Source organism: Mesoplodon bidens, assembly GCF_964165515.1.
Source record: "Mesoplodon bidens genome assembly, chromosome: 3".
NCBI classification, from domain to species: domain Eukaryota; kingdom Metazoa; phylum Chordata; class Mammalia; order Artiodactyla; family Ziphiidae; genus Mesoplodon; species Mesoplodon bidens.
In genome coordinates, this window is record NC_138178.1 from 102,424,689 (window position 1) to 102,496,777 (window position 72,089).

General features: G+C 39.5%; 3 protein-coding genes across 13 annotated transcripts; 1 reads left to right on the forward strand and 2 right to left on the reverse strand.

The window, feature by feature from the left end:
- Positions 1-2,161: 2,161 nt before the first annotated feature.
- TTC5 (tetratricopeptide repeat domain 5) lies at positions 2,162-20,927 on the reverse strand. Of its 4 annotated transcripts, XM_081227524.1 has the most exons (10): positions 20,848-20,927; positions 17,492-17,624; positions 16,351-16,562; positions 15,840-15,990; positions 14,344-14,435; positions 10,724-10,780; positions 10,000-10,146; positions 9,449-9,663; positions 6,216-6,360; positions 2,168-3,342 (listed from the first exon to the last, which is right to left on the reverse strand). In XM_081227524.1, the coding sequence occupies exons 1-10, from the start codon at positions 20,896-20,898 to the stop codon at positions 3,223-3,225; spliced, it is 1,323 nt and encodes a 440-aa protein (XP_081083650.1). In that variant the 5' UTR covers positions 20,899-20,927; the 3' UTR covers positions 2,168-3,222. The 4 variants fall into 4 exon arrangements, with proteins under 4 accessions (XP_081083651.1, XP_081083649.1, XP_081083650.1 ...); XM_081227523.1 differs by lacking the exon at positions 6,216-6,360 and having other exon boundaries at positions 2,166-3,342; positions 20,848-20,916; XM_081227522.1 differs by lacking the exon at positions 10,000-10,146 and having other exon boundaries at positions 2,172-3,342; positions 20,848-20,916.
- A 1,633-nt stretch (positions 20,928-22,560) lies between these two features.
- Positions 22,561-49,576, reverse strand: CCNB1IP1 (cyclin B1 interacting protein 1). Of its 8 annotated transcripts, XM_081229922.1 has the most exons (9): positions 49,518-49,576; positions 45,994-46,169; positions 42,618-42,695; positions 41,224-41,288; positions 40,196-40,263; positions 39,826-39,909; positions 31,981-32,301; positions 26,425-26,758; positions 22,561-24,181 (listed from the first exon to the last, which is right to left on the reverse strand). In XM_081229922.1, exons 6-9 carry the CDS (start codon positions 39,877-39,879, stop codon positions 23,979-23,981), a joined length of 912 nt encoding a protein of 303 aa, XP_081086048.1. In that variant the 5' UTR covers positions 39,880-39,909; positions 40,196-40,263; positions 41,224-41,288; positions 42,618-42,695; positions 45,994-46,169; positions 49,518-49,576; the 3' UTR covers positions 22,561-23,978. The 8 variants fall into 8 exon arrangements, with proteins under 8 accessions (XP_081086048.1, XP_081086045.1, XP_081086047.1 ...); XM_081229919.1 differs by lacking the exon at positions 40,196-40,263; XM_081229921.1 differs by lacking the exon at positions 40,196-40,263 and having other exon boundaries at positions 41,177-41,288.
- Positions 49,577-53,002: 3,426 nt separating this feature from the next.
- PARP2 (poly(ADP-ribose) polymerase 2) lies at positions 53,003-66,454 on the forward strand. Its single transcript, XM_081229047.1, has 16 exons — positions 53,003-53,099; positions 54,063-54,197; positions 54,532-54,602; positions 55,201-55,251; positions 61,033-61,129; positions 61,541-61,616; positions 62,234-62,336; positions 62,961-63,123; positions 63,380-63,518; positions 64,327-64,390; positions 64,472-64,606; positions 64,866-64,993; positions 65,159-65,258; positions 65,599-65,697; positions 65,940-66,064; positions 66,185-66,454. The coding sequence occupies exons 1-16, from the start codon at positions 53,054-53,056 to the stop codon at positions 66,342-66,344; spliced, it is 1,692 nt and encodes a 563-aa protein (XP_081085173.1). The 5' UTR covers positions 53,003-53,053; the 3' UTR covers positions 66,345-66,454.
- Positions 66,455-72,089: the final 5,635 nt, after the last annotated feature.

The following is a 72,089-nucleotide window of genomic DNA, read 5'->3' on the forward strand; positions in this document are numbered from 1 at the left end:
ACAATTATATTGAAATACATTGAAGAAGACTTAAATGAAGAAAATCATGAATAAGAAGATTCAATGTTATAAACATGTCTGTTCTTCCTAAATTGATCTATAAATTCAATGCAATCCCAAGCAAAACCCAGAGAAGTTTTTCACGAAAATTTACGGATTCTAAAATGTAAATGGGCCACTGGTTAAGAACAACATGGCCCATTGTTATTCTGATTGGATACTGACTTTTTATAAAATGAAAAGACAATATGGTATTGGAATAGAAATAGACAAATAGATCAGAATAGATCAGAAGAGAAAGCTCAGAAACAGACCTATATACTATATATAAAAAGTTGGTTTAAGACAGATTGGGCTTTAAAGATCAGTGGGCAAAAGATGGATCTTTAATAAAAGGTGCTGGGGCAATTAATTATTCATTAAGAAAAAAATTATATACCTACATCATAACACAAGGAAAGGTCATAATGAAAGAAAAGGACAAAATTATAAAAATTCATAAATCAATAGAGGGGATATGTCTTGATGACTTCAGGATAGGGAAGGACTTCTTAAAACACAAATAGCACTAACCATAAAAGAAAATATTGATAAATTCAATAATGCTGAAATTAATAACTCTGTTCAACAAAGGATCTAATACAGAGAGTTAAAAAAAAAAGACAAGCTAAAAACTCTTAGATGTTTGCAGCATATAAAATGGCAAAAGATTAACAGAGGAGATAAATAAGTCCTAGAAATCAATTTGAAATTCAATAGAGGTGGGCAAAGACACAAATAGGCATTTTAACCATGAGAAAATATTAGTGGCTCGTAAATATATGAAGAGATATATATTGGCTCAAACCCATTAACAGTGAGGGAAATGCACATTAAGACCACCAGGAAATATCATTCAAACTTCCTATATTTGTGAACCCTAAAACATAAGATGACACCAAACATAAATGAGGATGCTGAAGACTCATTAGTAGGAAGACTCATCCACTGATAGCAGAGACAAATTGGTACAACCACTTTGAAACTGTTTGATATTTCTCAAAAAAAAGTTGAGCATATGTAACTCCATGACCCAGCAATTCTATCCTGGCACCAATATTCTGAAACAGTGGTTCTCACACATGCATCAGAATCACCTGTAGGATTTGTTAAATACAGATTGCTGACTCTTCCCCAAAATTTCTAATTTGAGGACTGAGACCTGAGAATTTGTATTTCTAAGAAGTTCCAGGTAATGCTGATGCTCTTGGTCTAGGAAGACTCTTTGAGAACCACTGCTATAAAAGAAACTCTTGCACTTAAACATCAGGACATGTACAGAACACTAATAATGTATTGCCTTAATAACAAAAAAAAAAAGAAACCCAATATCGTTTAACAGTAGGATGAATAAATTGTGGCATAATCATACAATGAGATATTATATATCTGTAAAAACAAATGAAATAAGAACAACGGAGAGGCACACAAGAGCTTCTAAGATACTAGCGATTGATATTTCTAGTTTTCAAGCCAGGTGGACATTTTCACAAGTATTCTAACTACTCTTTAAACGGTACACATATATTTTGCATCCTCATTTGTACATGTATTTTATCAAGAAATCTTTTGAGTTCTGCTTCTATCACCTACTGGCCATCTTTCTATTGTCTGACCCAACACAAATATGTCAACTTGTCTCAGGACTTGAGTAAAAGGGGTACAGTTATTGGATCTCCTCTCTACTGACTTTAATGTATACACCTCACCACCCTCCTCCTTCCCAATTGCTTTCAAACATTTCTCACGATATTTTACACCCCCTCAAGTTCCTGATCACTCTTCCATGACTATAGGCCTCAAAATCAACAACCAGAATGGAATACAAGGCTCTACATATGGTCTGACACTGTATTTAAAACACTCTCTGGCTAGCAGATTCGTTGGTATAATCTAAAAACAGTGTTTGCAATTATATCATACTGGTTACTCATATTGACTTTATCTTACCTACTAAAATTCCAAGTAATTTTTCATACATTATGTAGAAGATACACCTCAGAAAATTGTCCTTTTTGGACCAAAAGAGTGGACTTTAAAATTTTATTTTACATTCAGCCCTTAAAACTTCTTTAGATAGACTGATGTTTATCCTACCATCCATTCTCTGAGGACTTCTCCATGTTTTACATTCTTCATAAATTGAATGAGTCATCAGTGATATTCAAGTCTCTGATCAAGAGTTGAACAGGACTAAGGAAAAAGACCTGAGCCACATCACTAGAAGTCTTCCAAATTAATCTGTATCCATTAATGCACTCTCTGGTTATAACCATTCAGTTGGTTAATAATCCTCCCTCACATTTCCCTATTTTTCCACGAGGATATTAAAAGTAACTGTTATAAAATGTATCACTAGAACCTAAAGGAATTGAATATCTAGCTCTCTCTGGTCTTTCACCCTAGTAACACTATTAGAATAGTACTGCTGTTATGTTGGACTATGATAAGGGCCACTCCTAAGGATCAAAGAATGGGGAAGTGGAAGGAAGCTGGTTCCCAACAACTTTGTGGAACTGCCATTCCTGCCCTGGGCTGCCTATTGCCAGATTTCTTTTAACTGACAGAGAAATAAACTATTTTGTTTAAAGAAAAAAGTGGGGAAGGGGGTATTACTCTAATGGATTGAAGTGATCCTAAAGCCAAGAATTCAAGCCTGGAGAGAATGAAGCAGGCCAAACTACACAGTAGTTTTTTTCCAAACAAATTTAATTCTGTTCCAGCCCCAAAGAAGGGGAAGCACCTAAACTTTAAAAATAAAATAAAAATTGCTCAAAAACGAAGTCATTAAAAAAATTAAACCCCCTCCCTTAGCAATAAATACTGAAATGATATATACACATGAAGCTCAGGAAGGAGGCAAGAACAGGAACCCTGGGGACTCTGTCCCATGACAAGGTCCCAACACTTCTACCAACTCCATGCTCTTTGCCTAAAACATAGAAGAGCAATGGAAGAGACAGGAGATATACCAGGAACATGTGTGGCCCCAGAGAGAGCTGGAACATAACAGGAGAGAAAGAAGACACAAAGTGTCTTACAGGGCAGAGGAGAGGAAAGTTGTCATCTAAAACGTCCCCCCAATTCCAGTTGCGTCACTGGATCTGGCTGGTGCAGTGGCCGAGTGCCCTTGAGCTTTTCTCCTCGCCTCCACTTCCTCTTTAGCATGCCATCCAAGGAAGGTCATTCACACTGTGGCCTCGATGCCACTGTGGCAGCGGCCTGGCTGCTGGAGCCCTGAGGCTTCCCATTCACCACCAGCAGGAGGGGCGTCTCCACACGAACACTGGAAAAGGAATAGTCCTGGAAAAGACAAATATACAGAGGCTCATTACAGATCCTAAGATGGAAGAAACTCCAGCACAGGGATACACCACCTGTGGCTTTCTCACCCCCTCCTTTCCACCTCCCACAGTAGATATACCCCTTACCTCCATCTCACATTAAACAAAGCTGAACTAACATAGGGGATGTAACTTTCCCAAAGTTTTCAATCTTCAGAAGGAAAATCTGGGACAGGTAGAGTGCCAGTAACTGTCATTACAAGAATGGGACAATTCTGATTCAAAAAGAACAGGATCCTGGCACTGCCCAACAAAAGGGTCCCACCAGCTCTACAGAATCTTCCCTTCCCACAGTGTTTATCAAAAATTATAACTAAATACACACAGCAGCCAAGCCAGAGCCAATGGAAAGTCTGAGAAACTCTTAGATCAAGTGTTCGTAAAGTTATAAATTAATCTGCCTAATATAAATTAGACTTACTTCTCCTTTAATATCAGGAGGAATTAACAAAATGTACGTTTAAACATTCTCCTAATAACAAACATCAGCTCAATTTATCAGTTCAAATGTACTTTAAGTTGCAAAATGTGTTGTTAAAAGATCTTTATCCAAAAAATACTGTTCCACTTGGAGTGTAAAGGAGGTTCTTTTAAGTCAAAGTAAAGAAGTGAATTAAACAGTTTTCATAAATCAATTTTTAAAACATCCTAACAGGAACATGGGCAAGTGACAAAAAAAAGCAATTTATAAAAGAATTATAGTCAATAAACATATGATAAAAACTTCAACCTCACCAATAATCAAGAAGCCAAAGCCAAACAATATTGATGCTATATTTTTCAGATAAAATCAGCAAGTAATTTTTCAAAGGTTTCTACACAGAGTTGCAAAGAAAACCACAGAAAAACAATTACTGACATCCACTGTTGATATTAACTGGTACAACCTTCCAAAAAATAGTTTGGCAATATGTATCAAAAGTCTTAGAGGGACTACCCTGGTGGCGCAGTGGTTAAGAATCCACCTGCCAATGCAGGGGACAAGGGTTCGATCCCTGGTCTGGGAAGATCCCACGTGCCTTGGAGCAACTAAGCCCATGCACCACAACTACTGAAGCCCGTAAGCCCCAGAGCCCACAAACTGCACCTACTGAGCCCACGCACCACAACTACCACTGAAGCCTGCATGCCTAGCCCTGCGCGCTGCAACTACTGAGTCCACACACCACAACTACTGAAGCCTGCGTGCCTAGAGCCAGTGCTCTGCAACGAGAAGCCACAGCAATGAGAAGCCTGCGCACCGCAACGAAGAGCAGCCCCCACTTGCCACAACTAGAGAAAGCCTGCGCGCAGCAACGAAGACCCAACGCAGCCAAAAAAAAAAAAAAAAAGTCTTAGAATTCTGCATACCCTTTGGAGCCAGGATTCTACCTTAGAAATTCACTTAATTTCTTTAAGGAATTAATTAAATTTATTTAATAATCATGGATATGCACAGATATTAAAATATTTACTAAAGTACTTTTATAATAAGGAACAATTATTAATAATCTAGATCTGGGGTCAGCAAATTTTTTCTGTAAAGAGTCAAATAATAAATATTTTAGGCTTTGTGGGTCATATGGTCTCTGTCACAGAACCATTCATCTCTGACACTAGTATAAAAGCAGCCACAGACAACAGTAAACAAATGGGTATACTTTGTTTCAAAAAAATTTAATTACAAACACTGAGATTTTAATTTCCTGTAATCTTCATGTATCACAAATTATTCTTCTTCTTTCAATTGTTTTCATTTAAAAATATAAAAACCATTCTTGGCTCACAAGCCATACAAAAACAGGCAGTGAGCCAGATTTGGTCAACCGGCCAGAGTTTGCTGACCCTTGATCTAAATGGGGAAAAAGCGATTAAATATCTGCTCTTGTAGAGTTTTGTAGGGATTAAATGATCCAATGCAGGCCATAAAACTCTTTGCACAGTGTCTAGCAGTCAGTTAAGTGTTCAGTAAATTTTAACTATCATCATCATCTTCATCACCACCTCTATGTATTAATTCAAAACAATGTTGCAGAATATGGAAAACCACAGGAAATGTTCACAAACATCTGCATATAATATTCCACTCATAATTAAAAATATACATATGAATGTGTACACAAATTTATGAAGACTGTTAACAGTAATAACATCTGACTGACAATATTTCAGTCCATTTTTTAAAATTTATTTTTATTGAAATAATTGGCATATAACATTATGTAAGTTTAAGGTATTAATTAACATGCTAATTTGATATATTTATATACTGCAATATGAGTACCACCATTACATTAGCTAACACCTCTATCACTTCACATAATTATCATTTCATTTTTGTGGTGGGAACAATTAAGATCTAGTCTCTTGGCAACTTTGAAGTTTATAATACTATATTGTTGTCTATAATCACTATGCTGTGCATTAGATCTCCAGGACTTATTTATCTACTGGTTGCAAGTTTATACCTTTAAACAACCTCTCCCCAATTCCACCATCCCAGTATAATCACCATTCTATTCTGTTTTCACAGTTCGGCTTTTTAAGATTTCACACGTAAGTGATATCATATGTATTTGTCTTTCTCTGTTCGGTCCATTTTAAAAATTCTTTTTGTTTACTAGTAGTTTTTTAGTAAAGAAAAACAAAACAAAAAACAAAAAAAATTACTTTTAGTAAAACTATTAGTAAAAAATAAATTACATATATACATATACGTGTGTAAATATAGGATATCATACAACACACACACACACATATATATGCATTACTTTATGTATATTTTTTAAAAGAGATAAACTTGTCCCACTTTGAGAGCCTATGAGGTGAGAAAGAATCCTAGCCATCACTCACCTTTCCCTTGTGCTGAATTCGGTGAAGCCGAAGGTTAGGCTCAGGGATGGCTACAGAGTCCCCAATGAGCACTCCCCAGCTCTGCACCATATTATATACCATCACTGCACAGCAAGGTCCATCTGAATCTACCAGGCCAAATGTACTGCCAGGTTAAGATGGGTTAAGAGAGAGAAGAGAAAAAAAAAAAAAAAGGAAGTGGGCAGGAAAGAAAAGCAAAAATAGGGGTTTTAAAATATCAGCAAAAAAAAAAAAAATGCTTTCTTAGTTACTTATTTAGAACTCCTATGACAGGTACTATCATTCACTATGTACATCTAAGGGCTCATTTGTCTTAGATATGTATCTTTAGAGAACATGCACAAGACTCATCAATCTGTCACTTTTCTAAGAACTTAACAAATATTAATAATGAACTAGTTTGAAATGTTGCAGCGGAACAGTATTCCTGCTCTATCAATTTAACTATCACAACCTTCATCAAACTCTCTAACCATTACTGTCAATTTAATTTAATTCCACAAACTTTCACTGAATACCTAACATGTGTCAGGCACTGTGAGTGAGCTTATTAGTCTAGTGGGTGTCAGACAATTAGACCATCACTAACAGTACAACTGCAATAGGTGCCAGAATAGCTTTTTGCTTGTGATGAATTCAGTGAAGCCAAAGGTTGGGCTGTGGGAGCCCAGAGGAGAAATGTCTAGATCAATGGAAAGCCAGGAAGGTTTCCATGAAGAGGAGACCCTCAAACTGAATCTTAAAGAATGAAAAACTACCTGGGTTAAAACAGGAAAACTACTCTTCAGTGGAAATAAAAAATCTCTAAGGGAAGGGGATATGGCTTGACTGGGAAGGAACATAAGAGAACTTCTGAGGTGGTGGTAATGTTCTCTATAGGTGTTTAGGCTGTAAGGGTGTATGCATTTGTCAAAACTTAGGAAATATGCACTAAGATCTGTACATTTCATTGTATGTAAATTTTAGATAAAAAGAATAAAATTATAAAAAATATTGAACTCTACTTAATGACTGCATGCTGAACTATTTAGAGGAAAGTATACTAATGTCTGCAATTTACTTTGAAATGGACCAAGAATAAGAGAGACCAATAGATGAATATGGGAATAAATAAATCTGTGATAAACTAAGTATAATAAAATATTAATAGTAGACTATAGGTACACAAATGTTCACTGTAAAATTCTTTCAATTTTGCTGTATGTTTGAAAATTTTTATAATAAAATGTTGGGGGAAAAATGTAATCTATATCAAGAAGCAGCAAAAAGATTATCCAGGCATAGTAACTGTGTGTAAAAACACAGAGGCATGAAAATAGCTGTTCTGAAACCTACAAAATAATCCCAAGGTTGGAACAAAAGGTACAAGCGTTAAAGTGATGAAGATAATGGACACGGGGAGGCAGGGAGAAAATCATAAAGGGTTCTGGGTGTTAAGCTAAAGAGTTAAAACTTCATCCTAAAAGCTACACAGTACCAGTAAGAGATTTAAAATAAGAAACAGCAATGGTCAGATCTGCATCTGGGAAATATTTCTCTGTACTGTGGAACACTGGAGGAAAAACAGGGAACAGGGAGACTTGTCTGGAGATGTGTTAAGAGGCTGAATTAAATTAGTAAAGACAGGAAAGTAGGGACTAAAAGGTATATCTATTGGACTTGGTGATTGCCTCAAAGCAAGAGAATGGAGAAGTCTAGAACAACTTCCAGAAGTCTTAATTAAGTGACTGAGTAGAGGTGGTACCATTGATTGAAAAGGAATTCAGGGAGGACAAGCAGGTTGACAGAGAAAGATGAGGTGAGTAATTCTGAACATACTGAGTTAGAGGTTTCTTATTATAGCCCAGAGGCAGCTGGACATAGGAATCCAAAAGTTGGAAATGAGCCTTGGGCTGGAGCTAGACCTGTGAGCATAGAAGAGGCAGCCAAAGCCTTGGGTTTGTATGACGTCACCAAATGAGATGACCTATGAGTGAGATGGTGAAGAATCGATGCTCATGCCATCACTTGGCACACCCAAATTCACAGCAAACACTGCAAATCAAGCACAGCATTCTCCTGGTGAAACCAAAGCCTCAGAATCCTTCTTTACAGTAAATCATGCAGCCACTGCCAAGTGATCAAAGTTGGCATCTATTTGCCATCCTGATATAGAGAGAAAAGAGGAAAGGAACAAAAACAGAGTCCTCCTAGAACTTAACATTTAGAAATTGCGCATAAAAAGAAGAGTAGGAAAATATTTATTCTCAAGGGCCCCTAAAACCCTACCTTTGTCTATATTTCTTTCTCATTCCTCTTAACTCTAGGGTCTGCTCTAGTAACTAAACTTTTCTCAACTATCTTCTTGCTCTTCAATTCTTCAAATTCTTATACCATGAAAATGCCATGGAGGAATATCAGGCATACAATGGGAGTTATATTTTAGTTTGAATGGAGCAGAAGGAATATGAAAGGGAACAGTGAGAGAGAAATCAGAATGCTTCCAGTAGAAGCTACTGGATCAAACACTGGTGATCCCAGAAACAAAAAAAATTCAGTAGAAAACAGAAAAAGGAAACTAGTCAACCAGGGTTTGGGAAGTGAGTGAAGGACCAAGGAATGATGACACTGACCAAACCCTCATTTTTCAAGAGTTAAAAATTTTCTAAATGAATATTTTTAACTCATTTCCTCTACTAGACTATAAGCACCCTTCATTTGGGTGTGTCACATTTATTTTAACTCCCTACAACACATATAGCACATGCTCAATGAATATTTGTTGAATAACATCTGAGAGAATTTCTCCATCAGGCCATAAATTCAAACTCAAAGCTCACCTTCCAGAACTGCTTAGGCATACCTAAGTCCAAACAGGACTTAGAATTCTTCCTCTTTGTGCCTCTATGATCATGAAAACACAAAGAGGTAGGAGAATTTTAAGCTTTCCATCTGTCTCATAAAAAAAAGTAGCTGTCAAACTTCAGCTTCGAATATAGGAGTCCACAGAACACCAAGCTCAGGGAAAAAATGGATGGTGACAGAATCTCTAGAGAGATTGTTAGATATCACCTAAACAATACTTGCTCACAGAAGGGAAGACAGTCACAGAAGGGAAGCAGAACTCACTCATCTCTAACCACTAACAATGTCCTCAACTTTTAGAGAAAGGCCAGGAAATAAGAGCAACTAGTTTAAAAGGATGAAAAAGAGAAAAGGCAAGAGAAACTCACAAGGGGACTTTCTCCTCCGTAGTAAGGCTGAACACCACCTTTCCCAGGACCACAGCTCCACTATTTACACCAGGCTGCAGAGCACTCAGGGGCTTGTGCTCCAGGGTCACCTTCTGCCCAGAGGCTGACTGATAGCGCCCATCACCACAAGGGCCTAGATGGGCTGGGCGCAAGCTTCCCAGCATGCTCTGCAACTTTCTGGTCTTCACCTTTCCCTGCAAAGGAAAAGGAAATAGGTAAGAAGCTGGGAACTGATAGGGAGGGTGGAAGGGAGGGAGACACAAGAGGGAAGAGATATGGGGACATATGTATATGTATAGCTGATTCACTTTGTTATAAAGCAGAAACTAACACACCACTGTAAAGCAACTATACTCCAATAAAGATGTTAAAAAAAGAAGCTAGGAACTAGTCACTCTCCTTGAGAGTCTAGTCCTCCCCTCCCACCTACCCACTTCTATAGGGTCACTACTACCGAGGCCTACTTTATTCTTATTTTATTGGTCTACAGCAGAATAAAAAAGCAGGATTCAGCATATAGACATCTATACCTTGCTCTCAAGGAGGCTGGTTAATCTATTCAGGAAATCCAGGAGTTGCTGCTCTCGCTGCTGGGGCTCTGGCCAGGCAGGGTCCAGTGCTGCAGCCCGAGAAAAGCCTTCCAGGGCCTCCCCATAATTCTCTTCATATTTATGTAACTGCACAAGAAGTAACCAAAAACCTCCCAATTATAAGTGTGTTCAACCCAAACTATCCGTAGGGTAGGGGGAGTGGCTGGGGAGAGATTAGTAATAGCACAGTGGGCTAGGAATCTAGAGAAATAAACTGCTTTCCTTCCCAGCTGTCTTCCTCTTCTACAAATGAACAGCCTGAAGAGCCAGTAACACCTTACATCCTGGCCAAGGTGATCACAACCCCAAAGATGGAATCATTTCAAAGAAGCTAACTTCCAAACTCTACAACAGTTAAGTTGTATATATTGGGTGATTCTATTTTTATGTTTACAATGAACACTTCAGGAAAGTCTTCTGAACTGTGTACCCCATCCTCTATTTACCCTCCCACCAACTCAGCCCCTTTTCCTTTCCCTCCAGATACTTTAGTCAAACTAAGCTAGCTTTTCCCAGAAATAATATGACTTTCCTCTCGCAGTTTGTACCCAACCTTGTCCCTGTGAATACTCAGTCATCCTCACAGGATAAAACCTAGATATCTTATGTATTTGACCTTCAGATGACCACTCCCCCACACAAATGATTTTTTTTTTTTTTTTACCGTTGCCCTGTTCAGATGAAGATCAGGATTGCTGGAAGCTGTCCTGTCAACCTTCTCCTATAGTGGGATAAAAAGATCATCAGTGGCTCTTATCTCAGTCTTAAGGATGGCCATGCACAACATGTCTTAAACCTCCTTACCCTGGAAAAATTTAAGTTTCTTGCGTGTCAAAATGTTTCCCAGGGCTTCCCTGGTGGCGCAGTGGTTAAGAATCCATCTGCCAATGCAAGGAACAAGGGTTCGATCCCTGGTCCGGGAAGATCCCACATGCCACGGAGCAACTAAACCCGTGCACCACAACTACTGAGCCTGCACTCTAGAGCCCGCGAGCCACAACTATTGACCCCACGTGCCACAACTACTGGAGCCCGTGCACAGAGAGCCCGTGCTCCACAACAAGAGAAGCCACCGTAATGAGAAGCCTGCACACCACAACGAAGAGTAGCCCCCGCTTGCCACAACTAGAGAAAAACCCATGCTTGGCAACAAAGACCCAACGCAGCCAAAAATAAAATAAATTTTTAAAAAAAACTTCCTATACCCACACTGTTATACAGTAACTGCTTGTGTGGCACATATTACTCAATCCCTGAAATCTCAAGGATGAAAGGGTTTCGTATTTGCATGAAACTTTAAAATATGATTATAATTTATCCATGCAATAGTATAAAAATAGAAGAAATATGTGATTAACATCTGATAAAGGGACTTCCCCGGTGGCTCAGTGGTTAAGACTCCGCGCTCCCAAGGCAGGGGGCCCAGGTTCAATCCCTGGTCAGAGAACTAAATCCCACATGCATGTTGCAACTAAGGAGCCTGCAAGTTGCAGCTAAGACCTGGCGCAACCAAATAAATAAAGAAGTCTGTCATACAGAGTGAAGTAAGTCAGAAAGAGAAAAAACAAATACCCCACGCTAACGCATATATGTGGAATCTAAAAAAACGGTACGGATGAACCTAGTGGCAGGGCAGGAATAAAGATGGAGACGTAGAGAATGGACTTGAGGACACGGGGCGGGGAAGGGAAGCTGGGATGAAGTCAGAGAGTAGCACTGACATATATACACTACCAAACGTAAAATGGATGGCTAGTGGGAAGCTGCTGCATAGCACAGGGAGATCAGCTCGATGCTTTGTGACGACCTAGAGGGGTGGGATAGGGAGGGTGGGACGGAGGCTCAAGAGGGAGGGGACATGGGGATATACGTATATATATAGCTGATTCATTCTGTTGTATAGGAGAAACTAATACAACATTGTAAAGCAGATATACTCTAATAAAGATGAAAAAAAACCCTTGAACAACACAGGTTTGAACTGCACAGATCCACTTACATGTGAATTTTTTCCAGTAAAAACTATAATACTAAACAAACAAACAAACAAACAAAAAGCTGATAAAAAGTTTATTTTAATCAATGAGATGCTGGTATAAATGAGGAAAGCCTAGGAAAGAAATGATGTCAATTTAATGCATTTCCTCTGCCCATGAGCCTGGCTCCAGATACAAACATCTACATCCAAGCTCCCTTAAAACACACAGTGAACGCCAAATTCTGATTCTCCAATTTAAATACATGGCCAGAAACCACGTGACAGTGCAGACAAATATGTTATGAAGAAACTGCTGGCTATGTTCATGGCTATGATCACTTTATTTTTTTAATTCTATTCGTTGTCTGGCACACTGCGAAAGCACAAACAACATAAATTAAATTGTTTAAATGGTTGGTTCAACTATGTTTAAAAATGCAGGACTGGGCTTCCCTGGTGGCGCAGTGGTTGAGAGTCCGCCTGCCGATGCAGGGGATGCGGGTTCGTGCCCCGGTCCGGGAAGATCCCACATGACACGGAGCAGCTAGGCCCGTGAGCCATGGCCGCTGAGCCTGTGCGTCCGGAGCTTGTGCTCTGCAATGGGAGAGGCCACAACAGTGAGAGGCCCGCATACCGCAAAAAAAAAAAAAAAAAAAAAAAAAAATGCAGGACTGATGAAGAAATTAAGAGTTAAAAGCAACTGTTTAGCAGAAGCCAAACATAAAATTTGAAGGAGTACATCATGCTTTAAAATGTAAACGTTTACCAGATTAAGAAATTAGAGTAAAATGTAGTTCCTCAGCCTGAAAATTTCCCTGATTGAAAAAAAGAATAACCCCACTGGCTATACAGGTTGGGCTGAGTTAAATGCCACCATTAAGACTACAGTGAGAAGCATGGTGTGTGAGAAGTCATATCTGTCATTTCTTAAAAAGCCATTTTAGTACTGCATGCTCCTCTGTCGTGAGTGTGAGTCCCACCAGTTGAGCTGCACTCATCAGCACAGCAGTGAGGGCAAGAGCACAATGCACACATGTGTGCCCACAGCTCCCAATTATGGCAGCACCAGAGTTCAACCAGGGTAATGCCAAACAAATAGTATGAGAAGTGTATTTTTTAAGAAATTAATTTGAGTTGAGATATTTTTGAAATATAAAAATTGGTTGTATTTTTTATTTTTATTTTTATTTATTTATTTTTTTTTTTTTTTTGCAGTATGCGGGCCTCTCACTGTTGTGGCCTCTCCCGTTGCAGAGCACAGGCTCCGGACGCGCAGGCTCAGCGGCCATGGCTCACGGGCCTAGCCGCTCCGCGGCATGTGGGATCTTCCTGGACCGGGGCACGAACCCGTGTCCCCTGCATCGGCAGGCGGACTCTCAACCACTGCGCCACCAGGGAAGCCCCAAAAATTGGTTGTATTTTTTAAAGCTATAATTCTTGTAGACATCTTGTGGTTAAAAATTTGACTGTGCTTATTACAAATGGTTATCTATGTTTTGCACTTCGGCTTTGTGAAAAATAAAGTTTCTGTGGGATGGTGAAAAAAGAACAATTCCTAAACTGCAAACATGAATATAAGGTAGCTATATTCCTTATTCTGCCAGTCAGAGCAAAATAAATAGTGGTAAGTTAAAAAGCAAGTCTCCATGTGAAGAGAAAACAAAAGTGAATATGAAGCCTATATAAAAAGTGCTCAAAAGGTCAATGTAAACCTTGTAACAGTGAGCAGTCAGGCACTCAAGGCCTGAAGGAAATCCCCCTGCAAGTGGCTATCGATATAAACATAGCCTGAAAGCCTAAGGCAAAGCATGAGCTCCAGTGAATTAATCCCTAGGCTATAATGTAGAATGGGCTACATGCTGTTTTCCATTTTAGTCTGTGGGAAATCCAGAGCCATACTATCTAATGGTTAACCTGGGGATACTGCTTAATTTATACTTAAGTATCAGAGTTTTTATTTTTCTTTAAAAATGTACACGAATATTAACAAGCATTATTTTCACACATAACATGTTAAAGAGATGAACATGTTGGCATGGGCTCTGTGGTTTGGTTATGCACGCCTGTACGAAATCCAAATAGCTCAAGGAGCTACCTAGCACTGAGGCACACACTGCAAGTGGTTGCTAATATTCAAGTTATAGGAAGAGATACATCACCTTTGCACACCCAGCTTTGCAAAACCACACACTGGACGCCAGCAAACACTGCCCGTGCGTCTTGCTAAAAAGCCACAAGGAAGACTGAACACTCTTGTTTCTGTTGCTGCCTCTATATATCTTGCCTGGGTGACCATAAATACTTACTGCTTGGGCATAGGCACTGAGGGCTTGCTGGGAGATCTTAGGGTTCTGGCCAGTACTGAAGTAAAGAGAAAGGTACGCATTCCCCAGAATATCTGAAAGAGAAACACAGGGTTCCGCATGTAAGGAGCTTGCAGTCGCCACTCAATCCTAACAAGGAAAAGGCTGAACAGACTAAAAAATCCACAACTCTTCCTGGATGCATAAGGAAGGGGATAACACAGGGCAAACCGCTGCCCCCAAAATTGGAGAGACAGGCGAATACAGGGAGTTATGGCTTAGCAGAGCAGAAACTTATGAGCTACCACAGAACACTGCTGGGGTAGGAAAACCTGAACTGAAATTGACGAATTCTGGAGGCTCAGTGTGGACAAGCCCAGGGGTCCCAGTCACAAGGGAGTCCCCACAATATTGTGAGATTTACCTCCAGGAACTCAACCAGATTCCCACAGCAAATATCGGAGAACACCCTCATACTTCCAGCAGAGGGAGGGGGCAAAGGAACTTTTTTGAAATATGCCAGAGCACTCTCTTCTTCTTGTTGTTGTTTTTGTGGGGGGTTTTGGCCACATCACATGGCTTATGGGATCTCAGTTCCCCGACCAGGGATTGAACCCAGGCCATGGCAATGAAAGCCTATGATCTTAACCAGTAGGCTACCAGGGAACTCCCGAGCACTCCATTCTTAACAAGGCCTGCCCTCAGGAGAAACTAATTAACCAGAGTCTAACCTGCTAGGGTAAGCTATCAGTTATCAGAGGGTAACTGACCTAAGGAAGAGAAATACCCAACTCCAACCCACTCTAGCCATCCTGTCCCACCTAAGGGGGTTGGGGGGGAAGAGAAAAAAACTAAGAAACTCAGTGATGGATCATCTCAGAGCTCAAGTTCAAAGTATAACTATTTTGGTTACCCTCAAAAGTCTATATGAAAGGCCCCACGTCTGAAACAAACCATTGATGACACTAAACTTACAAGTATACCCAAAATTCCACTGGGATAAAGAGGCAAACATGGACACAAAGGAGAAACTACAACAGACTGCACAAAAGCCCTGCCTTGCTTATATGGAAACATAAGCCTCCTCTCTTCGATGAAAAGGTCCAAGAGTTCCTAGAATAGTGGTTCATCAAAATATCTTTTGGGGGCTTCCCTGGTGGTGCAGTGGTTGAGAGTCCGCCTGCCAATGCAGGGGACACGGGTTCGTGCCCCGGTCTGGGAAGATCCCACATGCCGCAGAGTGCTGGGCCTGTGAGCCACAGCCGCGGAGCCTGTGCGTCCGGAGCCTGTGCTCCGCAATGGGAGAGGCCACAACAGTGAGAGGTCCGTGTACCGCAAAAAAAAAAAAAATCTTTTGGGTTTCTTCAAAGCAAAGATGCCCTGGCTTCACACTTATTGGAGTCAGACTCAATAGATGGGCTCCAGATGATTCTGGTGTGCAGCCACGGTTGAGAACCACTGCTCTAGAAACTTGCTGGAGATCTTTTGAGAGCACTCACACCAAGAGCGGCCATCAAGGATGTCCATCTGCACAGCCAACTTAGCCTGTCGGACACTGTCCATGACATGGCGAGAATGTTCATCTCCAGAGTCAGTCCGCAGTTGGCGAAGCACCATTGACAGATTTTGAAGGGAGACTTTGTTCTTGCACTGCAAATGGAGAAGGTGTATATTCAACCTTTGTGATTCTAGTTCCCCTTTCCAGATCCACTCTACCTCAGTCTTATTCTAATTTTTCATCTTAATTCTTACTGCCATCTGTGTCTTAGATCCCCATTTACAGAATCAACTTGGTTGCTAACTTGTCTTCACTTCTCATCTACCCCTGAACCTGATCCCATCATCTTCTTCCTTTCTCAGTCCCCTGTCCCTGTTTCCCCCACTTCTGATTCTGTTCTCCTAGTTCCAGTACAATTCTACTCTGGTATTCATGATCTAGGGAAACTCACAGAACCAAAGAAATCCCATCCTTCCCATCTGTGTTTTCCAAGGGCATAGTGGGTGGCTCACATGGGTGAGAGCTCCTGAGAAGCAGGTGTGGGCAGCTGCAACATCCCCTTTTTTCCAGTACACCTCACCCAGCTGGTTCCAGGCTTCCACCAGCTTGGGCTCCAGCTTCACAGCCTTTGACAGAAGCTCCTCAGCCTTAGGGCTATAGTCAGGAGTCACATTCAGTGCCTTTCCAGTTAGCATCAGAACCTGTGCCTTGCCCTGGACAGAACCTAGGAGGAAGGGAAAAGAAAAGTGGAAAGGAAAGTGGAAACCCAGGCAGTCTTACAGGTAAGACTAGAGTACTCTCTCTGAAGGAATAACCCCATGCCAGTTCTAGGAATGAAATAATTGAGAAAATCTTCATGAACAAATCATTTATTGAAAACCTACCACATGCAGCGTACTGTTAGAAAACAGGGTACCAAAGAAAGCATTATCCCTACCTTTGAGGGGCTTACAATCTAGTGGAGAGGACAATGCATATCCATGGAAAATCAAAAAAACAATGACAAGGAGCATATGGCATACACCCAATGAATGGACTTTACAAAGTGAAAAGGAGAAAAGACAAGACACTCCAGGGAGAAAAATGATGTAAACAAAGAGGCAGAAATACATGTGGCATGTTAGTGGGAGAATGGATGGTTCAACCTGAATGAAACAAAAAGTTCCTTTGTAAGTAGGTAGTCGGAGATAAGGGTAGGAAAAAAAAAAGTCAGACAATGGAGACTTGAATACCAAGTGAAGTGGTCTGGACTTCTATCAGTCAAAAGTAGGAATCTTTGAAGATACTTGAGCATAGAGGCAGACAAGAATGAGAGTAAATGCATGAAGTAAGGATTTAGAAACATAATGGCCATGGTCATTATTTAAGTTGATTTGGAAGTAAAAGAAATTAGAGGCAGAAAGGTCAGTTAAGAAGATTACTGCAATAGTAATCAAGCAACAAGCATGCTCTTTTTTATTTCATGGCATTGGGAAATGGAGTTTAGAGAGCTGAAAGGCTGCCATCCTTGCACAGGCACCCTTAGAAGAAATATTCTGTTGGACCATCTTGTGGCAGCCACAAATAGGATACCAAAGAATCTACAGAGAGAGCAAAACTCCATCACATTTCAGTGAGGGACCGGGGATTGGCATGTTCTTTTGGGACTCATACCCACTACTTCCTCCATCTGCTGCAGGGTCTTCTCCATCTCCTCCCGCACATCCTGTTGCTTCCTCCCAGCATCCTCAACACTGTGTGTGTCAAAATAGCACTCTCGAAATGAATAGAGCTGATCCACCAGTTCCTAGGAAGTATACAAATGGTACCATTAAGTGCAGAGAATACCAGACAAGTAAATTTGAGATTGGCTAGCCATACCAGCTTTTGGCTTGGAAATGCTGATTCTCTATCTTACCAAGGAATGACACAAGAGGCAGGTGGACAGGTCTATCAAAATACCACAGATCATGAAGGAAAGCAGCCCAGCCCACTCTCACACTGTCCCAAGCCAGTCTGCACCGTGATGATAGCTCTCTCCTCCCAGATCCAGCAGAGCTTCCAAAAGGACTAAGCACTTCACATACCATAGTCAGGAGGGAGGAAACGCTTTGCAACTTGAGATAAAACAAAGTTAATAAGATCATCCTATCTGGTACTGGTCCCCAAAGTGTAAAACTTCGAAACTTACCTTTTTAAAACTGGACTTCCTAACAAAAACAATACCTTACCCCTGATTATTCCTACGTTGGTATCTGAAAATACATGACCTCTGTGAACATGACAAACAAGTAAGAGTCGTTTTCCACAACAAACAGACCAATTTAAGCTTGATAACCTTGGTATTTTTTTACAGAGTTTTGATTCTTTAAATACTTGTGCTTTTGTTTGTTTTATTTTTGTCAAGTCACCTTCTGCCTCTCTTGCATTCTTTCCAAGTAAATGTTCTCTTTCCTCTTTTAAATATCTCTGTCTCTGAGTCTTCCTGGGACACCAGTCAAAGCTTTTCCATTATCTAGTCTTTTCCTAAAACAAAACAGCAGCAGAAAGGTATAATCCAATCCTACCAAGTCTTATCAACTACCTCCACATCACATCCCAAATCCATCCACCTGTCTCCATCTCTTTGACTATCCTCAGCTAAATCAGCACCATTACTTGCCTGGACTATTTCAATAGCTTAACTAGTCATCCTGCTTCTACTCCTTCCCATTCTCCTCACTATAGCTGAAGTGGCCTTACAGAAATGTACCTCATGTCACAAACCCTCAGATAGTTTCCCATTGCACACAGAATAAAATCCAACTCCTTATTACGGCCTAGAAGACTATAAGATCTGACCTCCCACCATTCATCCTGACACAGACTTCTTATCACTCTCCTACAATCCTCAAGCCACAATGGCTTTCATCTAGTTCCTCAAATCCACTAAGCCTAATCCCACCTTTACACATGCTGTTCCCTCTGCCTGGACATTCTTTATCCTGACCTTTGCATGGCTCATTTCTCATCATTATTTAGACCTCAGTTCAAATATCAATTTTTCAGAGAGGCTCTCCCTGACTACCCAAACTAAAGTAACCCCTTCCTCCTCCGCCCCATGGTTAAATCACACTCTTACCTTCCTTCATGGTACTTATTTGAAATTATGTGGCCTATTCATTAATCATCCACTGTCTATCTCCACCACTGGAATGTAAGCTCCATGATGGGAGTATCTTAATCGGTTTTGTTTAGAGTTATACCTGAGCACTACCAGAGGGTGTGGGACATGATAGGCTCTCATTAAATAAATCAATGAATCTCCCTTTCTCTAACAAATACTTATGTACTATACTTAATTTAAAATCCTACCTAGAATGAAGAAGTTAGACTATCACTTTCTGCAGCAGTGCTTTTCAAGTTGTGTTGTGTGTATTATTTCCAGGACCCAGGCTACAGACATTCTGATGTTAGTGGTTTTAGCAGAACCCAAAATTTGCATTTTAACAAGCACCCTGCATGACTTTAATAAAAATGATCTGTAAAACACACTTTGAGAAAAATCGTTTATATATTCCTGCTAACCTAAAATGTCTATAACGATGAAATAAAGTTTACCACCATTCCTATGAATAGCAACATCACCATCCTTTTCCTCTCTCTACTGCATTCTCCTATTCCATCCCTGCATCTTCCCCACTCACCCCCAAGATACCCCAAGTATCCTCTACCTAGCTGCTTAGGGCATCTACCACAAATCAAAGCAGGAAAAGACAGCTCTCAGCAAATACTACAACCCATTTCCTTTTGTCCTGCAATCAGCACAGCTACATATTAAGAATTATAGAAAAGGTCTTATTGTTTGTTTTTAGTTGTTATAGCAAACATGCAAGAAGTTGTTTGATTTTGTTGTTGGTTTGTTTTCCTAGAGTGAATGTTTTTAATAACTTTTTTCTCATGGCAAAAATCAATATATATTAGCTGTTAAAATTCAAATAGGTACATGTAAAATAGAAAAGGTTAAAAATTCCTCATAATCATCCCAATAACCTCAGAGGTAACCACTGCTTAGTTTACCTTTTCAGGTTTTTTTCTACACATATACAAACATACAGACACAAACAATGTTTGTAATATGGAGCCAGGATTGAGAATCTCTGATTTCAGTCAGTCACACTAGGGAATAAAATTAAATTAATCAAAGTCAACTGGATGTGAAATAAAGCTCACACTCTAAAAAGTGTTATTATTTTAATCTGCTCAGGAAACAAAGAAATCTCACCAATGTTTAAACTTTTGCAGTAGAAGCCTTTAAGAAAGTTACAAGCCTGTCATAAGCCTAATGTTTAAATTTCAGGCTGTCTTAGAACACAAAAAACTCAGTTTCTGAAGTTTAAGAAAAATCTTCGGTCATCAAAAGAAAGGTAAAGAACCAAGCAATTAGTTAGCTCCTACCTACCAAGTACATGAGGCTGTCCCACTCCCCACAGTCAACTGTGGACTGGGTGGAGTCTGGAGCCTTCTGCCCCAGGCCCCAAACTGGAACTGCACAGTGTGAAAAAAAAATCAAAACTGTGAAGTTCTAAGGGAAGTTACCAGAATACACGCGGTGCAAGCCACTACTGTGATCGCTGCCAATTTGAAAGCAGAAAAGTACTGAAGAAATGGTCTTTGTGGGGATCAAAACATGGGATAGGTTAACAGCTCCTGCAGATCTGCCAAACACAAGTGTATACTATTTGTTGTGAGTGAATCGAGGGAAAAAAATTTTCCCAAGAATGTACAGGAATAAAGTTAGCAATAAATCCTCTTCCCAACAGGACTGAAACTGAGTGCAGTCAGGTCAGCAGCAGGCGGTCCCAACAAACTGGCTGTGCCCGTCCCCTGCCCGGGACCTCCCCTAGCCAGCTGCGGCTGCACCTTCGGGAGTTGTTATAGTAACCACACAGACACCAGCGTCGGGTATATGTCAAGAAATTCGAAGGCACTGCATAAACTGGGCTCTCTACTTCTTCCCGAGTAATACAGATTTTAATCTATGGCCTCACCTGCAATTTCGGCAAAATCTCCTTGACTTCCTCCTCTTCCTCAGCCATCATTTCCCAGACACCCTTGGCTTCTCCGCCCCCAACTTTATAACCACAGAGACGCATACCCCTCCCCACCATGGAGCCACAGCGACATCTAGAGCTCTGGAGGCTTACTGCGCCTGAGTTTTAGAAGAAGCTGGTTTTGAGCTGGTTTTCAAAGAAGGGCGTCGCTCCAAACCTAATTAACCCAATGCCTATAGCCTCAAAGGAAATGGTCTGCAATCACTTTCGAATTCATAAACTTGTTTCTTTTCCAAATCCTGTAAACAAAATGTTCTCAGACTGAGTGCATACATATTGTTTCGAATCTTCCTATTTATTTATACCAAGATTATAATACCCCAAAAAAGAAAACAAGCTAAGACAGTGGATGCCTGTGTTGTTAAGTTTAAAATTTTGCAGGAAATGTAGTACAATGGTAAGGTAACTTGTCTGAATGTTTTCCAGGCCTTACAGTGATTTTCTATACATGAGGAATTTTATGATTTTGAACACACTGTCCTAATAAATCTACTGTACTTGGGATGGTATTAAGAAAGCCATCACTAATACACTAATAGTATATGTATTAGTACACTAATAATGCTTATATATTGATAGACTTTATCCCCAAGGGTATTTAAAAAAACAATGTCTCTGGAGAGGGAAATAGGGGGACTGAGAGTTGCCTAGGCAAAGAACATTCTTTTCACTGTGTACACTTTTGAATGTTTTATCATGTACATGTATTACCTATTCAAAAACAAACATAATTTTTATTAAAAATTTTTTTAATATATTTATTTATTTTTGGCTGCATTGGGTCTTCATTGCTGCACGCGGGTTTCTCTAGTCGCAGTGAGTGGGGGCTGCTCTTCGTTGCGGTACGCGGGCTTCTCATTGTGGTGGCTTCTCTTGTTGTGGAGCACGGGCTCTAGACACACAGGCTCAGTAGTTGTGGCTCACGGGCTCTAGAGCGTAGGCTCGGTAGCTGTGGCACAGGGGCTTAGTTGCTACGCAGCACATGGATCTTCTCGGACCAGGGCTCAAACCTGTGTCCCCAGGTGGACACAGGTGGATTCTTAACCTCTGTGCTACCAGGGAAGTTCCCAAACATAATTTTTACGTAAAAAAGTATTTGCTTCCACATAGACTATCTCTGAAAGAGACACAAGACACTGGGAACAGTAATTGCTTCCAGAAAGGGGAAGTGAGTGGTTGGGGAATAGGGGTGAAAAGTAGAATTTTCACTCTGTGAATCTTTTTGGTACCTTTTGAATTCATACCATATGAATGTATTAAACTCTTAAATAACTTTTTTTTAAGTACCACATAATAGTCCACCAGAGTTTTTCTTTACTTTTTAGTTTTAATTATAGCTTACTTACACTTCAAACTGATTCTGTGAACCTAACAAAGGAAGAAGCAAAGGTTCAGGGCAGAAATCATGAATGTACAAAAATTATTTCTTCAAATCACTTTTTAACAAAATTTAAAACTTCATAGAGAAGAAAAAACTTTGCAATCTATAAAATCTGTGTAATTAGCAATGACGCACAGGCTCAGCGGCCATGGCTCACGGGCCCAGCCGCTCCACGGCATGTGGGATTTCCCGGACCGGGGCACGAACCTGCGTCCCCTGCATCGGCAGGCGGACTCTCAACCACTGCGCCACCAGGGAAGCCCTGTTTTTAAGCTTTTAAGTCAAATTTTTTTCATCCTCTTTCTCAGACACCATTTTAACTTTGGGGTTCAGTAAAAAATATTTTTGAAGAGATTTTATATTCTATACCCCTAAAGAAGAAAACATTACTTGCTTGCTATTAAATTATGTAAAGCAAGGGCATTCATTTGCCTTTCTGCAATAACAAAATATAAAATCTCCTCAAATGATTTCAGTATGACTTTTATTACCTAAAAAACAATGGAATTTGGAATTTAGGGTAATTCCATTGTAGTTCCTCCCAAACCAGTAACAATAAATCATAAAATCTAAGAGGTAGAAAAGGCTTTAAGGATAATTTAATTCAATCCCTCACTTTACAGATGTAGAAACAAAGGCCCAGGAAATTTAAACTCAAACGTGCACAACTAACAGATGGAAAAAAAAAAAACTGGAACCTTGATGTTCTTCCTTCCCAACCAGTATACTTTCAAGTCTTGCCTCTAACAGGATGTAAAGTTACTGAAAGTGTCCTTCAAATTTCTTTCTTGGCTCTACATTTTAAATAAGTTTCCTGTGATAGTAGTCAGAAATGATCACTATTTAATAAAGAAAAACAAGGAATAAATCATCAGAAGTATATTAATTAGTATAATCTCTTGAGATCAACAACACATTGGTAAGTTTTCTGAAGTAGAAGTGCATTCCTAAATAAGAAGACCCAGGGCAACAGCTAGCAAAAGGGTAAAGAAAGTAATTTTATTCTAAAATAAATGCCAAAAAGTCAACTTTATCAATGTGAATTATTTTTAAATAGAAATAGGAACTAAACATACATGCATCAAATTGTACCTTCACTCACTGACATGAGCACACCTCCAACAAGTTAATACAGGGCAAATACATTAATATATACAAATAAATGTACACACCCAAGTAACAAGGTACAGGCTCACTCACTATTTCCTGAAACCAAAATCTTCACATAAACATACTGCCAAATGCAGCAAAAAAACAATGTAAAGGAACATACATATACATGTATGTATAAATACCAGAACCCAAAGTGACATGTAGCCATATAACATAGGTGCTTATATAGTACGTTTAAAAACATGGCCTAGTCAGAAATAGCCCAGACAGAAACAAATGGTGATCTACAAAACACCCAGTAATATTGTAAACTTTTCACTACCAGTGAAAACTCAACAGTTCACCCTAAAATTGAGTTTAATAAAACGCTTACGCCTTAAAGAATAGAAACAGAAAAGGAAACCTGATTCTAAAGCCACCCACCACTGCCACTGAATCTCTTATAAGTTGAAAATGTGAAGACAACTTCGAAGACAATACAAACACAGAGAGGGTGGTGACTCCTATCTAAAACAAAGATTATTTACTAAATGAAATCACTGAAAGTAAACAGAGAAACATTCTGTAAGGTGAACTAAATTCTTTTTACTTTAAAGGCCCTGCTAGAGACTTGCTGCTGCTCTAATTCATTACTTGGGGAGGCAAAACTAAAAAAGCTGTTGGTGGGTTCAGGTGCTGTGGGAGAACCCACAAAAAATGGTCTGAACTGAAAATCTCCATCTCCACCACCCCGATTTCGAACTGGTGTACTGTCCAAAGGAAACTTGGAGTTGTTCCCTAGGAGAAAAATAAGGGAAGAACTTAAGCATCTATTTCCTTACAGATCTTTTGGAACAAAAGGACAAAGTCATTCAATAAATATTGTAACAGAACTCAACTCCTATGAGATGGCTAAAACATAAAGCTTGGATAAAGAAAAGGACTATGACGGTCCCCTACCCTGACCACAGTATATATACCATACCTTCTTCTGTGTGCAGTTTCCAATGATAGCCATTATCTCATCACCAAAAGTAATTTAACACAATGAAATACTTTAGTAGAGCTAGAATTTATAGTACCACAATTTCATTCATTATCTATTAATCTACATCAAAGGAATATCATATGTATTCGTGTGTGTGTGTAAACTTTTGTTTAAGAACAAATCTTTTTTTAGGATTTCCATAAACACTCTGGAAAACATATGACAACCATGAAAACCTGGCACATATTTATGACCCGAGATCAATTAGAATAGCCTTAAGAAAAATTGTACAATAGATCTAATAAAATAAGCATTTAACAACTTCCACTGAACACATCCTTGGCTTTAGTTACATAACTAAAGGAGAACGCTGACTATATCTGCTTCAAGCCAACAATGGTGGCAAGAGGTAAAAGTATTAGAAAGGTAAGTGTGCACAAAAAGAGGAACAGGTAAGAACTGGTGAAAATGAAAGAAATCGAAATAAATGTGGACAGTGACAAGGAAAAAATAAGAACACCTATAATGCCCACAAACAATAATACTTTGATTGACTAAATTATAGGATTAACTGAAAGTTAAGAAGAAACTTATTTTTGTTTTGATTCTCATATCTGATATTTTTCATCTCATTACTTCATGCCTTTTCTAGGACATCCTTCCCCACAATAAAATTCAAAAAATGAGGTTTTATAAAAATCCAGCTCAAGAATTTTTACTTTTTTGTGTGCCAAAATTTATTAATAGCATAGTAAAAACTATTGGATTCTGTTATATCAAGAGTAGTATAAAGGGGAGAACTCAGGAAGAGATATGAGATTCATTGCATCTGACAAGGCATCTAATAAGCAGAAAAGCTAGACTGTACATTTCCATGGGGCAGAAATTCTATCTGGATAATCCTTATATACTCATTGCCTAAGATTATGTCTAGGGGCTTCCCTGGTGGCACAGTGGTTGAGAGTCCGCCTGCCGATGCAGGGGATGCGGGTTCGTGCCCCGGCCCGGGAAGATCCCACATGCCGTGGAGTGGCTGGGCCCGTGAGCCATGGCCGCTGGGCCTGCGCGTCCGGAGCCTGTGCTCCGCGATGGGAGAGGCCACAACAGTGAGAGGCCCACGTACCGCAAAAAAAAAAAAAAAGATTATGCCTAGTAGCCTGGCACATGAATCATGTTTGGTAAATATTTGATGAATGTCTGAATGAATAAACAGAAGAACAAACAAACCAAACAACCAAAAATAACTTAAGAACTGTACAATCAGTATCGTCATGTGAAAGAAACTAAAACATGGCCTTCTCAGAGGATAGCAAATACTTAAGAGTGTGGGCTCTGAAGATAGCTCTGTGACCTTGACCAATTTACTTAAACTTTCTGTTCCTCAGTTTTCTCATTTGTAAAATAGGGATGACGATAATAACACCTACCTCATAAAGTTTTGAAAATAACACAAATACATGTAAGGTTATAATAGTCTCTAGCACTTAGTAAGGATTCATTAAATGGCAGCTAATATTATTATTATTACTGCAACTAAATAGCTTTTCATTTGAAGTGGCAATTTGCAACTTTAATTTTGGAATTATTTACTCTCTGTTCAAATAAATTGAAGATGTAACTTAAATGTAAGCAAATAAAATAGATAAAAGTAATGATGGGCAGGTTGACATGCAGATGAAGAACTTAGAGCCTACTACTACCCTAGGTCTCTGGAGTCTCCACTAACTGCTTGGAATTATGCAAGGCACAGTGTGAAAAATCACTGATTTAAAGAACAGATATTGGGGCCTCCCTGGTGGCGCAGTGGTTGAGAGTCCGCCTGCCGATGCAGGGGATACGGGTTCGTGCCCCGGTCTGGGAGGATCCCATATGCCGCGGAGCGGCTGGGCCCGTGAGCCATGGCCGCTGAGCCTGCGCATCCGGAGCCTGTGCTCCGCAACGGGAGAGGCCACAACAGTGAGAGGCCCGCATACCGCAAAAAAAAATAAATAAATAAATAAAATAAAATAAAAAAATAAAGAACAGATATTGGATATTACATGTCATTTCTTACCTAATGGGAAGCCAAAAACACCAGACTGTACAATCATAGATGGTTCAAGGGTACCATCTTGGTTAGCAATAGTGATATTTCGTAGCCTAAGGCTATCATAAAGGCCTTGGAGCTTTTGATACTGGCGATTTCTCTCCATAAGTTTCTCAGAGATGTCACTGAACTTTTTCTTGTATTCTTCTAGCACTTTCTTCATGGAGGTGACCTCCCCTTTCATAGAGGTCAATTCTATATCCTTGCTCTGTATTTGCTGAGTATATATCTTCTCCAACTGTTTCAGATGGCCCTCAGCCTTGCTGAAATTGTATTCTTGATAGAGACGCTCCTGGTGTACCTGTCCCAAGACAGAAAAGAAAGATTTAAGGTAATAAATGCAAAGTTGTATATTTTAACTTTATATTGATACAAACACAGAAAGAAAAGAAAGACACACATACTGAGATGTTATTACTTTAAAGTTTAGAACGAGGTTAAGAAGCAATTAGGATGTACAATAGGATGGTTATTATAGAAAATAATATGCCATGTCACTAAATGCATAGAAAAAAAATTTGGAGGAATATTCTCAAACCACTACCAGACTACCAAAAAGTATTTGTTTAACCTTAACATGTGACATGTAGCCCAAAGGTTTCTAATATATAATACTATATTTCAAGTAATCCATAGTGTGGATAACAGATTATAAGATAGCCCCCAATTATCCCTGCCTCCTAGTACTTACATCCTCCCCTTGAGTGTGGACAGGACCTGTGATTAGAATACAGGAAAAATGACAGGATATGGCTTCATCAGTACATTACATAAGAATATAGGGTTTGTCTTACTAGCACACACTCTCTCTCTCTTGCTGGATTTGTGGAAGCAAGAGGCCAAATTGGAAAGGCCAACAGGCAAGTAACTAAGAGCAGCCTCTGGGCAATAGCCAGCAAAATACTGAGGTCACAGTGACTTTAAGCATAGACTTTACAACCTTCACAAAAATTAACTTGAAACTGATTACATATCTACATGTAAAACACCAAAACCATAAAATTCCTATAAGTTAACATAGGAGAAAATCTAAACGACCTTGGGTTTGGTGGTGACTTCTTAGATAAAATACCAAAGGCACAATCTATAAAAGAAATAACTGACAAGCTAGACTTCATTAAAATTAAAAATTTCTGTTCTGCAAAAGACAATGTCAAGAGAATAAAAAGACAAGCCACAGACTAAGAGAAAATATTTGCAAAAGACACATCTGATAAGGTATGTCCAAAATATTTTCAAAAGACACATCTCATTAAGAACTCTTAAAACTCAACAAAAAGAAAACAACCCAATTTTAAAAAATGGGCCAAAGACCTTAATAGACACTTCACCAAAGAAGATATACAGATGACAAAAAAGCATATGAAAAGATGCTCCACATCATATGTAATCAGGGAAATGTAAATTAAAACAGTGAGATACGACTACATACCTATTAGAATGACACAAATTCAGAACACTAACAACCCCAAGTGCTGTCAAGATGTAAAGCAAAAGGAACTCTTTTATTGCTGGTAGGAATGCAAAATGTTATCACCACTTAGGAAGATAGTTTGGCAGTTTCTTACAAAAGTAAACATACTCTTGCCATACAATCCAGCAATTGTGCTCTTTAGTATTTACCCAAAGAAGCTGAAAATGTATGTTCTGCATACAGATATGTGTAGCAGTTTTATTCATAATTACCAAAAGACGGAAGCAATCAAGATGTCCTTTAGCAGGTGAATGGATAAATCTAACAATGGAATTCAATTCAACACTAAAAAGAAATGCACACTATCAAGCCATGAAAAAACATGGAGGAAACAAATTCATATTAGTAAGGGAAAGAAGCCAATATGAAAAGGCTACAAACTGTATTATTCCAATTATATGACAGTCTGGAAAAGGCAAAACTGTGGAGACAGTAAAACTATCAGTGGTTGCCAGGAGTTGGTGGTAAGGAGAGATGAACAGGTGGTGCACAGAGGATTTTTAGGGCAGTGAAGCTACTCTGTATGACACTGTCATAGTGCATACACATCATTATATATTTGTCCAAACTCATGGAATGTACAACCCAAAGAGAGAATCCTAATATAAACAATGGACTTTGGTGGGAGATAGTGATGTGTCAATGTAAGTTCATCATTTGTAACAAATGTACCACTCTGGTGGGGGATGTTGATAACGGGGAGGCTGTGCATGTGTGGGGACAGGGCATATAGGAAAACTCTGCACCTTCCTCTCAAATTTGCTGTGAACCTAAAACTGCTTTAAAAATAAAGTCCATTAAAGAGAATAAAAACGAGGCCCTCAGTCTGATAGTTCATTAGAAAGTGAATGCTGCCAACAACCACATGAGCTTCGAAGCAGATCCTTCTCCAGTCAAGATTCAGATGAAACTGCAGCCCTTGTCAACACCTTGACTGCAGCCTTGTGAGACCCTGAGCAGAATCCATGCGTAGACTCTTGATCCACAGAAACTGAGATAATAAACGTGTGTTGTTTTTAGGCCACTAAATTTGCTTTTTAAGCCACTAAACTTGTTATACATCAATAGACAACTACTACACACAGAAACCAATTTTGGCTTATCTTTGGATTCACTGTCCTTTACATATTGACAGAAAGTGAAATATGACCACTCTTTTTTTAAACCATTTTTTAATTTGCCCATTCTATATAGTTTGATGTAACTCTACCAAGTCTGGGTTACCTGTCCCTATAATGTGGTCCCATAGCACTTTCTACTTCCCTTATCATTATCGGCATGAAAAACGTGTTGTAAATGTCTGGGTTTTTTCCTCTATCTTTATCGCCACTAAACTGTAGCTTCCTTGAAGCTCCTTATATATTGTTCATTACTGTATACCTAGCACCTAAGATGGTGCATGAGATATAAGTGTTTCCTGGCATTCAAAAAACTATATGTTGAAAAAAAAAATATATATATATATAATGACTAATAGGAAAAAAGTGAATAAATGAAGTAGAGAAAAATCATTTCTGGCTACTAATTCATTCACTGGTTTCCACAACATCTGAAAAGATGAGAACAATACAACATGTTCATGTTCAATCAATACTACCCCCTCCAAATTGGAATCTACTTTAAGACAGAATATCTATTCATTCAGTCAATAAGTATTTACTGAGACTTAAGACCAGTAATGATGGTCACTGAGCACCCAGAGAAATACAGAAATCAAAACTTGACCTAAAGAGCTCTCCTAACTAGAGAAGATGAACAAATATATAAATAATTACAATACAGGATAAATAATACAACAAAGGTAAGCATAAGAAGATACAGGGTCATGTAAGAGGAACACCTTACCTAGAAAAATATAATGATAATATTTACTTGACAGATGACAAATAGAACCTTTAAGAAGCATTATTATAAATGCATATACAAGATATAACAATGTACTCAAGGACATGATAAAAGTTCTCCACAGGAAGGCCTTTCTAAGAAGAAGCCAAAGGCAGAAATCAAAAAGGGAAAGAAATAAGTATGTGAATTTGAAGATAAAAATGCTCATCACAGCATTTTTTAGGATAACTTACAAACAAATTATGATACAATCCAATCATTAAAATTATGATTACATCAAATACACAAAAATTTTAAACTCTGTATGTCAACAAAATCAATGAAGACAATAAAAAATAAATGGAAAAAAATTTCTAGCAACATCTGAGTTAAGTATATGTATAGATAGAATTCTTTCTAATCAGTAGGGAAAAAACTACAGCAACTAAAAAAACAAACTGAAACAGGCAATTAATAAAAGAAAAATACACTAAAAATACAAGAAAATGTGTTCATCTAAAAGTCATCCAAGAAATGAATATTCAGAGAGCAATAAGATTCTATTTTACCCATATCTAATTGGTGAGTAGAAAGTATGGAGAACAAGCACCCTCCTACACTTCTTAAGGGAACACAAATTGACATGATCTAACTGGTGGGCAACTTAAAAATACTACAATTTTTAAAACTTTGACATGTTTAAATCCACTTTCAGGAATTTATACTTAGCAAAATATTAAGGATATGAATTTAATGATAGCTGCTCATCACAGCATTTTTAATAATGGAAATAAATTATGATATATTATGACCATTAAAATTATGATTATAGAATGGTTAATTTTTAAATATTTAATAAAATACTCATAACAGGCATAATATATTATCAATTTACCTGGCCACTGAAACAGTGTCTGTGGTATTACCCTATTTTTGTACAGACAAAATATATATATTATTTTGCCTATATACAAAATATATAGACCTTATTTATTTATTTATTTATATGCAGAAAAAGTCTAGTAGGGACTTCCCTGGTGGTCCAGAGGTTAAGACTCCACACTCCCAATGCAGGGGGCCCGGGCCCAGGGAATTAGATCCCGCATGCCACAACTTAAAGAGCCTGCATGCCACAACTAAAGAGCCCACATGGGGCTCCCCTGGTGGCACAGTGGTTAAGAATCTGCCTACCAATGCAGGGAACACAGGTTCGAGCCCTGATCCAGGAAGATCCCACATGCCACGGAGCAACTAAGCCCGTGTGCCACAACTACTGAGCCTGTGCGCCGCAACTACCGAGCCGACATGCCACAACTACTAAAGCCCACGCGCCTAGAGCCTGTGCTCCACAACAAGCCACTGCAATGAGAAGCCCGCGCATTGCAACAAAGAGTTGCCCCTGCTCGCCACAACTAGAGAAAGCCGTGCGCAGCAAAGACCCAACGCAGTCAAAAATAAATAAATTAAATAAATAAATTTTTAAAAAATAAATAAATAAAAAATAAAGATCCCGCATGCTGCAATGAAGATCCTGAATGCGGGAATGAAGATCCCGAGTGCCGCAACTAAGACCCAGAGTAGCCAAATAAGTAAATAAATAAATATTTTAAAAAGAGAGAGGGGCTTCCCTGGTGGTGCAGTGGTTGAGAATCTGCCTGCCAATGCAGGGGACACGGGTTCGAGCCCTGGTCTGGGAGGATCCCACATGCCGCGGAGCGGCTAGGCCCGTGAGCCACAACTACTGAGCTTGCGCATCTGGAGCCTGTGCTCTGCAACAAGAGAGGCTGCGATAGTGAGAGGCCCGCGCACCGCGATGAAGAGTGGTTCCCGCTTGCCACAACTAGAGAAAGCCCTCGCACAGAAACGAAGACCCAACACAGCCAAAATTAATTAATTAATTAATAAACTCCTACCCACAAAGTCTTAAAAAAAAAAAAAGAGAGAGAGAGAGAACACAAAAAAGGAAAAAGTCTAGCAATACACAAACAAAAATATATCAACACTGGTTATCTCTGAGTGATGGAATTATGGATGGTTTTAAATTTTCTTCCTTTTGGATTTTCACCAATAAACATATTACTTTTGAAAAAAAGAAAATTTATTAAAAATAAAGTTTTCCATACATTCATTAAAAAATAAATACAAACACAGCGAAGGAAAAAGATTAGAAGCTTTCACATGTGCCTCAAATCATACCCTCCAGAGAAACTAGCCTAAGCACTAACCTGATACGTCCAGAAGGCCAGTGCTCGGGAGCTAATGTCCAACACAATCTCTGGTCGAAGTCCCGCCAATACCATGGCTTTATATTCCTCTGATGGACTGAGCTCTGTGCGGACAATATCTAGCTTTCCAGAAAGAGTACTGTTGCAGGCAGGGCAGATAGCTGGTGAACGACTAAACTCACCACTGCCATGCTGATCACAGAATATATGAGAGCAGGCAGTGACCCATGCATAACCAGAGAGTTTGATGCGACACTTGCGATAGTTACAAAGCAGCATGTCTTCACACAAAGACATAATAGATAATAAGGTTTCCAGATGCTGAAAAGAATCCAAAAAAGGGGTAAATGAAAAAGTCAAATTGCAGTAAAATTAAATAAATAGATAAGTAAAACGTTTTTATTCTATTAAGACAAAATAATGTACCTTTTATTAGGCTTTTGTATTTATTATAATAAATATATAATATTGATTTCAGTCACCCAACAATACTGGGTTCCTTCTTTGTGCAAACCACTACCAAGGCCATGAAAAAACTTTTTAAGGAAAAAGTTAAAGACACAGGTGGTTCCACATCTTACTTACAAGTCAAAAATAATATGTTCATGGAAAAAAGAGGTTTAGGAACATTTACAATGTACAAACAAATAAAAATTAAATTAGTGCTTTTGCCATTCCTCAGTACCTAAACAAAAATCCAAATTTATTACCCATTCATAGTTCGCTAGAATATTTTAGTATCCCTTCTCACACTTGGCAGATATAAAAGTCCAGGCACTGATTTCAGGCATTCTTTAATGCAAAGTATTTTAAGTTACGTTTTTAGGTTTTCATATATGCTGATTCCTCAGATTCTTTACTTGTGCTGCCTTGACTAAAAAAAGAGTAGTAATCTGATAGTATTAAATGGAAACTAACCTAATTCATCCAAGTAGTTGACATTATGAAGCCCGAAAATCTATATAAAAGCAGATTTTATCACCAATTAAACAACTCACCTAGAATGCTGCGCTTCTATTTCAAACATTTGAAAAACCATATAAATACAAGTTATCTTTCAATATAGTGTTCACTGTTACTGGAGTTTTACTAATCCAAACTAGGCAGCAGTATTCTGAATATACCAAAATTAGTCATATGTTGTATAAAATAATAGTAACACACCAATTATACACCAAGGGAAAATGGTCACATTTATGAACTGATAAATTCCGTCAAGAATGTTGCCTTGGTCATAGGGGTGGACAAGGATGCTCTGACACCTTTACCCCAAATGCCCCAGCTGAGAGTGTCTCCACAGGTATAGGCACCTGGCGGCCGGAGTTATGAGGCCTATTTTCCCTCCGGCAGGGCAATATGCCGAGGGGAAGCAGAAGAGATGGAAACAGTTTGGAACCTGAGGCCCTTCCCAGGCAGAGCGAGAAGCGCAGCTCATTCCAAATTTTCCACAAGGTGGGAGAAAGAGCCAATTTTAGTGAGCCGTCCAGGTTACCGAGGACCAAGTTTTGAGGGTTAGACTCACAGAAACTTTAAATTCGCAGCCCGCTTTCCGCGCTGGAAAGAGAAAATACTAACAATACTAATACCAATAAAATATCTAACCGGAGGCGCCCAGGAAAAGCGCGGGAAAACGCCGTTGCCTCCTCAACTCCACGACGAGCGAGGATTCGCCGCGGACGTCGCGACTACGTCTGCGGGCGCATGCGCGGAGTCGCCCGGGAGCCTGCGCGGGGGCGAGCGCCCGGGTTCCCGCCGCTCAGGATCCTGGGACCCGCCGGGCTGTGGTCCTGCACTGTAGGCGGTGCAGCCCCGGGTACGTGCATCTCAGAGAACAAATCTGACTGGGCCTGGCCTAGGTTTCCCACTTGGGAGCCCCGCAGATACTGTCATCGTGTGCTCTTTTCAGCCCTCGACTGGCACAAGAGTGACATCCTAGCTGTCATGGGCCTAACATTTGAGGTCAGAGTAGAGTGCGTACCGTTGAGAAGCTAACAGCCTCTGAATACCCGCAGGTGTTTGTCCTGGGAAAATTTGGGGAGTACCGACTGGGCAACAAAGGCTTTCTAAGTATTTAAGGGAAAAGTCCCCCAAATTGTGTGATACCTATAATTTGACACCTAACACCTCTGTGTTGAGGTGGATTCTGCCATTTTTTTAAATCCATCTTGAAATAGACATCTTTCCAGCTTTTCCACATCCTCTATATAACATTAAAGAACTTTTCTTGATTCAGAGTCTGCATTATGAACATTCATTGCAGCTGTAGGAACGAAGCGATAGGATGGTGTGTCACAGCTGTTTTGAGGTCATCTGCCTGTGTACTTTCCTGGACCTGCTTGTAATTGTTTAAATATCTGTACTGGCTTTATCCTAATGCTGTTAACTGTCACTTTTTCTGTTCTGTGCTTACTGTATGACTTTCTGCTCAATCTATGAGTCTATTAGAATTCATATTAGAAATTAAGCCGAGAGCTTGAGGGGTCCTCAGGATACATGCCTTAATGCTGTCTTTTGTCACCACCTTTCCAGATTATGTGAAACCAGTATGAATTAGTAACAGAAACAACCCAATAAATCAGTAACACAATGGACACTAAGCCCTGCAAACCCCTTTATGGGTTGTGAATCTGTATACTAAACCTTTCTCCTTCAAACAGAAACCTATCCTGATTAAACAACTTTCTGCTCATTTTTTGTCTATTTGCAACTAGTTCATAGTAATCAGGGTCATCTTGGCCTTTGTATACTTTTCCTAAAACATCTTCTGACAGTTTAGAATAGAAACTCAATTCTAGTGGTACAAAATAGGTTTGAAGAAAATTAGGGGTTCATGTGTAAACCATGTAATCCTTAACATGTTCTGGCTATCTGAGCCTTTTGTGCATTTTCTGGTTTTAACTATGCCAAATGTAGAAATATTACTTAAAGTACAATAAAAGGGTATAATCTCATTTCAAGTTATAAACACAAAGCATTCAAATTCTACCAGTACCTAACTTTATGATTCTAGCCAAGTTACCTTTGTGCTGCAGTATGATCCCTTCCTGCTTCTTCATCAATATCGATTCCCCGATGATACTGATTCCCCAAACCTTAGTGTTACCCACACCATTTTCTCTCTAAATCAGTTTCCAATTTCCAACCCATTTAGCTAAAAGCCTGTATGAATTAACACACACACACACACCCCACACACATTTTGGGACGGGGGGAGAGAACCTGTTTTGCCAGGTAGGAGAAAAGGGGGGTGGCTACAAAGTCTTAATATCCCAGTAGACTGGAACACCGGGAATTGAGCTGTTTCTTGGTGGCATGTTGTTGGCAAAACTAGGAAAGTAGTCTTGTTCAGGCTTGAGGCAGAAGCAGGCCTCTGCTCGACCTGTGACCCTGCCTGGACTGCGTGCCTGCTTGCACACCTAACAAGTGCTGCTAGCAAATCAAGCGGTGCTTACAATAACAAAGGGAGTGGGTCTTGGAATTTCTTGAGCCCTGGGGACCTGGCCAGTCCCCCACGTTCTGGAAAATCTTGTGACTCACATGGTGAAACCAACAGTATTGTTAAAGTGAATCCAGATATGCATTTTTGCACACAAACTGATGATATCAGTTTGCGGCCTGGAATTATAAACGGAAGCCCCCAGAACTCCAATCTGAAGTCTCACCTGTGGGGTGGATGCACCATCCGGGACCCTTCCTAATTGGGGCTCTAGATTGCTGTCACTCGGGACTTTCCAGCTGCTGTTTGGATCTGGAAGTAGGTGTCGGCCCGATTCGGTGATGTATATATCCTGTCGTGTTTCTCTAATATCCTTATTCCTTTCCTTCTAATGACTGTATATTAAAATTAAGTTTAATCACCTTTCATTAAAGAATTGATTAAAGCTGTTTATTTATGTGAAACAAGTGGTTATTTTGCCAACGAATCCAACAAACCTTAAAACTGAAAGCAGGCTTTCGGCAAAACACGTATCCTGTTCTCTCATGACATAGACAAAACCTTCAATGGCTCATTTCTAAGGTGCTCCTGGGGATGAGACCACTGAAATCAATCAAGGCTGGGATACAGAGACCCATCCACCAAAAAGAGCTCTTTAAAATATTGGTTTTTATTATTAAATATCAAGTTTATCAAAAATGTATGGAGAATGACCACCACTCAGCTTTAATAAACCCAAACCTTTCTCACATTTGATATTTTTAATGAGGTAACAAATTACAGATACAATTGAAGCTTCCCCTGTGTACACCTCAATCCACTTTCCTCTTACCTCTTCAGAGGTAAACTAGCCAGATTTTGGTGTTTATCATTCTCATGCATGCTTTTATACTTTTAATATATGTATGTACATCAAACTTTGTCGTGCATATTCTTTTTTTCTTTTTGTCAGCTTGTGTATTCAGAGTCCAGTGGAGAGTGGCTCTTTCTCACATGGGTAAACTTACATCTCAGAATCTCCAGTGAACACCGTAACTGCCGTGTAGACTATTTATTTCAAGCTGACCAGTCTATTGTCTCCCTATCACATTTTAATAAGAAGCACAGAATTGTGAAAGGTTGTGGGAGGCATGTAGGGAATTATTAAACTGTTCAGTGACAAAAGGCACTGATGATACCCTGATGCCATCACACTAATCATAGGAATAACACGGCCAGTGGATTGAAGATACTTAAAATCGAACAGACAAGGTGCCCCCACTTGAAGAGTGCCAGACTGGGCACAGGTGCCATTTGCTTGTGACACTCCTTTTCCTGTATTTTCGGGACGGACCCACCCTCTTTATGATGGGCACTTCCCTCTTCACCTCTTTACTTTTTTTTTGAATTTTACTTTATTTTTTTATACAGCAGGTTCTTGTTAGTCACCCATTTTATACACATCAGTGTATACATGTCAATCCCAACCGCCCAATTCATCACACCCCCACCCCCACCCCCCACTTTCCCCCCTTGGTGTCCATACGTTTGTACTCTGCATCTGTGTCTCTATTTCTGTCCGGCAAACCGGTTCATCTGTACCATTTTTCTAGGTTCCACATATATGCGTTAACATATGATATTTGTTTTTCTCTTTCTGACTTACTTCACTCTGTATGACAGTCTCTAGATCCATCCACGTCTCTACAAATGACCCAATTTCGTTCCTTTTTATGGCTGAGTAATATTCCATTGTATATATGTACCACATCTTCTTTATCCATTCATCTGTCGATGGGCATTTAGGTTGCTTCCATGAACTGGCTATTGTAAATAGTGCTGCAATGAACATTGGGGTACATGTGTCTTTTTGAATTATGGTTTTCTCTGGGTATATGCCCAGTAGTGGGATTGCTGGGTCATATGGTAATCCTATTTTTAGTTTTTTAAGGAACCTCCATACTGTTCTCCATAGTGGCTGTATCAATTTACATTCCCACCAACAGTGCAGGAGGGTTCCCTTTCCTCCACACCCTCTCAAGCATTTGTTGTTTGTAGATTTTCTGATGATGCCCATTCTAACTGGTGTCAGGTGATACCTCATTGTAGTTTTGATTTGCATTTCTCTAATAATTAGTGATGTTGAGCAGCTTTTCATGTGCTTCTTGGCCATCTGTGTGTCTTCTATGGAGCAATGTCTATTTAGTTCTTCTGCCCATTTTTGCATTGGGTTGTTTTTTTTTTTTTTAATATTGAGCTGCATTAGCTGTTCATATATTTTGGAGATTAATCCTTTGTTGATTCATTTGCAAATATTTTCTCCCATTTTGAGGGTTGTCTTTTCGTCTTGTTTATGGTTTCCTTTGCTGTGCAAAAGCTTTGAAGTTTCATTACGTCCCATTTGTTTATTTTTGTTTTTACTTCCATTACTCTAGAAGGTGGATCAAAAAAGATCTTGCTGTGATTTATGTCAGTGTTCTTCCTATGCTTCCCTCTAAGAGTTTTACAGTGTCTGGTTTTACATTTAGGTCTCTAATCCATTTTGAGTTTATTTATTTTATTTTATTTATTTATTTATTTATTTATTTGCAGTACGCGGGCCTCTCACTGTTGTGGCCTCTCCCATTGTGGAGCATAGGCTCCAGACGCGCAGGCTCAGCGGCCATAGCTCACGGGCCCAGCCGCTCCACGGCATGTGGGATCCTCCCGGACCGGGGCATGAACCCATGTCCTCTGCATGGGCAGGCGGACTCTCAACCACTGCGCCACCAGGGAAGCCCTAGTTCCAGGCTTTTACAATTAAAAATACGACTGCAATGAACTTTCTGTACATGCCTCCTTGAATACACATGTCAAGAATTCTTATAGAATATAATACTCAAAGACCAGGTATAGGCATCTTCCAATAAACTAGATGTTGCCAAACCATTCTCTAAAGTAATAACATAAATTTCACTGCCACCAGCAAAGATGAGAGCCCACTACTCCAGCCTCGGCAACATGTTTAAGTGTCAAGGTTGTTTTGTTTTGTTTTGTTTTGTTTTCATTTTTGCCCATCTGATGGCAGTGAAATGGTATCTCAGTGTTGTTTTAATGTGGAAACCTTTTATTACTAGTTAGATAAAGCATCTTTGCATGTGAATTACTACTCAGGGATCCTAATCTATGAATTGTCCATCCGTTCATATCCTTTGATCATTTCCTTGATTTAAATGGAGACTTTGTCAGTTACATGATGTGCAAATATAAGTTTGAATTTTAGTGTATACAAATTTATCGATCTTTCCTTTTTGTGCTTTATGTGTACTCCAGTGTCATAGTCTTTGCTTTTCTACAGGATTAAAGTTTTGCTTTTCATTTATAGATCTTTAATCCATTCTTCCTAAGAAGTCTGGATAAATTCTGAAAGCACAATTTGTGCTTACATATCACTTATACCATTTAACTGCAGGTTACTTTATGTTTCAAAATGGTATTTTTACCATGAAGTTTGATTTTGATCTTATTCAGATATTTTAAGTACATATTGGCTATATTATGAGTATTCATGCACCACGTTTCTCTAAGAGCTTCAGAGATAATAATTTTCCCCCCTTATTATCTTTGAATCTGACTGTCGGCATCATCTACTCTAAAACTAATTTGATACTTATATTTGTTTTAATAGAAGAATCTAAAGAATAGGTTTCATATTCTAACAGAAGTTATTATAGTTGCATACCATTTGTGTGATTCTGGCATAAGCACAAGTATTAAATTTCATTCCAAAACACAGTGAAGTATACCAAACTTCCAATATTTGGATGTATATTTTGTACCCCTTGCATGTTAAATATACCCTCATGGATGTAAGTAAAGAATATAGAGCAAAAAACTCTGTAACGTATAATTTAGCCAAAACAATTGAGAATATTTCAACATTAAATATAAAGCAAAAAAAACAAAGACTTTTTAATCATACCTGAGTGGTATGTGCAATTTAAATCAATGAAAAATTTCCAATGAAATGTACATAATAAAAGATTTCCTACTAAATATTAGTAAGCTTTTATATATCTATTCCTCACATACACAGTTTGTTTTGGCAGCCATTCTTCATTGCCTCTTAAAGGATCAAGCATCATAATCAGATATTAAGTAGACTCATTGGTATCCAGACAGCTTATACATCAGAGTCAAAATTTAAGTCCCAGTTATTCCATGTAAATGTCTGGCTGAAATGCCATTAAAATGGTTGTTATTTTCCAGGGATTAAAAAAAACAAAATTCTATGGAGATCTTAATTAACTTCAAATATTTTTTGAGTATCTATTCTGGGCCAGGCATTATAGATAAGCAAGTTATCCTGCTTTCATGGAGTTTACAATCTAGCAAACAATCAAAGAATAATAGAAGAAAATATTTTACTCTGTTTTTTTGCTGCCTCTTACATTTTTGAAAGTTGATTCTATAAACCATTTCTGGTGAGAAAAGTCAGTGTCCATCTTTAATTTGAAGAATCATCTACCTTCATGCTGCAAAGAAGAAGATATTTTTAATACTTCCCTGAAATGTGTGAATAACTACTCAATAGAAAACTGAGTAAACCATTTAAAATTTATACATGAATGACTTCAGGGTATGTTACAATAACTCCCAGAATCAACTGACTAGAGCTCTTTCTTTCATAGCCCTAGATCAGTGCTATTCAAAAGCAATTGCAATCAAAAGGTTCTCTATATATTAGATCCTCATGTTTTAAAATTAGTGGGGTTTTTTTAAATCACAGGTATATTTTCTTAACCTAGAATCACCACCTACTTTGCAATTGTTTGACTCCGCAAAAATCAGATGGCACTAACGGACAGCCAACCCATCCTCATGGTGCCCTGAGTGAAGACAAGTCAGCTTAGATATATGACGGACTAAAATCCCACTACTTAAGGCTCCAAGCAGTGAGAGGAACAGCCATCAAATATTATCTCTAATCATTTTAATAAACATTTTAATAAATGTTTTAAGAAACATCACTACAATCACTACAACTAACTTTTTAAAAAGTCAGTCAAGAACTAGAACCATTAAGTATCAACTGGACCAGTTAGATAGACAAAAAGAGGAATTAGATGATAAATAAATTAGTGCCAAAAACAAGATTAATTAAGTAAATGTTATTGGAACAGTTATATAGAGATGTACACTATAGACCTTATTACCATACTTTGCCTAATTCTGGAACTAAATTAGGCTTTGTGTGCTAGGGGTCAAGATGATGAGGGATAGACCAACTGGCAGAAAGATGCACATAAGCAATAAAAACAAAGAATTTCTGATAACCTCTTAGGCAGATGTCAGAAATTGCCAGGTAGTACAGTCTAAGATAAATATAAACATGGACTCTGATGATAAAATAGCTAACATCTATTGAGCATTTACCACATGTTAACAATGTTCTAAGCCCCACACATTTATTATCTAATTTAATCTTCCAAGTTAAGTATTATTCCTTTGAGTCAGGTACTATAATTATCACCTTCTAAAATATAAAGACCCTAAGACTCTGAGATGTTAAGAAACTTGCCAAGGTTACACAGCTGCTTAAGTGATACAGAATGGGTTTGAACACAGTCTGACTCCAGAAGCCATGTATAACTACTATGCTAAGCTACCTCTCAACATCTTTAGTTGACTTTTTAAAAAATGAAATTTGTAGCACCTTATCAGCTAGCCATGAAGTCACTAAGCTGAGTTCTCACAGATTCATATGTATGTCAAATTTCTCAATTTCAACATAAGCCTTACCATAAAACAAAAATGCTATTATTATCTGTTGTATATCCAGGACTTACAGCTCCCAAGAGTTCCAGGCTGGGAAAGAAGTGAGACTCCAGTCTAGTCTCCCGAAGTTTCACTTCTGCAAAAGACACAGCCAAAAGCTAAAAAATTATTTCAAGTGCTGATGTTACTTTGAATTATTCGTATTTCCTATATTTCACCCTCATATGTAACCCCATTCTGTGCTGAAATTAGCAGGTATAAGAATATGAGCCTGTCCCATCTGGGTTGCTTTAAATAACTTTAAATTATACATGAATATCATAAAGTCAGAAAATACTGGTTAGCAAGATCACCCATACAACCCAATTCTAAAGACAATAATCCCTAGTATTTGAGTATATCCTTTCAAATGACTTCTCAAGTAAACATAAGCATATAAAAATGTTTAAGCAGAAAAAGGATTATACATATTGCACTGTAACTGGTTTTTAAATTAATGTATCATGAATACTCTTCCATTTCAAGAAAGACAAACCAGTATCACAACTTTTAGTGATTGTACAGTATTGTATTTTATTATCTTGATTTTAAAATTGATTTAACCAACTCTGGGGTTCTCTTAATCTTATATATAGACTAACAAAATAGTGATTAGTTTAATACTGTCAAGTTAAGTAGTTAATAGAATTATACCAGTTATCAGTGTTTTTTCTGTACTGTTTGAATTATTAGATTAAGGATTCTAGACCCAAGTTCTGTCTATCTCAAAGAGATATCACAAAAGATCAAAGCACAACAAAATGTTGTAGTAGCAAATTCATAATTCAAAGATTTAAGAATTACCTAACATCACAGGCTAGATTCCAGTAAAAATTTCAAGACACAGAATTCAATTCCAGGTGCTTACCCTAGCTTTAGTCTGCTCAGAGCATGTGTTTAATCAGGGCGATCAGCTGAAACATGAACTTAACATGCGTTTCATCATGTCAAACTGCAAATGACTGACTGGTAAAGTACAAACCACCACCAGCTCCTCATCCTTAAACCAGGGAAACTCTGTTAAGGTTAGAACTACGGCCCCTTCAACTACCACTAAATTTCAGCCACTAAGAAAATTGAGACCCTGGGGACTTCCCTGGTGGTCCAGTGGTTAAGAATCTGCCTTCCAATGCAGGGGATGCAGGTTCAATCCCGGGTGGGGGAACTAAGATCCCACATGCCGCGGGGCAACTAAGCTCATGTGCAGCAACTACAGAGCCCACGTACTCTGGAACCCGTGCACCACAACTAGAGATAAGTCGCGCACCACAGTGAAAGATCCCATGTGCCACAACTAAGACCTGATGCAGCCCCCAAAATAAATAAATAAATATTTTTTAAAAAAGAAAGAAGATTGAGCCCCCCAAATTGCTAGGTGATTAAAAATTCAAATGAGGTGAAAATGAAGGTTTTCTTTTATACTTACCTGTGGTATCAAATGAATCCAGCTTGTATCTAGGAATCAAGTTGAGCTATAGGATTTATCAACTATCTGGCATCATCTCTGGAAAATAAAAAATTAATAAATTTTAAAATATGCAGGGGCTTCCCTGGTTAAGAAAGTGGCATAGTGGTTAAGAATCTGCCTGCCAATGCAGGGGACACAGGTTTGAGCCCTGGTCCAGGAAGATCCCACATGCCACGGAGCAACTAAGCCTGTGGGCCACAACTACTGAGCCTGCCCTCTAGAGCCTGTGAGCCACAACTACTGAGCTCATGTGCCGCAACTACTGAAGCCTGAGTACCTAGAGCCCATGCTCTACAACAAGAGAAGCCACTGCAATGAGAAGCCTGCGCACCTCAATGAAGAGTAGCCCCCACTCGCCGCAACTAGAGAAAGCCCGTGCACAACAACAAAGACCCAACGCAGCCAAAAATAAATAAATTAAATAAATAAATCTTTTAAAACTATATGCAAATGCTCTGACTATAAGACTTGAATGCACACCAGCCTACTCCACACCAAGTCACACCCATATAGCCTCAAGGAAAATTAACCTCAAAGAAAACTGTTCATTCTTTATTTGAATCTCCATTCAGCAGTATAAATTGACCCATCTACTTGGAGGATGTTATCAAATGCCCAAACTCAGTATCAGACTAGGGCAGGACTTCTGTACAAGCTCCGCTATTTGTATAAATTTAAAATTTTGGGTAAAATTGTACGATAAATCTAACCAACCTCTGAAAGGTTATAAAAGTCAACAGTCTAACAAAAGAATAGGTATGCAAAAAGAAGGAGCCGTGTGCTGGCTGCAAACAGAGCTTGGCAGCCATGGGATAAATGGCATGGGTTACTGCCAGTCTCTCCAAGTTCACAGGGTATGTGATTGCAGAAAACACTCGTAACCACCACGGGATAACCACAGTCATTAAATTCACAAAATCCTTTCAAAAAAAAAAAAAGGAAGGAGCTAAGAACTCCTAAGAGTCAAATAAATGAGAAGTCAACCTAAAATAGTCAGCTTTTTTTTAAAGCATGTTTCAATTTCATTTGAGCCAGTGTCAATTATATTTAACCTCTACTTCTGTTAAAGTTTTATCACAATAAACTAAAGAAAACCTTCCCTTGACATAGCAAATTTGAATTAGCATTCTTTGGAGCACAAATCGGCCACAAGATGGCACTGTAAGAAAGAGGCTTCAATTTGTTCTTCCAGAGCTTGAGTGTAATCTGAACTTTTAGGTGAAACAGACTGGACACAAAGCTCATCACCTAAAATGATGAGTGAAACAGACTGGACACAAAGCTCATCACCGTAAGCAACCTTCATACTATTCCCTACTCTTCACCTAATAACTAACTAGAAAATTCTATTACATTTAATGATCATTTAAAATTATTAACTGTACGTTAGAGTTGTATTTTTATCATGTTCCTTTTCATGCAGCAATGGGGAAATTTAAAACTCCACAATCTCAAATACAATCTAGCTAGAAAGACAACACTCATGAAAATTAACCCTTATGGTAAGTACAAAATAAGTGGGAGAGAGAACCAAGTAATGTTAAGAAGAATCATTGGTCAAGGAAGCCTTCATGAAAAAAAAAAGGTAGGTCTTGAATGAGCCTCAAAATTGCACTTAGAATAATATTTATTATATATATGAGAGTTGCTAAGAGAGTAATCTCAAAAGTTCTCAACACAAGAAGAAAAAATTTGTAACTAGGTGTGGAGATGCATCTTAACTAGTATTATGGTAATCATTTTATAGTATATACACATACTGAATTATTATGTTGAACACCTGAAACTAATATAATGTAATACATCAATTATATCTTAATAAAAGAAAAATTGCACTCTCCAATAGGTTAACACCACATACAGCCTAAATTTAAATTAAACTAAAAATTAAATTCTTCAGTCACATTTTGATTGCTCAATAGCCTCATGTGGCTGATCGCTACCAAACTGGATAGTACACATAGAATACTTCCATCATCACAGAAAGCTGTGTTGGACAGCAGTGCCTTAAAGGGTGGGTAAGACTAAAATAAGCTGACAGACAGGAAGTAGTAGCTATCATTCTTAAATATTCCTACAATCTGTCAAGAACTATTGAAACCATTTCAAACTTTACAACAAAAGTTTTTCTCATATTTACAAGGAAATTTGAGGCTCAGAGAAGTTAAATAAATTTCAAAAGTCCATCTAGCTATTAAGAGCCAGGATTTAAACCCAATTCTGTCAAAACTCCATATTTTCACTTCACAATGCCACTTCCTACGTGAAATAAGAAGCAGATCTACAAAATATGGTTTGCTTTAGAACGTATTAAGAATGGCATACTGGCTCGGGGCTTCCCTGGTGGCGCAGTGGTTGGGAGTCCGCCTGCCAATGCAGGGGACGCGGTTTCGTGCCCCGGTCCGGGAGGATCCCACATGCCGCAGAGCGGCTGGGCCCGTGAGCCATGGCCGCTGAGCCTGCGCATAGGTCAGAAGGAAAATGAGGTGTTTCAAGTAACTCAGAGATATAATCAAAGTGTTATTTTACTCCTTCTTGTCCTATACTTGAATGGTGCTTTAGTTATTCAAAATGTATTGGAGATCAGCAGCATGAGAAATTAACTAAGGGAACATAGGAAGCAAGACTTATTGTGAGATTTCACCATTTCTTATTGTGAGAGTTTCAACATTGTCTAACCTCAAAAGTCCGTGTCCAAGTACTTCTTACACAAAAATAATTATAGATTTAAAAGTGTAACTTCTCTATTTGTCTCATCTCACAGACAAAACCCAGATTGCAAAGGGCCTGGTCTTTGTGTCCTTGGCACGTAGCACAAAGCCTAGCACATAAATCCTGATGATATATGATGCCTTTCCCAATGTGTGATGCTCCTTGCAGGATTCTAGTCACACTTCAGCAAGTGTTATTCTACCACCTGAAGGCCATTGTATATTTACTGAGTTGTTTAGGGAGCTAAAGTAAACATTCTGTAAATACCGCATTAACAATCAATGACCTGCTCATTTTGTTTCCTATGGCAATAAGTTCTTCAAAGGACTGGTGCTCAAGGGCAAAAGGTACATTTTACATGTGAACAGACGCTTCATGAGGCCTGATAAAAAACCACAAATTGCTAATACTGAATCAGCTGATGCTTCTATTTTAAGGTTATGTTATCACTCAATTTTACTCAGTTCCATTCCAACTCACTCAGTGCCTACTGTGTATCTCCCACTATGGGATACAACGGTAACTCGACAAACCTATCTTTTTTAGTTAGAAAAGGCACATACACATGTGAAACAGAGAACACTGTAAGGCATCATATCTTGGTCAAAGTTCAAGTACTTACATTTATGATCCCATCAGCGTTTAATCATTCCTACTGAGGATGTCCAAATCCAACCCCCCTTGATTTTTAGGGGTCTGCAGCAGATGTTACAGAGGCTTTCACACTGCTGCTTCTGGGCTGGCACACACGGTGCTGAAGACCTAGGCCTTCCTTCCTCAGTGGATTCCATCTTCAACCTGAAGCAGAAGGAAAACAACACAAAACTTTGTATAGGAAGTAAAAGCTAGATTGGTTGCTTGGCACCGTCCTCTTCTAGAGACAGCTCTGTAAGGCTGCACTATCAGAACAGACACCCACATTTTATTTCCCATTCACTGTCAGTTATCTTAGCCAAGAATATCGATTGTTTTAACCTTTTAGTGCAGGAGGAATCCACTCAGAGCACATATGAAATGAAAGTGGTGAGATCAGAAACACTGACTGATCATACAGCTCATCCCAAGAGACCACCATTTCACCCAATCCCAGTGCCACTGCTGGTGGAGCAAAATAAAAATGAAATAAAAATATAGTACCCGAGGGCTTTGGGTCAAAACAGCAATAAGGAATGATTTTAAATCAATATGAAAAGGCAATAAAACCTACTCTGTTAACTTCATATTTTATCTATTTCATAATACTTTGCCTATCTTAGAATTTATAAAGCACTGTCCATATATGTCCACATAGTACCTCATTTTGCAAGTACTATGTCATCTCCATTTTATAGGTATACAAGCAAGGTTTAAATAAATGGCAGGCAACTTAGCTTAGTGGTTAAGATAATGGATTTTGAAGTTGGACAGAAGTGGATTTGAATCCTAGCTCCCCCATATATTTGCTGTGACCTGGGGCAAGTTACGCAACTTCTCTAAGTCTCAGATTCTCTTTCCGTAAAATAAGGACAAATACCACCTACCTCTTAGAACTGTTGTGAAGATTAAATGACATAAAATAAATATAAAATACTTTGCACAGTAGCTGGCATGTAGTTAAATATTTAGTATGTTGTTTCTATTAAGTGTCCAAGATCAACCAGCTAATAAGAATGCAAATATTCTGCCTAAAGTTTCACACTTTCATAATAATCTTGAAGCCAGGAAAGTCACTCATGTACTCATAAATGCCCTTCCAAATCCAAGATTCGTGTCTTTTAAGAAAAAAAAAAAAAGTTTGCTTTCCCCTTCCTTTCATTCTTTACTTAGCAATGAAGACTCCAATGTAGTATAAATAAAATTACTCCATAACAACAAAAGCATACTTCCATTGAAAACTAATTTTTCTCCCAATCAGCAAAACCTCCTAACTGGAAAACTAGATGTTTCACAAGACATGATCTAGGCCTTTTAAGACTTTTAAAATAGCCTTGGAGGAATTCACAAAGGCTTCCTCTTTTATTTTGCATGTTTACAGCCCCCAAAACATTTCCGTTTTTCCTAACTTAATGCAAAAATATGAGTTTACTCACTCAACACCATAATTTCAGAAAGATATCCAGCCCGTATTCTGCCAAGTAAACATGGCAAGCATGCTCCTTCTGCACTTGTGAATACGAAGACCATGTGGCTTCTCTGATTCACACTGTCATTCTTTCTCAACATTAAATATGTGTTCACAACAAAATAAACCATCCCTTACTTAAACTGAAGTGGGCAAGGATATATTCACATAAAGGCGATCAGCATGGCTTTGGTTATGATAGAAAATCCTTTATTGCTCAATCAAGATATTTAGGGTGTTGGTTTCTAGTCATCACTATGTGCACAAAATAACAGGAAGTACTGCATACTTAGAGTCCTTATAAACAAGAATATATCAAAATCCAACTGAAATGTCACATGTTGACAAATGACTTACATACAAGGTTTTTCATTTTGAAGGGAATAACAAGATGTAAACCACCTAAATGTACATCAATAAAGGTTAAATAAACTATGGTATGTACATACATAGATTTCTATGTAACCATGTTAAAGAATGTGGACTTCTATATTTTCTCACTTGGAAATCCTAAGTGGGAAAAGTAAGATACATGGTAGAGTATGTATAGAAGAGGGGTAAGTACATATATTTGCTTATATACGCATAAAATATCTCAGGAAGGATACACAAGAAATTATTAACACTTACTGAGGAGGGGAATCAGGCTTAGGAGACTTCATTATGTACACTATGATCCCTTTTGAATTTTGAACAATGTGAATGTATTACCTATTCAAATAACATAAATTTAACAGTAAAGCTGGAGAATTATAAGGATTATGAGGGATCTACACTTGGCTATTACCACATTCCATGCACTAGTTTATGTCTCTCTCATACCTTCTACCTGTAAGGATAACACATACATTATATTCAGACTAATGTATGTCACTCAAAGTCACCAGGCAAACATTTTATGAGAAAAATAAAATCCACAATAAATTTATTGCTTACTTCTAGAATGTATGTCACATGGACTACTGTTTGGACTTTGTATACCTTGATCTTCAAAAGCTAAGCCTGGGACTTCCCTGGTGGCGCAGTGGTTAAGAACCCGCCTGCCAGTGCAAGTGATATGGGTTCGAGCTCTGGTCCGGGAAGATCCCGCATGCCGCGGAGCAACTAAGCCCGCGCACCACAACTACTGAGCCTGCGTGCTACAACTACTGAAGCCCACACGTCTAGAGCCCGTGCTCTGCAACAAGAGAAGCCACCGCAATGAGAAGCCCGCGCACCACATCGAAGAGTAGCCCCCACTCGCCACAACTAGAGAAAGACCGTGAGCAGCAACGAAGACCCAACGCAGTCATTAATTAATTAATTAATTAATTAATTTTTAAAAAGCTAAGCCTAAGAATAGTTCAATGACTCACCCAAGATCACTGGAGGAGTAAATTGTGGTGCTGGAATTTGATTTAGGCTTGCACTACACTAAGGCCCCTCATCTTTTTCAGTATATCCTAAGCTTTTTAGGGCACAGTGCTGACATTAAAATTGGGAGCTCCTTTTAGAGCTCATTAAAATCACCTGACTTCAGAGTTTGCAGCCTAGTCCCACTAAGAAAACCGAACTGCTCTGAGCAAAGACCAGGGCAAAGACAACATCCACTGCAGCTCCCACAAACCCAGTAAGAACCTGGTCCCTGAAGATACAGGAGAATTAAAACTGACTAGTCTGAACTCCTCCTCCCAAGATCTACCCTCTCACTAAGGGAGACAGAAGTCAAAACAGCATTGAGATAATAACAGTACATTTTCCTCCAAGCAAAATGAATCCAGGCATTTTGCAGAAACACTATGTACATGAAGCAGAGTCTACTGTTCCTAGGTCACCCTGTCTCGGAGAAGGAAGGCAGACCCAGTCCAGCAGAGGCCCACGTGGAAACAAGCCAGGCAGATCATTTCACTTCCTTCCTCCAATCTCCACACAGCCAAAATTAATCGCCCTGTAGCTCACCCACACTCCAAGGCTGGCTTGAAATAAAGTCCTGCCACCAGGATACAATGGCTCAAATTGAAGAGAAGTTCAAAACAATTAGGAAGCAAAATTAAGTGCACACTCACCAGCCCACCACCAAAAGGAGAGAGAGCAGTTGGAGAGACAGGAAGTAGCTTTGAGAAGTGGCCTCAGAGCCTGATTGGCTAATGATGATTCCCTCCTCCTTTACCCTAAAAGGTGCTGAAATGATGCAACACCCCCCCTTCGTTGCCTCTTTAAGGACCAATGATGCTACTTGCACTGTTTTTAGATTAAACTTTTTTTTTTTTTAGCCTGCGGTACGCGGGCCTCTCACTGTCGTGGCCTCTCCCGTTGCAGAGCACAGGCTCCGGACGCGCAGGCTCAGCGGCCATGGCTCACGGGCCCAGCCGCTCCACGGCATGTGGGATCTTCCTGGGCCGGGGCACGAACCCGTGTTCCCTGAATCGGCAGGCGGACTCTCAACCACTGAGCCACCAGGGAAGCCCTAGATTAAACTTTTTAAACCAAGTTTTCTTTTACTATACTTAGCACAAGCAAACATGGGCTAATTCGAGCTATTTACACACATTCTTGTTTAGTTGGACCTACTGCAAACAATTTTCATTCCTTTGGGATAATTTCGTATCCTTTGTGACCTCAACATGGTTAATTTTTGCAAGGTGACAGGTTTCATTATAAACAGTCTAGATCTACTCAAGTTAGAACTTACCCTCAGGGTAATATTCAAGTTAACAGGCTTAGCAGGAAAGATACTGGAAGAAGACATCCACCTGCAATCCAAGGAGAAAGGATTTATAAGAAAGCCACACTGGGGCTTCCCTGCTGGCGCAGTGGTTGAGAATCCGCCTGCCAATGCAGAGGACATGGGTGAAGATCCTAAATGCCGCGGAGCAAACAAAGCCCGTGCACCACTACTGAGCTCTGCACTCTAGAGCCCGCGAGCCACAACTACTGAAGCCCACGCGCCTAGAGCCCATGCTCCGCAACAAGAGAAAGCACCACCCACGCACCGCAACGGAGGGTACCCCCCGCTCACCACAACTAGAGAAAAGCCCGCGCGCAGCAACGAAGACCCAACGCAGCCATTAATTAATTTTAAAAAAGAAAGAAACCCACACTGCCGACACCTTTATCTTGGACTTAACAGCCTTCAGAATTTTGAGAAAATAAATTTTTGCTGCTTGAGCAACCCAGTCTGTACTTCTTAGTTACGGCAGCCCTAGCAAACCAATACACTGTGTGACCTTGAATAAATTACTTACATTTTTCTAAAGTTCAATTTCCTCAACTGTAAAATGGAGATAGTAATAATACCTGCCCTGTAGGGTTGTTGTGAGAATTAAATAATATATGTAAAGCTCATAGCATAGTACGGACTAAATAAATTCTAGCTGTTATCATTATAAAGATTAAATGAGGTTATGCATGTAGAGAGCACTTAGCTCAATGTCTAGTACACAAAGAAAGCTCTACTCAGTATTAACTATTTTAATAAACTTTGATTTTTATTGTGTTCCTATTTCCAAATTAATGCCTTTTAGACCAGTCTAGCTTGTTTGTGCCATAATTAAGTCAGATGCAACAGGCTTTGACATATCTCAGAAACAGATTAACCAATCCCATCCAATCCAACAAACATTTGTTAACACTTACATTTTCTTAGATTTATTCCTAAGTACTTAATATGCTTTTATGTTATTATAACTGGTATCTTTCCTAAAAATTCTGTTTCTCCTTGTTTGAAGCTCTTTTATAAAGATAAAATTTACTCTTACATGTTACTTTCTAGCAGCCTTGCTAAGCTTCCTTATTGAGTTAAAAAATTTATCCCCCAGTTTCTTCTGGATTTTTTATCCATAATCAAACCACATGCAAATAATGAGAAAAATTTATTCTCTTCTTTCTAAACTTTACATGTTTTGGTGAACAAAATTTCTCAATTTTAATATAATTAAATTTATCGATATTTTCTCTCATACTCAATGACGTTTGTGTCTTTAGAAACCCGTCCCTTCTCTCAAGGTCTAAAAGATATCTATGTGTATTTTCTTTAAATTTTACTGAAGTATAGTTGATTTACAACGTTGTGTTAATTTCTGCTGTACAGCAAAGTGACTCAGTTATAGATACATATTTTTTCATGTTCTTTACCATTATGGTTTATCACAGGATATTGAATACAATGTTCCCTGTGCTATACCATAAGGACCTTGTTGTTTATCCATCCTATATATATTAGTTTGCATCTGTTAATGGCAAACTCCCAATCCTTCCCTCCCCCACCTCTCTTCCCCTTGGCAACCACAAGTCTGTTCTCTATGTCTTTTACGTGTATTTTCCACCTAAGAGTTTTCAAGTTTGTTTTTGAATGTCAGTCCTTAATCCATCTGTAGTTCACACACACACACACATCCGTATTAGAACAAATCACAATTCTAGCCTTGACCTGGAAAGCCTGGCTTGCTGTGGGCCCTGGCTGCCTCTCCAGCTCCTCTCACACCACACTTCCCGCTTTCATTGCTCCAGCCACTCCTTGTCTCTTCTCTTTACTTACTGATTCTTCTGATACAGCTTAACTCCTGTCATTTACTTAGTGATGAGTTCCCCAGTTTGTTCTCCCATTAGAACTTCCCTTAGTACTGTGTATTTCTTATAGCGCTTGTTGCTGCTGTACTTTTGCTTGTGTAATTACTTGATTAATGTCTGTCCCCAACTAGACTCTAAGGTCCATTAAGACATGAACCATGTCTATTTTGGCTGAACTACCATATCCCCAGAACCCACCAAGGTGTCCAATAAATGTGCTGAAGTAATGAATAAATATCTATAATCTACATGAAAATCACCAGTACACTGGTTGTTCTTGTTAAAAATGCAGACTCTCAGTTTTTAATTCAGAGGGTCTGAGACATATGCTCCCAGCGGGGTGGTGGTACCCACCTTTTCTAAGGTTCACTTGACCAGGTGTTCTGAGTTCATTAGCATTCTCTGTAGCTTCCACGCCCCTTACATCCCTAAACGTCTGCGTGCGTACTCAGACCTTCCGAAGACAGCCCAAAAGAGGACGGGGGAGAGAGTAGTCTGAATTGGGTTATGAGGCCCCCATACGGGGTACCTCACCTCAGCCATTGAACTCACTTCGCTGGCCGTGAGTCTGTTCCAAGCTCCGGCTAAGGAGGCATCCGCCAAGTCCCTCCCCAAGGGCGGGATCAATGGCATCTCCTGCCCAGTCTGTCCCTCGCACGGAGCCCCGTTCTCTGGGAACTCACCTCCCCGCAGCTCAGGGAGAGCCCTGTTAGGGCCGCTGTTGGCCCTCGTCTCAGACCTTCCCAAGGGACATGGGACGGAGTGACTACCCGCACTCAGCTTGTGGCCCCATCGATGAGCTTCTCTCCGCCCTATGCCGAAAGCTTACCTTCGCCCGCCTTATAAGGCTCCCAACCCTAAATACATTTGTAGGTTATGGTGACTTCCCGCAACACATTGCGACATGCAAATACTGCGGAGCGTACCTCCCCTGGAAACTCCTCGCTGGGACGCACGCGCATTACGTGCTCCCGCCTTTTGACTGAGCCGGCGATACTTGGGAGAGGGTTGATGACATCAGCGTTCTGGCTCCATGGCAGCTCGGCGGCGGCGGGGGACAGGCGGCGGCCGGGCGCGAGGTTTGGAGTGCATTGTTGGGGGCAGAAAGTTGGGGGGCGGGAAGTCGGAAAAGGAACGGTGCCCTCTGCTATAGCCCTTCCTACTTCCATCGCCGCCTGAACCAGCACTTGTCTTGGTACCGAACTTTGAAATGTTCTGTTCTCAAGAGCTTTTGTGATTACAGAACTGTGTATAACAGCTTGTTGACCTGTAACAACTAACTTAGTGCCAGCACTATCTTAAATACCTAATGTCATCCAGTTAAAAAAAATTAATTGTAAGGTGCATCATTGTTTTATGTACCACTAAGCAAGGAGACACGCTTCCAATTAAAACATGATTCACTACTTATAAGTCATCCATGGTAAAATGCATCCCAGTTTCAGAGATAATAAAATGCAACTCTTAGAACTGACTTATTATGAGATATCATACTCTGTGTATTGTGTTCTTACGTGCATAGGTCCACCCCACAAATTCGGTACTGTGTTGTCTTCCTCTGGATTTATCAGTTGGGGCAACTGAGGTACTAAGAGATGAAATAACTTCTGCACCATTAAACAGCTGGAAGAGACAGAGCTGGGCTCTAAGTTAGGCACAGACTCCAGAGCACTCTAGTAACCATTATCTCATACCACCTTAGGTAGTTTGAGGATAGATATTTGGGTGGTATTGGGGCACAAGTAAACGGAAGAGATCAGCAGGCTATGAGACTCATGCCTCAGGCCATGAGCTCACAAGGACCTCAAGGCTCCATTTTGCTTTGTTTAGTTTTATGTGGCTAGAATAGCAATTCAGGAACTCATACTGTTTTCAAGAACAGTGGTGTGGCAGTAATTATTTCTTTGTAAATTTACAAAACCACCTCAATCTATTTCTTTAAAAAGATGTTTTTTCAAAGTAGCATCATATTCAGTGTGTACTCATTCTTTCTTTTGCTTCTTTGCCCATGCTTCTTGCCCATTCTGTATCATTGAATGAAGCTGAAAGAGTTAATAATGGCAAAACAGCTACAGAAGACCCTCCACCTGCAAAGAAAATTCGAAAATGCCAGAAGATGAAAAAGGAGCCTGTGGCTGGAGGAAAGGCTGATAATGACAGGACGGAAGACAAGCAAGGTCAGCTCCCCGACATACATAGGCCAGGGAGCACCTGGGCCAGCAAGGGGGTCTCTGGGAAGGGTGAGGGTCGGGGGGGTGGGTATCTTGTTTTTTCAACTCTTATTTCTTCCTTTCTTGAAGATATAATTAACTTTCTATCTTTGGGGCATACCACAGGACTCACCTACTTTCTCAAAATCTTCAGTTTCCTGTATTTGAGATGAACTGAGACCTGGGCAGATCAGGAGTGCTTGGGAAGGGCAAAGTTAATTATGACAGGTTTCTGTCTAACCATGACAGATATTTTTGATTCCCATACAAGTAGATGTGGTACATATCTGTCTTTCCTCAGAGTCTGTGAAGACCTTGCTGTTAAAGGGCAAAGCTCCAGTGGACCCAGAGTGCACAGCCAAGGTGGGGAAGGTGAGAGACTCCCATTGATTTCTCAGGGAGCAGTTGTTCATTTGTTATTGGGATTCCTGTCTGGAACATTGCTAGTATCCATTTTAGGAATGCTCTCCAAATATTACTAGTGATTAACTCTCTCCAAGGCTGAGTGATGGCAGGGGTGGGGTTTGGGGGTAATCATCAGGGTGTTTTTTAGCATGGTTAACTTCTGGAGTCATCATCAGCTTTCCACACCTCATTCTCTTTCTCAGTTAGAAAATTGTATCATTATCAATGTTCTAATGAGAAACTGCCCTGGTATGTATGGCATGAGTTACTGATGAATGGGAAAAGGATTTGAAGAATACAGAAGAAAGGCTTCCTCTGGAACAGGTTTCCTTTAACTGAGTAAGACTGATTTGTATTTCTGTAATTACAAAAAGGCAACATGTTTTCATCATAGGAATGACAGTTTATGTGTAGAAGAACATACTTTTGCATTTCTTTCCCTGGAAGATGCATGTTGGTAGAGTGGGAGAATACTACCTCAAGGCATAAGAAAATTTAGAGCCTCGCTTAGGATCTCATCAGGGCTGTGACTGTACAAATGTCACTTTTTTTCTTTTCTCTCTAGGCCCATGTATACTGTGAAGGAAATGATGTCTATGATGTCATGCTAAATCAGGTAAGGGAAGAAACTATTTTATTTATGAGAATTTCTTCTTGATAATTATTGTTGACAGTGTCCCAGTGCCCAAATCTTTAATTCTGAAGTCCCTTATATTAGCCCCTAAGGGTTCATACTCCCAAGTACTCAGCCCTAGAGCACTCTACCTGATAGTGGAGTCCTCTATGAAAAGCAGATCTTTTAGCAGATTTTATGTCTTTTACTGAACCTATGAACCCTCTGTTCATATCATTTTCTGATAGGTTGTTGGTCTTTTTTCTTATGGGCTTTGAGGAACTTTATATAATATGGAGGATAGTCCTTTGTCTATAATATAAATTGCTTATATATTTTCCAGATTTGTCATTTGCCTCTTGATTTTCCTTATGGTATACTTTTTGCCCTTACTGAAGTTTTACATTTTTATGTAGTTAAGTTTATTAATTTTTTTAAATTTACTTTTTATTGAGGTAACATTGGTTTATAACATTATATAAATTTCACACGTGCAACATTAGATTTCTACTTCTGTAAGCATTACAGGGTGCTCACCACTGAAAATTTAGTTCCCATCTGTCACCATACAGTTCTCTATGCTCATCAGAGATATGGGCCTCTAATTTTCTTTTTTGTGTTGTCCTTGTCTGGTTTTGATATCAGGGTAATGTTTTGTTTTGGGGGAGGTTTTTTAATTACTATTTCAGTCTCTTTACTAGGGTTTGGTCTATTCACATTTTCTATCTCTTTATGATTTAGTCTTGGAAGGTTGTATGATTCTAAGATTTGTCAATTTCCTCTAGGTTGTCCAGTTGTTGGCATATAGCTAGTCATAATATTCTTTTATAATCCTTTGTATTTCTGTGGTACTCATTGTTATTTCCCCTCTTTTGTTTCTGATTTTATTTATCAGAGCCTTATCCCTTTTTTTTCTGAGTCTAGCTAAAAGTTTGTCAATTTTGTTTATCTTTTCAAAGAACCAGCTGTTAGTTTCATTAATCTTTACTATTGTCTTTTTAGTCTCTATTTCATTTATTCCTACTCTGATCTTTATTATTTCCTTCCTTCTGCTGACTTTGGGCTTCATTTGCTCTTTTTCTGGTTCCCTTAGGTATGAGGTTAGATTGTTTATTCAGGATTTTTCTTGTTTCTTGAGGTAGGCCTGTATTGCTTTAAATTTACCTTTTAATACCACTTTTGCTGCATCCCATAGATTTTGGTATGTCTTATTTTCATTTCATCTTTAGTATTTTTAATTTCTCCTTTGATTTCTTTGTTGACCCAATAGTTGTTCAGTAGCATGTTGTTCAGTCTCCACATATTTGTGATTTTTCCAGCTTTCTTCTTGTAGTTGATTTCTACATTGTTGTAGTAGTTTCACGTGATCAGAAAAGATTTTAGTCTTCTTATATTTATTGAGACCTGTTTTGTACCTCAACATATCAATATGATCTATTTTTGAGAAAGTTCCTTGTGTACTTGAGAAGAATGTGTATTCTGCTGCACTTAGATACAGTGTTCTGTACAAATCTATCAAATCTATCTGATCTAATGTTTCATTTAAGGCTGCTGTTCCCTTATTAACCTTCTATCTGGATGATCTATCCATTGATGTAATTTGGGTGTTAAAAGTCCCCAACTATTATTATGTTGCTGTCAGTTTCTTCCTTTAGGTCTCTTAATAATTGCTTTACATATTTTGGTGCTCCTGAATTAGGTGTACATATATTGAAAAACTTGTCTTCTTAATGAATTGTCCCCTTTATCATTATGTAATGTCCATCTTTGTCCCTTGTTAACTTTTTTCTTGATGTGTATTTTGCCTGATATGAGTATTAATTACACCTGCTTTCTTTTGGCTGCCATTTGCTTGGAGTATCATCTTCCATCCCTTCACTTTGAGCCTGTTTGTCTTTAGAGCTGAGCTGAGTCTCCTGGAGGCAGCATATAGGTGGATCTTATTTTTTAATCCCTCCAGCCACTCTGTGTCTTTTGCGGGGTTTTTTTTGTTTGTTTGTTTTTTAATTAATTAATTTATTTTATTTTTTGGCCGCATTGGGTCTTCGTTGCTGCACGCGGGCTTTCTCTAGTTGTAGCGAGCGGGGGCTACTCTTCGTTGTGGTGCGTGGGCTTCTCATTGTGGTGGCTTCTCTTGTGGAGCATGGGCTCTAGGCGTGTGGGCTTCAGTAGTTGTGGCATGCGGGCTCAGTAGTTGTGGCTCGTGGGCTCTAGAGCGCAGGCTCAGTAGTTGTGGCGCACGGGCTTAGTTTCTCTGCAGCATGTGGGATCTTCCCGGACCAGGGCTCGAACCTGTGTCCCCTGCAGGTGGATTCTTAACCACTGCGCCACCAGGGAAGCCCCACTCTGTGTCTTCTGATTGGTGAATTCAATACATTTACATTTAGGATGATTATTGATAGATGAAGACTTAGTATTGTCATTTCGTCTTTTGTTTTCTGGTTGTTCTGTATCTCCATTGTTTCTTTTTCCTTGTGTTTCTGTTTGCCAGTTTGGTTTGGTGGTTTTCTATGATGTTTTTCTCAGTTTCCTTTTTTTTTAATGTTTAGTGCCTCTGCTCTAGATTTATGCTCTGTGGTTATCATGAGGTTTGTATAAACGTCTCTTAGATAAAATAGTCCTTTTTCTGCTGATAGCATCTTCATTTGACTATATGGCTTCCATCCTCTTCTTCTTCCCCTTTTATGTATTTGTTGTCTCAAATTATCCCTTTTTATGTTGTAAGTTTGTTACCAAATTGAAGTAGCTATAGTTGTTTTTTCTGCTTTTTTCCCCTTTACCCTTTATGCTGTTTAAACCTATTCTGATAGAGTTGTAATTTTCTGATTCTGTTTATCACCTTACTCAAAGTTTTGTGTACCTTTGTCTTTTTCTTTCAAGTAGAAGAGCTCCTTTCAACATTTCTTGTAAAGTAGGTGTAGTGGTGATGAACTCTCTCAACTTTTGTTTGGGAAAGCCTTTTTTCTCCTTCATATCTGAATGATAACTTTGCTAGGTAGAGTATTCTTGGCTAACAGTTTTTATCTTTCAGTATTTTGAGAATGTCATTCCACTCCTCTAGAGTTTGTTCTGAAAAATCTGCTGATAGCCTAATAAATATTCCTTTATAGGTAATCATACTTTTTTCCCTGGCTGCCTTTAAAACTCTTCTTTTGTCATCGACTTTTGACAGTCTTAATATAACGTGTCCTGGAGAAAATCTTTTTGTGTTGAGGGAATTAGATGCTCTCTTAGCTTCATGGAGCGGTCTATCAATTTTCTTCCCCAGGTTTAGGAAGTTCTCAGCTATTATTTCTTTCTGCTTGGTTCTTTTATAGGTTTAATCTCTTCAGACAAGTATTCCTTCTGTTCATTAATTTTATTCCTGTGCTCATTGAACTGCCTTTCTGAGTTTTCTTTTAGCTCATTGAGCTTCTTCATGAGTTATTTTGTATTCTCTATCAGTTAGATCACAATATTCCATGACTTTAAGTTTGGTTTCTGGAAAATTGTCATTTTCTTTTCATGATACACTGTAACTGTGGTTCTTCGTGGTGTTTGATGAGTTGTTCCTCTGCCAGTACGTCTGAAGTAGCAAACACCGCTCTTCTTTAGGTAAAGCTTTTTTTAAAATCTTGATTCTGAGGATTCAACAGGTTAGAAATTAGAGGCATTTCTTTTGTTTTCCAGTAGGTGGCGCTGTAACACAAGATTTTGGTTTCTCTTACCGGACCTGCCTCTAGTTACATTTGAGAGCACTTTCCACCCTCCACCACCTCTGTCAGGGGTCACCTGGTGCCCTCCTTATCACTGTTGTGCCTCCAAGGTCATTGGTGCTTTGCTGCTGCTGCTGTCACTGGCGTCACCACCTGGGGCACCAGGATGGCAGGAGCCTCTGTTCGTCTGGGATCTCCTAAGTCACAGGAAAAGGCGCGGGGAGCCGGCTCGCCAGTGCCTCTGAGTTGTCTGGTATTATGTTTAGCCGGGAGCTGCCACTGAGGGTGAAGGTGCAGGGGCCAGAGTCACGGGCCCTCCATGGCTCCCCTGTCACTGCTACCAAGTTACCTGTGGCTGCCAGCACCACTGCAGCCAGGACGCCAGAGTCCTGTGCACCGCCTCATCTGCTGCTGCCAGGTTCTCTGGGGGCACGGAATCGCAGGCACCGCCTCCACTGTTGCCCTGGTTCCACCTCCTCTATGTGTCCCAGTCCACCTACCTTTAGATGTACAGATGTGTGGAATTCTCTGGCATCCTGGAGTGTAAGACAGAGGCACCTTTGTTGAGTTGTGGATTTTTTTTACTGGTTGTAGATTGAAGGGGAGAGATGAAGGGAGCATCTTTTGTCCACCATGATGCTGATATCCAATTTTTTTCTTTTTAATCTTTTTTCTCTTTGTTTATTTTTGTTGTTTTGGATAGATACTACACATGCCTGGTTAATGTATTTCCTGAATATGTCTTCATATTTGAATTGATTGATCTATCATATATACTTTTTTTTTTTTTGCCTGTGGCAGCGAGTACTATCAAACTCCAGTCACGGAGGCAAGCTCTACTGGTGTTAGCAAAAATCCTGCCGTTAATATAGCACACTTCCGACACTCAGAAGTTCATTGGCCAAGACTGGCCTCCACTCTGTATAATATATACTTTTTTTTTTTTTTAAAGAAGATGTTGGGGGTAGGAGTTTATTAATTTATTTATTTTTGCTGTGTTGGGTCTTCGTTTCTGTGCGAGGGCTTTCTCTAGCTGTGGCAAGCGGGGGCCACTCTTCATCGCAGTGCGCGGGCCTTTCACTATCGCGGCCTCTCGTTGCGGAGCACAGGCTCCAGATGCGCAGGCTCAGTAGTTGTGGCTCACGGGCCTAGTTGCTCCGCGGCATGTGGGATCCTCCCAGCCCAGGGCTCGAACCCGTGTCCCCTGCATTAGCAGGCAGATTCTCAACCACTGCGCCACCAGGGAAGCCCCATATATACTTTTAACAGCTACCTAGTATTCTTTTATTACCACCTTTTTCAGTTAAAATATCATGAGCAGATAGAAAAGATCCTAAGGCCCCATTTTGTTCTACCATCTGCGACTTTATAATGTGAGCAGACAGGAGGTAGGAACAGGAAACACACTTAACAAAGAAGACTGCCTTGATGACCAGGGTTTGGCCTTACAGCACAAGCTGCTGTTCCTTATCATGGACTGCTCACTCTCTTCACTCAGAGTAAGTTACTCACAGGATACCGCTTTTTAGATACTAGTCACATTTTCTCTGAATGTCTCCAGCTCAGGTCACGTTAGGTACGGGGCAGATGTGGCAGTGGTTTCTGCCTATCCTCCCTCCCCTCCTTACATCCTGCTCTCAGCTCATTGTCGGATTGCTGCAGCTGACAAACCGGAGCTGTAAGTGGAACTATTGAAGAATAAATTGTCTAAACAAACAAGCATAATAGTTACACATCTTTGGGGCATCAAAATTGTTTTCACTTGGAAAATAGTTATTGGGAATGGATTGGGAGCTGGAAAATACATATGGCCTCGGAAACATGTATGGAGGGAAGTGATGATATTTGAGGTTGGGTAGAGGTTTTAGGAAGCTTCCAGCCTTTAATTCCTAGGAACTCAAAGTTTAATATAGAAACCCTTTTCCTCCTTTCTTATATCCTTACTCTTACATGAACCTGATTTTCTTGTCCCTTGCTGTCCTTTCCTCATGGCAATTACTGGTACCTATGACCAAGGAAGAGTCATTAGTTTATGTAGCTTCCATTTGCAAACTTCTGTCCTTTTATGTTCATATTTCTATCATCGTAGACCAATCTCCAGTTCAACAACAACAAGTATTATCTGATCCAGCTGTTAGAAGATGATGCACAGAGGAACTTCAGTGTTTGGATGAGATGGGGCCGAGGTGATAACTTTTATTGTGGATTTTATGAATTATTATTCAGAAAGTGAGTAGCCAAAGGATCCCCTGGGTTTAAACTGGTGAAGTGGAGTTTCTCTAACCTGTCAGAGGCTTGGGAATCAAACTGTGCTGCTTGAAACTGGGGAGTGGCCAGCATCCTCATTTGCAAGTTCCCATCAGAAAAACTACTAGCAGCCTGTTGAGGCTGAGAACTCTCCTGCAATTGGGCTGCTAGTGCTGTTCAGACGCAACAGGATCAGTTCCCTAAGCCCTTTCACCTTTTCCTTCTTCCCTTCCTGCCCATTTGTCAGATGCTAAGCGGAGAGACCTTAGAGAGCTGGCTTGTTGCTATCAGAGAACTGTTCTTGGGTTGGGGGGCAGAGAACCATCTTACATGTGGCATTTACTTTGCAGTTGGGAAAATGGGGCAGCACAGCTTGGTGGCTTGTTCTGGGGACCTCAACAAGGCCAAGGAAATCTTTCAAAAGAAGTGAGTGCTAAGAAATGAGTGCAAAAAAATATCCTTCTTCTTCTTGGATATCTCTTCTTTAAGAATTTTATAATAAGTGTGATTTCGCCTAAACGATAATGTCTTTCCACTGTGACACTGTATGATCGGAACACCAAACTGCATCCTTAGTTAGTGATTAAATCACCTGGAACCGTGAAATTGACTAAAAAGAGAAGAAGCTAATATATTTAGCACATGACAAACAATTTAGGAAATTTGGGGAAAATGAGATGAGACTATTCAGCTACAGTTTGAAAAATTATTTTACTATGATATGAAAAAATGTCTGGAGTCTCTGGGAATGTTTCTTTCAGAGAAAAGGATTGGATAGGGATCTTTTGTCTTAAATCTCAACGACGTTTGTGATGTTTGGGGCCTTTGGGAAGCTCAAGCATCCTTTTTTCCCATTTTTTTTGTTCCCTTTGTGTCTAGAGCTTTTCTGTCCATTCAGGGTCCTAATTCAGAATCCAGATTTATGGAAAATTGATGTCGCAGGAAATAAAGAGTTTGAAGATGTTCTTAGGAAATAATTGTAAGCCCATCCCTAGTAGTAGACCCTTGTTTGTAAGATTTTCTCACCACCTTGAACTTTACAGATTCCTTGACAAAACAAAAAATAATTGGGAGGATCGTGAGAAGTTTGAGAAGGTGCCTGGAAAATATGATATGCTACAAATGGACTATACCACCAATACTCAGGTAAACTCTGACTATACGTCTAGGGAAGAACTGTTTCCTCTTAACCAGGGTGAAGTCTAGCAGAGTGACTTAGATGAGGTCCTAGTCTCTGTTATTTACTAAGGTTCTTATAAAATCTTAGGTCCTATTTCCAGAAGTTTAATATTATGAATCAAGAGAGGAGTAATAAATAGTCAAACTGATAAAAGTAGATTGAGAGTTGCCTTCACTTCTAGTTATATACCACAGTTTAAAAAAAAATTTAATTTTGAACGCTGAGTTATAACCAGGATGCTAAAAGGATCTGTCCTGAAAACTGTCACATATCTGAAAAATGGAAAACCAGTCTTTTTAAGGTGAGAAGATTTGAGATACAATAGCTTCTTTACATACTTAATGACATCATATTTGGAGGGCCTTTTAGATTTACTCTGAGTGTTTAACTATGGGAAGCAGAAGGAGGACTAGAAGGTGGAAGTCACACTGAGTACTCTAACTAGGTTAATAATGGAATGGGCCTGTGTTCAAGCAGAGGCCGATGTTGACCTGCCAGGAATATTGTAGAGCCAGTCCTCGCAGGGAGCGTAAAATAGATCCTTTCAGATTTTATGACTTTTTTTTTTTTTTTTTTTTTTTTTGCTGTAGAGTGAAGAGGAAACAAATAAAGGTGAATCTCTCAAATCCCCCTTGAAACCAGAGTCACAGCTAGATCTTCGTGTCCAGGAGCTGATAAAGTTGATCTGTAATGTCCAGGCCATGGAAGAGATGATGGTAGAAATGAAATATGACACCAAGAAAGCCCCACTTGGTAGGACTTCAGATTCTCTCCTACATTCTCACTTCATAGTCTAGTTCCTTTACCGGGATATTTTATCACCATCATGATTTAAAGCTTGCTGATATTACTGAATAAAGAAAGAGAGATTGGGGGTGAGAGGTTGCGTGGGGGGAGGAAGAAGAAGTTTGAAAGTTGAAAGGTGAGAGTCTTTGTTGGGCAGGGACACAGATACATTTAACAGGCTGGGACCCTAGTTGTGGAGTCTGACCTCTGGCTGGGTCTGCAGGGAAGCTGACCGTGGCACAAATCAAGGCCGGTTACCAGTCTCTTAGGAAGATTGAGGATTGTATTCGGGCTGGCCAGCATGGACGAGCTCTCATGGAAGCATGCAGTGACTTCTACACCAGAATCCCGCATGACTTCGGGTAAGGCCTGTGCTGTTACTTCACTCTGGCATCCTGCCCAGCCATGGCCCCTACATCACTCAGCAGCAACTGTAATCTTTTTAATGCTTCAGTTCTAAGGAAACGATCATCTTGAAGAGCTGTAGAGCCAAAATGATTTATCGATAGCCTATTTAATCAGCTTATGGGTAGGGGATGTGATCTCCTGGCCTGATTACAACCATATTCTCTGACAAAGTGGAAGTTACCAACTCAAGAGACAGTGGGTCTAGCTATCCAACCAACATGTAAAACACCTTCAGGCCTATCACCCTGTTTCCTGTTCTTTAAGGTGACAGTAACACACTAACGCCATTTCTGTGAACTCAAAGGATATGAGGTATATAAAGTACATTTTATCTTTGTGGATTCTGCATTCTGGTGCTTACTTTATTTTTATTCCTCTATTGCTTTATAGAAGCCTGTGACCTAGAAATAACCCCAATTGGTCAATAGGTATATTTCTGCCTCTAGATAGGACTTCATCCAAACTATTCCTTATTGATGTCAATACATCTTATTTTTAAAAAGTTCCCATAAAAAGGAATTTTAACTCTAGTCCCAAATGTCAAAATCTATATAGCTTGTTCATTTTATCCTACTCAGAGTATATGCATAATATCTCTTTATATATTTGGAAGTTAAAATCTCTTACAGATCTCTATCAAATGGAAAACCCCAGTTTCTTATACCTATTTCCTAAAGGACCTATCTTTAGTCTGTTATTTTTAGTCATGTGCCTTTTGGCCACACATCAGAGAATTAATTATTGGTTATATCTCTGTCCTAGACTCCGTACCCCTCCATTAATCCGGACAGAGAAAGAACTGTCAGACAAAGTACAGCTACTAGAGGTGAGATATGTGTGGATTGGGAAGTATTACATCTCTTGTCCCAGGTTTCTCCCACACTGATTTTCTGTCTCATCTTGTCAGGCTTTGGGAGACATTGAAATTGCCATTAAACTGGTGAAGACAGAACTGCAAAGCCCAGAACACCCACTGGACCAACACTATAGAAAGCTACATTGTGCTTTGCACCCTTTAGACCATGAGAGTTATGAGTTCAAAGTAAGAAAAATGATCATTTATTTTCATAACAAAATAAATGATCCACCCTTCCCCATCCCTCTGTTCTCTGACTACTTCTGGTTAAGAGAAAACTTTAGGGCAGAACTTCTATTTACTAGGAATTGGGAAGGTAGGGCTCTTTCTAGCTGTCCTTGTGAGACCATTTGGGCCAATTTATACCAGAAGCCCTGAGGTTCTTCAGCTCACCGTGGTCTCTTATAGAGCCTGCATCAGCCATTTCTTTCATTCTTCTTCACAGGTGATTTCCCAGTACCTACAGTCTACGCATGCTCCCACACACAGTGGCTATACCATGACCTTGCTGGATGTTTTTGAAGTAGAGAAGGAGGGTGAGAAAGAAGCCTTCAGAGAGGACCTTCATAACAGGTCTCCATTTAGCTTTGGGTTTGGGAAGACATTCCCTTGCCTGAAGCGCAGTTATGGAACTTATAGAGAAGGAGAGCGGAGACAGCTGTTGGTGTTTTTTTTATGCTTATGGCCTATATTTGCAGGAGAGCAAGAGAGAGTACAATAATATTGGCTCTTCCTTAGGATGCTGCTATGGCATGGTTCCAGGCTGAGTAACTGGGTGGGAATCCTGAGCCACGGGCTTCGAATCGCCCCACCCGAGGCTCCCATCACAGGTTACATGGTGAGTAGAAATTGAACCCTGGAAGTAGGTACAAGGGAAAAGAATACAATTTTCTCAGTCCTTCCCCCCCGCCCTTTTTTTTCCCTAGGTTAGGATTAGGTGGTGACCTGGCATTGACTGTGACCTTCCTTTCTTAAATTCCTAAGGATATCCCTCCTTTCTCCCCAGAAAGCAGAGATTCATTGATGCTTCTGCCTTCTCTTGGAACAGAATTGTGAGGGGAAATGGAGAAGGGTCTATATTGTATTTAAGATAATAAAACACAGGGTCAGTGGTATGAGCCTCCCTTCTAACACAATGGGTTAGGCAGTTGACCTTGTTTTTTATTTATGTGTTTCAGTTTGGAAAAGGAATCTACTTTGCTGACATGTCTTCCAAGAGTGCCAATTACTGCTTTGCCACTCGCCTAAAGGATACTGGACTTCTGCTCCTGTCAGAGGTAAGGCAGGAACACATCCGTGATTTCTAGTTTATTATTAGTTCCTATTTTTCCAAAGAGAAAAGTTCAGCCACAGAACCAAGAGGTTCACCTGGGAGAACCTGAGAGGGAAGCCAAGTGCAATTTCCACTGCATTCGATTCTTCTGCTGGAGTAGAAGAAAGTACTGATGGAGTTTTCTGTTTGGCTTTAGGCCATTCATTTCAGTAGGATGTGGTCATTTAAAGATCCTTTTCTTTGCAGGTAGCTCTAGGTCAGTGTAATGAGCTACTAGGGGCCAATCCAGAGGCAGAAGGATTACTTCAGGGCAAACACAGCACCAAGGGGCTGGGCAAGATGGCTCCCAGTCCTACGTGCGCCATCACCTTGTAAGTACTCAGAGCCTGGAGGGTCAGATAACTCCTTTTGGACAGATAAGACTCTCTACTTTCTCTATTCAAACTTCTGAACCAGAGGCAGATGTTGACACACATTCTTCCATTTGGCAGGAATGGGAGTACAGTGCCCTTGGGACCAGCAAGTGACACAGGAATTCTGAATCCAGAGGGTTATACCCTCAACTACAACGAATTTATTGTCTATAACCCCAACCAGGTCCATATGCGATACCTTCTAAAGGTTCGATTTAATTTCCTGCAGCTGTGGTGAGTGTTGATATTAAACAAACCAGAGAAAATATGATCTTCAAGCAAGAAAACAGGCAATGTTGTACTTTCGATTTTCTCATATTTTCTGTAATAAAGACAGTACAAATCTTCCACTGGCTGCTTCGGGCTTTACTTCTGCAAGCACATATTTCTTCTGATGTTAGTGTATCTTTATTTCCAGGACAGAAAATATAGCTTCTCTGCGTCTGCCACAGCTAGCTGCAGGTTACTCAGGATCCTGTTCTGTTCTTTCACAGCAGAATAGCCTCTGTGCATTGAGGGAGACTAATGAAGGTTAATGTTTTTCCCCATTTAATACAGTTTTTCTGCAAACTGGAGTTTGTTGGGTAGTATTATAGGAAGGATAGAGGCAGCAAAGACTGAATTGTTTCCCATACAAATCTTCTCACTTGCCTTTTTCCCCTGTTTACCACCTGCAGACCAGGTCTCCCACCACTTAGCATCCTAGGTATTTTGGGGTAGCACTTGGAGGACTGTCTAAGCCTAAACATATCTCAGGGAGGAAGGGAGAGAAGGAGAATGATTTTGATGTACCCCACTCCATCTAAGAAGTACCAAAGTCTAAAACAGATCCAGAGACTTCTTGACTATTTGTAAACACGTGCAACACAGATAAACACACACATACAACATACTTCCTTAGTAACAATGAAGGTTATTTAAATGAAAACAATACCTTGTAACTTTTTAGAGACCAGATTACCAATATCTATCAAAAATTTTAAATGTACACACCCTTTGACCTAAAAACTACAGATGTACATGTTTACATAGATGATGTCACTGCAGAATTGTTATATGCAAAAAACCCATAAATAAGGAACTAGTTAAATATATTCTCATTGAAATACTATGCTGCTATTAAAACTAGACTATAGGGGCTTCCCTGGTGGCGCAGTGGTTGAGAGTCCGCCTGCCGATGCAGGGGACGCGGGTTCATGCCCCGGTCCGGGAAGATCCCACATGCCGCGGAGCGGCTGAGCCTGCGCATCCAGAGCCTGCGCGTCTGGAGCCTGTGCTCCGCAACGGGAGAGGCCACAAGAGCGAGAGGCCCGCGTACTGCAAAAAAAAAAAAAAACTAGACTATACACTTCAAAAAAATGTAAGAGAAGGGAATACTTCCCAACTCATTCCATAAGGCAGTATAAAACTAAACCCAGGGCTTCCCTGGTGGTACAGTCGTTGAGAGTCCGCCTGCCAATGCAGGGGACACGGGTTCGTGCCCCAGTCCAGGAAGATCCCACATGCCGCGGAGCGGCTGGGCCTGTGAGCCATGGCCGCTGAGCCTGTGCATCCGGAGCCTGTGCTCCGCAACGGGAGAGGCCAAAACAGCGAGAGGCCCGCGCAAAAAAAAAAAAAAAACTAAACCCAGATAAAGATATCACAAGAAAATTACCTGTAAGAATGTAGATACAGGCACTGTGGTTAATAATCCGCCTGCCAATGTAGGGGTCACAGGTTCAAGCCCTGGTCCAGGAAGATCCCACATGCTGCAGAGCAACTAAGCCCGTGAGCCACAACTACTGAGCCCAACACAGACAAAAATAAATAAATACATTTATTTAAAAAAAAAAGAATGTAGATACAGGGACTTCCCTGGTGATCGAGTAGTCAAAAATCCACCTTCCAATGCAGGGGACATGGGTTCGACCCCTGGGTGAGGAACTAAGATTGCACATGCCGCAGGGCAACTAAACCTACGTGCCATGACTAGAGAGCCTGCACGCCGCAACTACTGAGCCCGTGCACTCTGGAGCTCGTGCGCCACAACTAGAGAAGCCCGCATGCTGCAACTAGAGAGAGAAGCCCACAATGAAGAACCCATATGCTGCAATGAAGACCCAGCTCAGCCAAAAAAAAAAAACGTAGATACAAAAATAAAATACTATCAAACCTAAACCAGCAAACCATAAAAAAGGATTATACAGCATGACCAAATGAGATTTATTGCAGAAATGCAAGGTTGGTTCAACATACAAAAATCAACCAAAATTGATGGTTGTGACTTTTGCCAAATGTAGGGCAAAAGTCACATGACCATCTCATTAGATGCAGAAAAAGCACTTGGCAAAATTCAACACCCTTTCACAATAAACATTCAACAAACTAAGAATGGAAAGGACCTTCTTCAACCTAATAAAGGATGTCTATGACAAACGGCAAAAAGACTGAAAGTTTTTTCCCAAAGATCAGGAACAAGACTAGGATATCTGCTCTCACCACTTCCATTCAGCATTGTACTGGATTCTGGGCACAGTAATTAGATAAGGAATAGAGGGGAAAAGGCATCCATATTGAAAAGGAAGAGGAAAAACTATATTGGCAGATTACATGATCTAATATACATATATATATTAGATTACATGATCTAATATATATATAGATTAGATTACATGATGTTATATATAGATTAGATTATATGATCTAATATATATATTAGATTACATGATATAATATATATGTATTAGATTACATGATCTAATACATATGTATTAGATTACATGATCAAATATATATATATTAGATTGCATGATCTAATATATATATTGGATTACATGATATTATATATATATTAGATTACATGATCTAACATATATATATATATTAGATTACATGATATAATATATATATAAAGCCCTAAACAATACATACAAAAAGAAATTAGAGATAATAAGTTCAACAAGGTTGCGGGATACAAGATCAATATACAAAAATCAATTGTATTTCTATACACTAGCAATGAATAATCTGAAAAGGAAATTAAAATCCCTTTATAATAGCATCAAAAAAATAATTAGGAGTAGATTTAAATCGCAAAACTTGTACACTGAAAATGACAATACATTATGGAAAGAAATTTAAGAAGACCCAAATAGGTGGAAATACACTCTGTGTTCATGGATTGGAAAATTTAATATATCTAAGATGGCAATACTCCCCAAAGTGATCTACAGATTCAGCACAATTCTGGTCAAAATTCCAACAGCCTTTTTGCACAAATGAACAAGACAAAACTAAAATTCATATGAGATTGCAAAGTGATCTTGAATAGCCAAAACAATCTTGAAAAAGAAAAAGTTGGAGGACTCACACTTTCTGATTTCAAAACTTACTACAAAGCTGTAGTAATCAAGAAAGTGTGGTACTGGCATAAAGATGATCTATAGATCAATAAAATTGGAGAGTTGTGAAATAAATACATGTATCTATGGTCAACTGATTTTCAACGAGGATGCCAGGACTACTAAAAGGGGGAAAGAATAGTTTTTTCAATAAATGGTGCCAAGACAATTTGGATATCCACATGCAAAGTAATCAATTTGGAATACTACCTCACACTATAGCAGAAATTAACTCAAAGTGTGTCAAAGATTTAAGAGCTAAAACTATAAAACTCTTAGAAAACACAGATGGAAATCTTGTGACCTTGGATTAGGCAACAGTTTCTGAGATATGACACCAACAGCACAATCAACCAAAGAAAATAATAGTGTTCATCAAAATTTGAAACTTTTCTAAATCAAAGGACACTATCAGGACTTCCTTGGTGGTCCAGTGGTAAAGAATCCACCTTCCAATGCAGGGGACACAGGTTCGAACCTTGGTTGGGGAACTAAGATTCCACACGCTGCCAGGCAACTAAGCCCACATGCCACAACTACTAAGCCCATGCTCCTCAACTGGAGAGCCCACGTGCTGCAAACTACAGAGCTCACGCACTCTGGAACCAGTGTGCCACAACTAGAGAGAGAAAACCTGCACACCACAACTAGAGAGAAGCCCGTGCACTGAAACAAAGAGGCCACATGATGCAACAAAATACTCTGCGTGCCACAATGAAGACCCAATGAAGCCCAAAAAGTAATTAATTAATTATAAATAAATAAATAAATAGATATACTAGGGGAAGAAAAAAAAAGGACACTATCAAGAAAGTGAAGGGGCTTCCCTGGTGGTTGGGAGTCTGCCTGCCGATGCAGGGGACACGGGTTCGTGCCCCGGTCCAGGAAGATCCCACATGCCGCGGAGCGGCTGGGCCCGTGAGCCATGGCCGCTGAGCCTGCGCATCCGGAGCCTGTGCTCCACAACGGGAGAGGCCACAACAGTGAGAGGCCCGTGTACCGCAAAAAAATAAAAAATTAAATTAAAATAAAAAAGAGTTATCTGTGTTGCTCTTGTATCTGGTACATTGAACTTGTGGGACCCAAGAGATAATAATAAAAGCAACTTCATTTAAAAAAAAAAAAAGAAAGTGAAAAGACAACCTATAGAATGGGAGAAAATATTTGCAAATCATAACATGATGAGGATCTAGTATCCAGAATATATAAAGAACTCTTACAATTCAACAATAAAAAGATGAATAGGGGTTTCCCTGATGGCGCAGTAGTTAAGAATCCGCCTGCCAATGCAGGGGACACAGGTTCAAGCCCCGGTCTGGGAAGATCCCACATGCCGTGGAGCAACTAAGCCTGTGTGCCACAAGTACTGAGCCTGCGCTCTAGAGCCCACGAGCCACAACTACTGAGCCCATGTGCCACAACTACTGAAGCCTGTGTGCCTAGAGCCCATGCTCCACAACAAGAGAAGCCACCGCAATGAGAAGCCCGTGTACCACAACGAAGAGTAGCCCCCACTCGCCACAACTAGAGAAAGCCCACGTGCAGCAACAAAGACCCAACGCAGCCAAAAAAAATAATAAATAATAAATTTATAAAAAAGATAAATAACCCAGTTAAAAACCAACCAAAGAATCTGAATAGAAATTTCTCCAAAGAAATACAAATGGCCAATAATAAGCACATGAAAAATGTTCAACATCATTAAATATTAAGGAAACAAATCAAAATCACAAGATACCACTTGACAAACACTAGTAGGGCAGCAATTAAAAAGACCAAGAATAACAAGTCGTGGTGAAAATGTGGACGAATTAGAAACCTCACATGTTACTGGTGAGAATGTAAAATGGCTCAGCTTCTTTGGAGAATAGTTTGGCAGTTCCTCAAATAGTTAAAACATACAGTTACCATGTGACCTACTAATCCTGATCTTAGGTATGTAAAGAGAATTGAAAAGAAATGTTTACACAAAAACTTGTACGTTGACTGTTGATAGCAACATAATAATAGCCAAAAAGTGGAAACAACCAGAAGTTCTATCAATTGATGAATGGATGAACACAATATGGTGTATCTATACAATGGAATATTATTGTATTATTTATTGTTACATTGTATTATTGTTTATTATTGTATTGTTTATTATAAAATGGAATAAAGTATTGATACATGCTACAAAATGGATGAACCTTGAAAACATGCTCAGTGAAAGCCACACAAAAGGCCACATATTGTATGATTCCATTTATATAAAATGTCTTGAATAGGCAAATCCATAGAGATGAAAAGTAGATTAGCAATTGCCAGTGGCTGGAGGAAGGGGTGAGTGGGGAGTGATTCAGTACAATGTTTCTTTTGGAGGTAATAAAAATGTTCTGGAATTAATGGTGATAGTTGCAGTGTTGGAATATACTAAAACCCACTGAATTATAAGGTGAAAAACAGGACTGCCCTAACACCACTAGTCCAGTGCTTAAGGCTCTGGGGAAGAGGGAACAGATTTGATCCCTGGTCAGGGAACTAAGATCCTGCATGCTGTGTAGTGTAGCCAGAAAAAAAAAAAAAAAGGTGAAAATGAATTATATCTCAATTAAAAATGCTAT

Coding starts and splice junctions, on each gene's coding strand:
- TTC5 (XM_081227524.1), bottom strand. CDS start 20,898: ATGATGGCTGAGGAAGAGGAGGAAGTCAAGGAGATTTTGCCGAAATTG. Junction 15,991..16,350: donor TCTCAGGAGCTCTCACCCAT/GTGAGCCACCCA, acceptor CTCCATTTGCAG/TGCAAGAACAAAGTCTCCCT. Junction 3,343..6,215: donor GAATTCAGCACAAGGGAAAG/GTGAGTGATGGC, acceptor TGTCTTTTCCAG/GACTATTCCTTTTCCAGTGT.
- CCNB1IP1 (XM_081229924.1), bottom strand. CDS start 39,879: ATGGACACTGACTTTTCTCACCAGAAATGGTTTATAGAATCAACTTTC. Junction 32,302..39,825: donor TAGAATCAACTTTCAAAAAT/GTAAGAGGCAGC, acceptor GATTCTTTTCAG/CATCTGGAAACCTTATTATC. Junction 26,759..31,980: donor TGGCCTTCTGGACGTATCAG/GTTAGTGCTTAG, acceptor GTCTTGGGACAG/GTACACCAGGAGCGTCTCTA.
- PARP2 (XM_081229047.1), top strand. CDS start 53,054: ATGGCAGCTCGGCGGCGGCGGGGGACAGGCGGCGGCCGGGCGCGAG. Junction 62,337..62,960: donor ACTATACCACCAATACTCAG/GTAAACTCTGAC, acceptor TTTTTGCTGTAG/AGTGAAGAGGAAACAAATAA. Junction 64,994..65,158: donor AGAGAGGACCTTCATAACAG/GTCTCCATTTAG, acceptor GCTCTTCCTTAG/GATGCTGCTATGGCATGGTT.